This window comes from Microcaecilia unicolor, chromosome 8, assembly GCF_901765095.1.
Source record: "Microcaecilia unicolor chromosome 8, aMicUni1.1, whole genome shotgun sequence".
NCBI lineage: Eukaryota > Metazoa > Chordata > Amphibia > Gymnophiona > Siphonopidae > Microcaecilia > Microcaecilia unicolor.
The window spans coordinates 141,735,362-141,807,450 of NC_044038.1; the positions used below are offsets into that span (position 1 = coordinate 141,735,362).

At 41.2% G+C, this 72,089-nt stretch overlaps 1 long non-coding RNA gene across 1 annotated transcript; it reads right to left on the reverse strand.

The window, feature by feature from the left end:
- Positions 1-21,316: 21,316 nt before the first annotated feature.
- On the reverse strand, positions 21,317-35,335 carry LOC115475349. Its single transcript, XR_003943012.1, has 3 exons — positions 35,323-35,335; positions 34,019-34,022; positions 21,317-21,413 (listed from the first exon to the last, which is right to left on the reverse strand). It is a non-coding gene; the product is annotated as an uncharacterized LOC115475349 (long non-coding RNA).
- Between the last annotated feature and the right edge of the window lie 36,754 nt (positions 35,336-72,089).

Genomic DNA, 72,089 nt, shown 5'->3' on the forward strand with positions numbered 1-72,089 from the left:
GTGAATAAGGGTTAAGAGTTAAAGGCTGCATCAAAAATGTGGGCTTTTAGCTTAGATTTGAAGACTGCCAGAGATGGAGCTTGACATAACGGCTCAGGAAGTCTATTCCAGGCATATGGTGCAGCAAGATAATAGGAACGGAGTCTGGAGTTAGCAGTGGAGGAGAAGGGAGCAGATAAGAGGGATTTACCCAGTGAATGGCGTTCCCGGGGATGAATGTAGGGAGAGATGAGAGTGGAGAGATACTGAGGAGCTGCAGAGTGAATGCACTTATAGGTCAATAAGAGGAGTTTGAACTGTATGTGGAAACGGATAGGAAGCCAGTGAAGTGACTTGAGGAGAGAGCTAATATGAGCATAACGACACTGGCGGAATATTAGTCGTGCAGCAGAATTTTGAATAGATTAAAGAGGAGAGAGATGGCTAAGTGGGAGACCTGTGAGAAGCAAGTAGCAATAGTCTAAGCGAGAGGTGATGAGAGTGTGGATGAGGGTTCTGGTATTGTGCTCAGAAAGGAAAGGGCAAATTTTGCTGATATTATAGAGAAAGAAATGACAGGTTTTAGCAGTCTGCTGAATATGTGCAGAGAAGAAGAGGGAGGAGTCAAAGATGACCCCAGGGTTATGAGCTGATGTAACAGGAAGGATGAGATTGTTATCCACAGAAATAGAGAATGGGGGAGGAGGAGAGGTTGGTTTAGGGGGAAAGATGAGAAGCTCAGTCTTGGTCATGTTTAGTTTCAGATGGCACTGAGACATCCAGGCAGTAATGTCAGACAGGCAGGCTGATACTTTGGCCTGGATTTCGGCTGAGATTTCTGGTGTGGAGAGGTAGATCTGGGAGTCATCAGCGTAAAGATGATACTGAAAACCATGGGATGAGATCAGGGTACCAAGGGAAGAAGTATAGATGGAGAAAATAAGAGGTCCCAGATGGATCCCTGAGGTACACCAACTGACAATGGGATAGAAGTAGGGGAGGATCCACTAGAGTATACACTAAAGGTATGCTGGGAGAGATAAGAAGAAAACCAGGAAAAAACAGAGCCCTGAAATCCAAGTGAGGACAACGTATCAAGGGGTAGGCTGTGATCAACAGTGTTAAAAGCAGCAGATAGATTGAGAAGGATGAGGATAGAATAGAGACCTTTGGATCTGGCCAGGAACAGATCATTGGAGAATTTAGCAGATAAGATAAGGGAGCAATGGTGAGATGTGTACCTGGGAGCATTTTATGAAGTCCACTGCAGTGCCCCTTAGGCTGCCCCACTGCTTTCCTGGGATGTCTGGGGGACCAGTCTATTAAAAATGCTGGCTCCTCCTACATCCCAATGGCTTGATTTTGTGCATTTTGCACTTGGATGTTTTTTTTTTTTTTTATGGACCAAAAAATAAAAGCATCCAAATCACAAAACCTTGTTTAAAAAAAAAAAAAAAAGATACAAATGAGATACGGTATATGAAAAATGTTGAAACTTCATAGATAGCTAGTAATATGCCTATAGATAAGCATGAAAATGAAACCTCCACATAGTGAACTACAAAAAGCAATATGCTGAGCAATGTTGTGCAAAGTAGAAAATTAGAGAACAAAATCAGAACAACTTAAATATATGTGTACTGTGAAAATTGATTACCAATGGATATTTTCAATTGTTTATCTTCTTAACTGGTGAAAATGGGGCACTCCACATAATGTCCCAGCGATTCCAAATATATGGTCATCATTTACCTCCCTATTTACTAAGCCGTGCTAGTGCAATTTGTATCTATAGTATAGGTTTTTTCTTGCTACACAGTGTACCATGGAAGGCTATTTTTTAAAGAAGAAGGATGACTACTATTGTAACTCAAAAAAGTGTTCTTATCAGTGTCTTTATGGTACACTACAGGAGTTTGTCACATACCTGAATGGCTGCCATTTGAGGATAAAATTTGTTTTGCATTTTGATTATATGGAAATTTATGTTTTGGATGTAATGGTTAGAAAATGGCTGTCATCCTCCTTCTTTAAAAAAATAGCCTTCCATTTTTGCTATTCATTAGATATAAGAGGATTTATTTAATGTAATCAGAATATAAAGTACAAGCCACAGAACTAATGAAAAGGCTACAGTCCAGAGGTTATCCTTCTCCGGTGGCTAGACAAGCTTACCGAAGGGCAAAATATAATTAATAATCAAGATTTTCTTCTATTGCCCAAACCTAATATTGTACAAGATGAATCTAAGTTAGTGTTGACTTATATCACTAGATATAATCCTTGCTCGGCACAGGTAGTGAAAGCTGTAAAGAAGCATTGGGATGTGGTCAAAACCTTACCTGTGTTTTCAACATCTAAGTTACATTTTGCCTTTAGTAGAAGCAAGAATTTAAAGGAATTTCTGAGTTCATCAATGCTACTGAGTCATGTTGCTGCTATGCCACGTGAAGTAGTTTTGGTATTGGGCATAACAAATGCAGAGATTGTATGACCTGTGATATAATGGAACAGACAGAGGAATTTATTAATCCAGTTGACCAAAAGAAATATGTTTTGAGAGACTCTACATCATGCAAAACAGATTTTGTGATTTATTGCCCAAGGTGCCCCTACAGCAAGATTTATGTTGGTCAAACATCTAGACCCCTGTATATATGACTTTTAGAACACAAAAGTTGTCTTGGCCATTCTTTTGGAGATTTGTGATGTGTTGCTTTACAAAGAGTACAACCATTATCATGGGGAGGTGATAGATGCAGGTTCTTGTTGCAAAGGGAGCACAGAGATGAATTTTTATGCTCAGATCATTGGAATCTATTGGCCTGAATTCCAGTATTAAATGATGCCATTATTTACTAAGTGTTTTTTTCTAAATATCTGATTGGAGAACTATTTTTCTAAGCATCTGATTGGTCATTTTTTTCCATTTTTTCTAAGCATTTGATTGGTATTTTTTCTAAGTATCTGATTGGAGAACTGTTCTGATAGCGTCTGATGTCACCTCTTTTAAGAGGTGGCCATTTTGGAATTCTGTGAGAGCCGGCTGGCAGTGTGGATTGTTAAGCTGCCGTAGCCTGTAAGAGACATGTAAATGTTTAAGATTATTTACATTTTGAGAGTGAAGTTTTGAGTATCTTCTTGTTTTTTTTTTTTTTTTGACAGCCCAGTTGTTTGGACCCTGAAGAAGCTAAGCAAAATGCTGGCGAATGTTGGTCCCAGGAGTAAGGAGACGGGCTCATGTAGTCGCCAATAGCATTCCACATCAGCTGATTTTCAGCTAAGTACAGTACTAAGTATAACTGTTTGATGGAAGTACAACATTAAGAAAGGCTTTAATAGAAGTTTTATGCAAACCATCAACTTATTTATTTTTTGATATTGTCTTAAGGACCGAATATACTTAAATAGAAAGGAAGGATTTTTTAGCCAATGATGAAGAGGAGATCCTTTTAGGATCTAAATTAGCCCTATAAACTGTTTGAGTTTGGAACTCTTTGAAACTTTTGTCCTTCCTTTTTTTGCATAGATATGTTTTTTGTGTTGTCTCTGCTTTTTGAACAAATACTGTAATGTTGCCATTAGCAAAAAAATAGCGCATGAGCACTTACTGACACCTATTTTGTAGGCAACAAGGGTTCACATGCTAATCCTGTGCTAATCCGTGAGCATGCAGTAATGTTGCTGCGCTAATAGATTAGCACAGACAGGCCCATTCTCCTTCACCAGACATACCCCCTTCACAATAAAATTGAAAATATATTTTGGGGGTATAGTTTATGCTCACAAATCACAGAATTATTGCAGGACGCCTCAGCACATCACGCGATTAGCATTTTTACATTGTGGTAACCGCTGCAGCTTAGTAAAACGACTCCTTAGAGTTATATAATATAATAAATTCAGGAAATTATAAACCATAAAGGCAATTTTGTAAGACATACCTAAAGTTAGACACCAGTTGTGTGCCAAAGTTTATCGAATAGTGGCACTTAGACACAGAATTGAAACCATTAACTGGCTCATACATGTGTGAGTGCCTGGCACTATTTATAAAATTCAAATGATTTAAAAAGTCATAACAGGGTTAACTTGTGTTGTGGCACAAGTGTGTGTTACTGGAGGAAAAAGCCTTGAGAAAACTCCTCTTGTATGCAAACTAATACTTTAATCAGAGTTGGACTTCCTCAGCATCGGCTAACCCCCCCCCCCCCCCCCACCCCAGATATTACAAGTTGAACAATAAAACTTTTCTACTTAGCTTTTTATGTCCTTCAATGGTCTTGATTTTCATGTCTAGACTACAGACATTGGCTGTGAACATTGGCTGTGATGTATGGCAGCCAGAGTTTCGAATCCTATCTGCATCAGGATCACACGGTAAGTTTTCTCCGCTCAGTATAGCCAGCGGCTTCGTTCTGTTTCTGTGATTCTGACATCCTGCACGTTGTACGTGCAGGAAGTCAGACTCAGAAACAGAACGAAGGAAGAAGAGGACCTCGGTTGGTGGGGGTTGGGGTCCCCAGCCAGCAAAAGACGGCGACGGTGGGGGAGGGTTGGCGGCAGGAGGAGGGGTTGGTGGTGGCAGCGGCGGGGGGGGGGGGTCGGCAGCGCCGGAGGGGGGGGCTAAAATGTGCACCCTCACCTCGGGCTCTGGATCCCCCCTCCTGCCGAAGTCTGGCTACACCCCTGCTTGGCATTGGTCTGAATACTGGCTAACGGCATCAACCTTCCTGGTATTCTCCCTCCCCCTCCCTTTTCCATGATCCTGATCCTCCTTCCTCCCCAATTCTGATGTGCAGAAGGACTGACTGTGCCCCTCCCACCCATCCCTTCCAACCCCCCCCCCACCCCCATAGGCCCCCCAGGGCCTTCCTTATAAATGCCTGGTAGTCCAGTGAGATCCAAAGGGCAGGAGTGATACCCATTTGCACCTGTCCATTGTGGCTGCTGTAATAAAGTGGCTGCCTTGACCTGTAGTAGAAGCCTCATGGTACTAGCTAGCTACCATGAGGCTGCCATTAGAGATCGTCTCAGCCATTTTGTAACAGCAGGTGCGAGGGGCAGAATAAAGTGGGCATCATTACTGCTCTTTGGACTCCATTGGACCACCAGTTGTATACAAGGTTGGGCTGGGGTACCTATGGGATTAGGCAGGGCTGCCGAGAGCCAGAGCCAGGCCCGGGACAAGGCCGCCCCCGGGCCCCCCCACCCACCCCACCCGAGGTCATCGTCGTCGCCACCGGGCCCCCCCCTCCACCCGCTACAGGGCCCTGAACTCACCTTAAACGCCTCCTTCCTATCTTTTCACCACCTTCGCGGCAAGCAGCAGCAGGGCAGACCTCTCCTTCCTTCCATGCTCCGCCCTCATGGACGTTACATCAGGCGAGGGCGGGACACGGAAGGAAGGAGTGGCCTGCCCTGCTGCTGCTTGCCGTGAAGGTGGTGAAAGGAAAGGAAGGAGGCGTTTAAGGTTAGTTAGTTCGGGAGCAACGGCGGGTGGGCCTGACTGCGGTGGCGCCGGGCCCCCTCCGGAGGCCCGGGGACTTTTGTCCCCCCTGTCCCCCCTCTCGGCGGCCCTGGGATTAGGAGAGGTGAGCAAGGAAGGGCTTGATTGGCACATTGAAGTTTGGATGGAGGGAAGATAGGGATCACGGGGAGGGAGGGGGAATTGGAGCAGCAGAGGGCACTGACCTGTAATCCTTGTATGGGTCCTGGCCAATATTCAGCTGGGACTTGCATAAGATCTGATGGTAATTAGCTCTGGATATTCAATTCTGGTGCCCAGACATGGCCTGGCATTAAGTATGTGGGGCTAACTCTGTTCACAGCAGCCAGCATTTAAAAAAAAAGCTGACCATTACTAGCTGAATATTGACCAGAAAAAGTCTTTTTGTATCATTGACTACTTAAAAAGCTTTATGAAATAAACTGGAATAGAAAATAGAAAAAAAAACCCAGAATCTCATAAAAAATACAAAGGACTGCCAAAAAATAGATCATGACAGCTCAACTTATTTGAAAAAAAAAAAAATAGCCCTACTTTTAAATTAGAAGAAACCACAAAATGAACCAGCATTAGAAAGATGCTGGAGGGGAAGTATAAATCATATGTATTGATTTCTTTATGAGATACAAATACTAGCTTAAAGATAATGTATAGAAAAAGGCCTCCAGTGAATACCTAAATATCTGACCGTAGTGTTCTCAATTTAAACAAGGACTAAAATGTAAACTTTTCACGGAGAAAATATTTCCTCCTATTTGTTTTAAAAATATTTTATAAAAGTACAAAGACTATGGAAAACTCTGGGAAGTTATGTGGAAATACTATTAAAACAAATAGGAGGAAATATTTTTTCACTCAACGAATAGTTAAGCTCTGGAACTCTTTGCTGGAGGCTGTGGTAATAGCCGTTAGTGTATCTGGGTTTAAAAAAGGTTTGGAGAAATTCCTGGAGGAAAAGTCCATAGTCTGCTATGGAGACAGACATGGGAAGCAACTGCTTGCTCTGGGATTTGTAGTATGGAGCATTGCTACTCTGAGATTCTGCATGGAATCTTGTCACTCTTTAGGATTCCAGAATCTTGCTATTCTTTGGGGTTCTACATGGAATGTTGCCACGATTTGGGTTTCTGCCAGGTACTTGTGACCTGGCTTGACCACTGTTTGGAAAACAGAATACTGGGCTAGATGGACCATTGGTCTGACCCAGTATAGCTACTTATGTTCTTATGTTGTATTTACATGTGGATGTACTGGAAGCCAAGATGGTGTCCTAGGCCAAGCAGTTTGGAATGCAGCATAGACACAAATGGCACTTCAACTATTGGAATACTGTGTTAAATATCAATAATAGTGCATGCCATAATAATCTTTGAATACAGGTTGCTGCAGCTTTTGAATCTCCAGTTCAGCAGATTGTTAGATGTAGAGCACAGGACTGTGTCTGAATTACAAGATATTGCTTGATCCTTGCACCCAACCATTGACAAATTGTTGCGCTATCTGAAGGTCTGGTGGTTTCTTCAGGCTGCTAAATCTAAAGGACTATTTCAATATCAAGGGCACAAAATTTCAATTTTTCTAGATTCCTGCCCAGATACTCATGCCCAGATGATTGAAAACCCCATGCTGTTCCAAATAGCGCTCTAAAAATAGCACTGGAACGGCACGGGGCTTTACCGCCCCTATGATCAGAGATAATAGCATACAAATTTATGTGCACTATTATCTCTGATTATAGGGTAAAGTGTGGAAGGATTGTGCCTAGCATGCACTCAGGCACAATCCTCCCGTGCTTATTTGACAGGTCTGGGCTGTAAAAAGCCCAGACCTGTGAAACACAGGGGCTGGAGGTCCATGGGACCACCAGACTCCAACCAGCATGGCCCTGGTGGCCTAGTACTCCCACACCAAACCAGCATCACAGGGACAGGAGGTCAGGCAGACCTCCAGTTCCCCCTAACCCCCCCGACACAAGTTCAAAGGGGTGTTAGAGATACAGTGGGTCTCTAGCACCCCTACCCCCTAGTATCCCCCCAAGTAAACCCTGGTGGCCCAGTGGGCCACAAATCAAACTCCACCAACCTGGTGGGCTATCAACCCTCTTCCCCGCCCCCTGTACCTTTGTTGGAGGAAGGCGATAGACTCCCTCCGCTTCCAGCAGTGCTGCCTCGAAAATGGTGGCGCCTAGCCCTGCCCAGTGCATCCTGGGTTGCGCTGGGCAGGGCTTCACAACATATGAGGGAGAAACTGGGTAGGGCTGAATACCGCCATTTTTGAGGTGGTGCTGCTGGAATAGGAGCGAGTCTATCTTCCTCCTCCAACAAAGGTACGGAGGCGAGGAAGAGGACCACTAGACCACCTGGTCGGTGGGGTTGCTTCACAGCTCACTGGGCCACCAGGTCTTTACTTGGGGAGATGCTGGGGGGGGGTTAGGGGGCTGGAGACCCATCGGATCTCCAGCCTCCCTGAATTTGTGTCGGTGGAGGTCGGGGGGATTGGAGGTTCGCTGGACCTCCAGCCCCCATATCGCTGGGGGGGGGGGGGGGGGGGGTTCCTGCTCTTGTAGAGGGGCTGCACTGGGGGGAATGGTGGGCCTGCTAGCATGCAAATGCATTCTGGACAGGGCTCACCATTCCTCCCCAATGGTCTACAAACCCTAACACCAGCTCTGAGCTGGCATAGGGTTTGCCTTGGACACCATATACCTTGCTGCACCATATGCCTGGAATAGACTTCCTGAGCCAGTACGTCAAGCTCCATCTCTGGCAGTCTTCAAATCTAAGCTAAAAGCCCACCTTTTTGATGCAGCTTTTAACTCCTAACCCTTATTCACTTGTTCTGAACCCTTATTTTATCATCCTCACTTTAATATTCCCTTATCGCTTGTTTGTCCTGTTTGTCTGTCCTAATTAGATTGTAAGCTCTGTCAAGCAGAGACTGTCTCTTCATGTTCAAGTGTACAGTGCTGCGTACGTCTAGTAGCGCTTTAGAAATGATAAGTAGTAGTAGGACACCGCGCCAATGTTTGATGCGCTGCTCGCTGATCACTGTGAAGGAATAGGTTTAGCATGCATTTGCGCTAAGCGCCCTCAGAGCCTGCAAGCGCGTTGTTTCACGTGCTCGGGAGATCTGATCATGGGGTGGTAGCAAATGCAGATGCTAGTATGGTGCTAATTTATTTATTTTTATTACATTTGTACCCCGCGCTTTCCCACTCATGGCAGGCTCAATGCGGCTTACATGGGGCAATGGAGGGTTAAGTGACCTCTAGCGTCCGTGTTTGCTTCTGATCATCTGCCCATCAGAGACTAAGGCAACAGCTGCTTGCTATGTGAGATCATCTGAAAAAAGGCTGGTGCAAAATATGGATTATTTTACCTGGCCACACTTAGAATCACTTTACATAACTGCACAAAACATTTTGAGGATCCTGAGGCAGTTCATAAGGTTTTAGAAGAGCTTGCTGGTGAGACTATGGAACTGGTGCAGGATTATCCCTTATTTTTCCTATACATAAGACTGCCACTGAGCTGCATATTTCTGCTGAGATTTTGTTTAGTTCTACTGCTGCTGGTTGAAGTGGACCACTTGGACCTCCTCTTTGGTACTTTTAGATGTTTCCTGTTTTTGCTGCTAGTTGCTCTTTATGTTCCAGGTTTGCGCTGGACCAACTTGACTCTTGTGAACTTTGTTTGAAGGGGGTACATGTTTTAATACCGTTGCCCAATTATTTCCAGTCCAGTTTCCTTATTCATTTCCATTTCTGTGGCACTGGCTTCTACACATTAAGGGCTTAAATAATCCCATAAAAAGGAAAAAGATTTTATTATATGCCAAATAGGATCAAGCAGCCTTCGTCTTCCTGCCGGAAAGCAATCTTGTTGCTAAAAATGCAGAAAAAAGTGTGGCATAATACATTTCCCCCCTAATTCTATATATAGTGCTCAAAATTGTGCATGAAATTGAATTGCTTAATTAGTCAATTAGTGCTGATAATGGATGTTAACAATCAGTTATTAGTACTGATTGGCAATAATTGGAATTTATGGGTGTATCTTTAAAGTCACTATTCTATAAAGATGTGTGCATAAAATTTTCTGTGTGGATGCAAAAAGAGGCATGGGAAGGGCATGGATGGTTCAGGTTCTAGGATCTGCACATAGTGTTATAGAATTTGAGGGGTCTGGGCCTAATTTAGTTCTGTGGATTTACACCAGGATTCGGTTGGTGTAAATCCTGGGTGCGGTTCCCGGCACTAAGCGTTATTCTATATGTGGCGTCCAACTTGGAGCACTGTTTATAGAATAATGCTTAGCGTGCCTTTTTTGTGCCCAATTTTAGGAGCCATTTACAGAATTGAGTCCTTCTTGTTTTATCTTATTCTCCTGCCTTGCATCATAAGCGGGGGTTGGAGGCTATTCATGCCATGCAATTGTCCAGGCTTTTGTATGTTTTACAGATGCTTCTGATTCCATCCCCTTATTCTTTTTTAGAAATCCCTAGAAAAGATGTAAACCAAATTTTTTACGGAAAGGGAAGCCTGCACAGATTGTGCTTAGAATGTTGAAATTGTCTAAGTGCTGTGGCAGAGTTAATTTTGCAGATCATAGACAATATCACATGGACTTCCTGATTCAGCAGGGTGAGCATTGGTTACAAGATTAGGGAGTTTTGACAAAACCATGGAGATTGCCCATTAAAGAACAAGTGTTGGCTTTGCTCCCACTTAATCATATTGGACTAGATTCTATATATCAAGCCTAAACAAATCAGCTCCGATAAAAAACACACCTAGGCATATTCTGTAAAGTACACCTAAATTTAGGCATACTTTATAGAATGCGCCTACATTTCCATGTGGTTTATAGAATATGTCGAGTGCCTGTCTGTATGACTAAATTTAGTCAAGGGCAGTTACACCAAGTAAAACTTGGTGTAAATGCCGACACCTAAATTAGGTGTGGACCGGGTGTATTCCACAAGAACACACATAGAGTTTAGAAATGCCCATGAGCTGTCCATTCCACGCCCATGGCCACACCCCCTTTTCAACAATACGACTTAGAATTTACATGCATCAAGTTGTAGAATACGCTTAGATGTGTGCGTAAATTCTAATTAATGTCAATTAGTGTCAATAATTGCTTGTTAAGTGGCAATTATCAGCACTAATTAGCTTGTTTACTAATTAAGTTGCATGAGCAAATCCAGATACGACTGGATTTGCATGCTCAACTTAAGTCGCGCTATATAGAATCCAGGGGATTGTGGACATTGTTTTCCCTGGATGCCAGTAATGTGCAGCACTACACAGGCGACACTCATTGGTCTTCGAGAGTGGGTTTATTGCTTTGAGCCAGAAGATGTCAGAGTATCCTTGTCTATGGCGCTTTGTTGTAACCCTTATATCGAGATAAATAACAAAGTGGTTAACTGGAGGATTTGGCAGAAGTGTGGAATTTGGTTCCTTTCTCACGTTAATGGTAATATTTCTTCATTCCCAGTGCTGCAAGAGATATTTAATCTTCCCACCACACAATATTTTTGTTGTGCCCAGCTGCAGCATTCCTTACTTCCTTAAAGGAGTTGCAAAAGAGCTAACTTATGTTCTTACGTTCTTAGCTTGTATGCAGCATCATCCTTATTAAAGATGCATCAATTCCCCATGCTGGGTTGATGTTATATAAAGATTTGCATTATCCCCAAAAATCTCCTTTGCTTGAATTAGAGAAATTGTGGGAAGAAAATGTTGGGTGCACCGAGTGTCTTTTTAATTAGGATCAATTATTGAAGTCAGTGTTTACAACCCCTAAGTCCACTTACACAATCTACTTATTTCTTGCTCCATAAAAGTTATTGTCACCAATTAAGCAGGCTAAATGCCAGACTGGGCAGGAAATCGATGTTAGATGTCTAAAGTTCAGATGGGTACTTTGGCACACATTGTTTGCATGTAGCGTCCTTCGAATAATGAGATTCAATGCAGTCCTGAATCTTTGTAACTCTTGGTATCAAGGAACCACTTGCCAGTACCTATAAGATTGTGAAATGGAAGTCTATGTTATCAAATCCCATTTCATTTCCCTTCCCTTTCGCCTATGGGATTGGATAACCCTGTAACTCAAGATGATAGATTGTTGGATTGCTTGTTAACTGTTGCAGTAAAGCTCATTATTGCTCATTGCAAGGACACATTTATTGTAACTAAGCAGCACTGTTTGTATCGTAGATACGAGAGAGATGTTATAGTATCATACATCTAAAAAAAAAAGCTCTAAAAACTCATTTATTTTTTCAGGCCTTTGGTTTCTTTGATAAATGATATTATTTGAATATCATGTAAATTTAATTTACTGTATGTTTTATTTTAAGTGTAATACAGCTAATCTTTGTATAGCTTTTTCAGTAAATGAAATAATTTGTATTGTTATGACCAATTATATTTTGTATGTGGCTTAGACTTCTACAGATATAGTGGGTTATAAATAAAGTTTTATTAGTATTATTATTAAGAATTTCTGGACCAAATTGGATTCTTATTTGAACGGTGTGCTGTAAAAGGGTTCTAATGCATTTGTGATTTTTTTTTTGTTCTCGTTGTTACTTTGAGCTTACACCTGAGTATCTGGAGTTTTCTTTCCTTGGTTGGAATAAAGCCAGAAACAGAGGCACTGCTGCTTGCTATGGGCCTTGAGCACAGCCAACAGGCAGCTAAATGCAAAACCTGGAGTGGATTATTTTGTATCATAAATGAAACACAAGGGAGGCAATATCCAACTGCACTACTAGATACAAGCAAATGAAGAGCAGCTGGGAAGCCAGCTGGCTCAACCAAAGTTTAAAAGCTATAAAAGATGATTTACAAGTAGGTATATGTCCAGACTTTTTTTTAAACAATTATCCATTTAGCCTGGCATGTGAGATTGCCTGCATTAGGGGCAATTAAATCTTTGTTACTAAGCTGGACACTTTGGGATGAACTCTATAAACGGTGCCTACAAAATATGTGCTGGGAAAAAAGTGCACTGTGGTATTCTGTAAACCGTGCCTAAAGTTAGGCGTTGTTTATAGAATATCACTTTAGCCCAAGGATCATGCCTACATTTAGGTATGGCCATTTGCACTAACAAAAATATGGTGCAAATGCCCATGCCTATATTTACTTTGAACAGACCCACTCAAAGATTCATCCCCTTCAAAAGACGGGGGCAGATAAATATTCAACAATCAAAAACGTTAGCCCAGCATCTTATAATTATTAAGAAATTCTTTATTTTCCAATTGCTTGAAGACTTTTATATATAAAACAATTTTTTTCATACTTAATTAACTTTATAAAGTCAACTTGATTATGTAAGGACCGTTGGCCGACATGCGGCATGTTTTGCTATTGCTGCTTCAGGGTTCAGTCCACTCATTGAACGTCATCACTAAAACGTTTTTAACATGGCATTCTTACATAGAGTAATCAAGTTGACTTTATAAAGTTAATTAAGTATGAAAAAATTGTTTTATAAATAAAAGTCTTCAAGCATGCCCCCTTATTCTATAATTATGCACATAATTAAAAATCATAACAAGTGCACAAAATCAATAAACTACATTTGGGATCATTTAGTCCAAGAAAGGACTATGATAAAGGGAAAGGGAAATTGGACTTGATATATTGACCTTTCTGAGTTGTTGTTTTTTTTTTGCAACTACATTCAAAGCGGTTTACATATATTCAGGTACTTATTTTGTACCAGAGACAATGGAGGGTTAAGTGACTTGCCCAGAGTCACAAGGAGCTGCAGTGGGGATCAAACTCAGTTTCCCAGGATCAAAGTCCACTGCATTGGTTCTAAGACCCCGAATTGAGACAGTGGGAGTTAGACCGGCTAACTCCTGTAGTTGCTCACGAACCTGGAAATTCAATGCCAGGACCAATTTCGGGCAGGGGAGGGGAGGTTGGGCCCACAAACATAGCTAGTTAAGCCATTATTCATCTGCTGACCAGCTTGGTTCTACTGGCCAAATATAGACCCGCTATTTACATCGGTCTATCTGGCCGTTAAACTTAACCGGTCAACTGGGGAAAATCAGCGGTAACTGGCTTTCAAGTCATGAGCTGGTGACCAGGATATTCAATAGCTGGTTATCTTCCACTGAATATTGGCAGATATTCGGTTTGAGTGTATTTAACCAGCCAGATGCCGTTCCTGGCTAGTTAAATACTTTTGAACATCGGACGGTAAAAGTTTTATTTCCTGCATAGCTTACACAGAGGCCACATTGGTGAGAAGTTTCTCACCTTAAATAAAAAGATTTATTTACCATTAGGGTACTAATGGAACTGCTGAAACTAACATTTCTAACATTTCACTATGGCACATGGCTACCATCTGAAGTATATGCACGCCATGCAGAGATTGTTTTTTGTTATTCAGCCTTATTTATTGGGATTTATCAACCACCTTTATGAAGAGATTCACCCAAAGTGTACAGCAGGTCATATGTATTACAGATGCTGTTGGCACACACTGGATGGTTACCGCGCGGGTAACACTTGAGCCCTTACTTCTATGTCAATGGGTGGCATTAAGGGCTCAAGCTGTAAATACATACACGTCCATTTCCTGGCCCACCCCATAAAACCCTTTTTTCCATGCAAGGTGGAGAAATAGTCCAGAGTGCATCCAATACATGCGCCCACACTAATGCAGACCACGTTTTGGCACTCTTTTGTAAAAGGGCCCTAAAATTTGCTGACAACACAAAGTTATTCAAAGTTGTTAAATTGCAAGAGGATTGTAATAAATTACAAGAGGACCTTATGAGACGACTGGGAGACTGGGCATCTAAATGGCAGATGATGTTCAATGTGAGCAAGTGCAAAGTGATACATGTGGGAAAGAGGAACCCAAACTATAGCTACGTCATGCAAGGTTCCACATTAGGAGTCACCGACCAGGACGGGGATCTAGGTGTCATCGTTGATGATACGTTGAAACCCAATGCTCAGTGTGTGGCAGTGGCTAAGAAAAAAAATAAAATGTTAGGTATTATAAGGAAGGGAATGGAAAACAAAAATGAGGACGTTATAATGCCTTTGTATCGCTCCATTGTGTGACCACACCTCGAATATTGTGTGCAGTTCTGGTCACCGCATCTCAAAAAAGATATAGTGAAATTAGAAAAGTACAGAGAAGGGTGACAAAAATGATAAAGGGGCCAACTTCCCTTTGAGGAAAGGCTAAAGTGGCTAGAGCTTTTCAGCTTGGAGAAGAGATGACTGAGGGGAGATATGATAGAGTTCTATAAAATAATGAGTGGAATGGAACGGGTAGATGTGAATCGCTCGTTTACTCTTTCAAAAAAGTAGTAAATTTAAAATTAATCTGAGAAAATATTTCTTCACTCAACATGTTAATAAACTCTGGATTCGTTGCCAGAGCATGAAGTAAAAGCAGTTAGCTTAACAGGGTTTAAAAAAGGTTTGGCTAGTTTCCCAAAAGAAAAGTCCATAAGCCATTATTAAAATGACTTGGGGAAAATCCACTGCTTATTTCTGGGATAAGCAGCATAAAATGTATTGTACTGTCTTGGGATCTTGCCAGGTACTTGTGACCTGATTGGCCACTGTTGGACTCAGGATGCTGGGCTTGATGGACCTTTGGTCTGTCCCAGTATGGCAACACTTATGTACTTAAGTAAAGATACCTTCCAAAGGGCATAAATAGCCACAGGGTAAATAGGACTGGTTCCCTGGTAAACCAGCAGATTTTACAAACACAGAAATTCACTCAGCACGTTGCCAACTTTTGTGATCCCAGTTAAGAAATTAGCATTGTTTAAAATAGGAGCAATTGATGCCCCAAAGTGAAAATATACACTTAATTGGGTCAATATTTTATCCAGAACTGGACAAAGAAGAGTGACCAGTTTGGCAGTCAGTCTAACACTTTCTCCTTACAGCACATCCCAATAGCAGCTAAATAACTTAATTTGGAGATGGTCTTTCTTCTGCCCCTCCACTATTCATCACCATCTCATACAATTTGTAGTCTTTATCAAAGGAAGAATGGTGGACATCAGCAGCAGCTGATGCTCAGCTGACTCTAAATCATAAAGCTAAGACATTACTTATTGCATCTTTGTTAATAAGCTTTGATTATGCAGTAATCAAGTGCTAGAAAAAAGAAATAGCAAGTTTCCAGATTTTATTTTGTACAGATCTCATTATAGTTTGAAAAACATCTGTCTGCAGTAAAGTTTGACCTACTTTTGCTCAAAATTATACATATACTGTACCCATTGAAATTTTAGTAGAAAATATTTAAGATTGGAGATGCTAATCATACTCCTTTCCTGCTCGCCATCTTGTCTACTGTACATTCTCCCCCCCATTCCAATCTGATCTCAGCACTATCTTTCCCCATCTGACTATGTTCACCATCCTAGGGTAATTCAGGGTCACTTCTGTAATACAACAAGGAGTTCTTGCACGGATAATGTGTTATGAGGTGCTCAATATACAATGAGTAGCCAGATTGGTTTCTCCTATTTAATGGGTAGTGGCAATTCTGCACAGTTTGAATGTATCCCAAGTTAGGACTGAGCCGTACCTGTCATTTCACACAGGTTACAGGTTTCAATCTACACATCGAAATCCCAGATACCACCACATCTGTCTTCCTGGACACAATGAGAGCCCTAGGATTTACACAGGTGATCAATTCTCCAACCCATGAAAAGGTTCACATGCTAGACTTGGTATTCTATAGGGGGGGTTGACATCCCAGAATACCAGGATAGCAGTAATGAAATAGCATCCCTATCATGGAAAGACCATTTTCTAATTAAGTTTTCCCTAAGTGAAACAAATGGCACCTCCCAGAGTTTGGAAGGAGATCAGAGATAAGAAAAAGCTGACTGCTGAAAATTTCCTATAAGCCTTGGACTATCCATATGTGGATAAACAGTATTTCTCTCAATGTATTGAACAGGCTACCAGCACACTGCAACCCTACAACAGAGCCAGCCTGCTCTATCAAAACTGAACTGCAGTGATTTTGATGCATACTTTGCCAGCAAAATTAAAAGTTTCCACCAGGATTTACAAGCAGTCCCATCCAGTCTCCAATCAGCTAACCAGGAGTGCACAAATTCGCACCCACCTGACATAGACATATGGGACTCTCTTAACCCAATAACAGAGGGCCTTGACAAAATCCAGACCTGCTCCCTTGACTCCTGCCCATCAAAGAGTGCAGCAGGCAAGTAGGGGCCTCATAGAAGGCGCCATAAAAAGTGTGAACTCCTCTCTTTCAAATCGGCAACTACCAACATCCCATTTCTAGGAAAACTTATAGAACAAGCAGTCTGTGATCAACTCGGTGATTGGCTAGAAGAGAGAAACTGGCTAGATCCACATCAGTCTAGGTTCAGACCTAGTTATGGAATAGAAACAGTCTTTGTATCCCTACTATATGATTTTCACAGAAACCGAGACAGTGTATTTGCCTCAGTATTAGAACTGCTAGATTTCTCTGCAGCTTTTGACACTGTGGATCATATCATCATGCTAGCACGACTGACAGAAACAGGTATCAGTGGAACAGTACTTGCCTGGTTCAGATTTTATCTATCAGACAGGCAACAGTCCATGCTGTTCAGCAGCACTTCATCACCATCATGGGTACTGACCTGTGGGGTACCACAAGGATCGATACTGTCACCTCTTCTGTTCACTATCTACCTCAAACCACTATCCAAAGTGATTTGGTTGATGGCCACTTAGTTCTGCATCTATGCGGATGATGTGCAGCTACTCATACCCATTAAACTTGACTTACCCACAACCCTGAATAAACTGACTACTTGTGTAACATCATTTCAAGAATGAGCTAAACACAACAAACGTTGCCTGAACCTAAGTAAAACTGAGCTTCTATGGGTCCCTAACATAAGTGGGCACATACCTGACATCAAATCTCTTTTGGAAAATATGAACTCCTCCTCAAATCACAAAGACAACTTAAAGCTATAAAAATGTCTCTAGGTAAATATTTAATCTGGTAAATTGTTTTGAAAATTTGCCTTCTCCTATAATTGGTGGTTGATTAGCTAAGTTTTTTTTTAACCCAGAGACACTAATAGGAAAAAAAGTCTTAATAAACTAGGCCCATAATCAATAAAGAAAATAAGAGAACTGCTTTTACTGTTTCACTCAATTTCTGATTAATACTAAATTCATTCATTATTAGTAACATGTCGACCTGGAACATTTCTTATTATTTTGGACACAGACATGGACACACACACACACACACGGAATGACACTAGCTGCAGATATTATAGCAGGACATGTGTATCCACTCCTACCCTAGCTAAGACAATATGCAAGCACATTTCTGACCTCATTTGCAATTTTCTTTAAATTAGTACGTTATTTTCTTACTTTTGTTACTCTGTCTTATCTGTTTATATGGTCCAGCTTTGCTTACACTCAGTGATGTCTATTCAAATGCTTTATTGTGTATTGTGTTGACATTGTAATGTAGCATTGTGGTAGTATGGACTAGAGGCCAGGCAGCAGACAAGGTAAACCAAAAGAAATGTCTTTGTTGTGAACAAAATTTACCAAAAGTCTGTTACTGTCACAGATGCAAGTGGCATTCATTTCACACAAAAAGAAGTGTCCTTGTCTTAGGTATCCTGAAGTCCAGTTCCATTAGCTCACACTTGCTACTGCTCCTAGCAGGCTCACTTCAATAATCTACTTGTATTCTGTATACCTTCCACATGGACTCTACTCCAAGTACTATCATCACGGGTTAAGTACAACTACCACAGGTCAAGTACACACTGTAAAATGTGACCCTCCTACCTTGGGCACACTATAATTCTCTTGAGGGACTCTTCCTCCTTACCCTCTTCTCTGGGCCTCTGTGTTGGGGCCTTCTTCTCGCACCTGAAGCTGAAGCCTCTGTATCAGGACCTGCCATCTGTTCTGGCCTCAGGGCTTTTAATGCACCCCTGGCCTGAGCCCTCCCCCTTGGCAGGCTCAGCTTCTGCAGACCATCACTACCTATTGGAAAGGGCCTGAACTGCAGGAGTAAGACAGATTGTTTGACATAAAAAGTCATAGACATCAGCGGCGACTCGTTTCATAAGAGCCAGATTAACTCTTAGCTCACCTTGCCTCTTCACTGGTCTATAAAGGCTTTTAAATCAAAATCACTTTGCTATTTTAATTAATTAATTAATTATTTTCATTTTTTAAAATATTTTTGTAGACTTTACTTTGAAATCTTAAAACAAATTCATGTCCAATTTCAAATTGTTTATCTCATATGTCAAAAAGACTTTTAGCAATGAGAGATGACTTAACTTTGCAGTCATAAACAATAGGACCGCTGGCCGACATGCGGCATGTTTCACTTTTGCTGCGTCAGGGTCCAGTCCACGCAACGCAATGGGCGCATTGGTATAACACTCCGTTCATGTTCACTGGGCTATGTCGGCATTGCCGTGCAGCAGCCGCTAGCGCAGTTTTGTAAACAGGGGGTAAGTTTTTATACATTTTCATTTTGAATTAGTCACTGTATAGAAGGTAACCAGCCAAACTGACATAGCAGAAACTGCTCTTAGGATGGGTTTCATGAGCACAGTGTTCTAGTTTGTTCCACTAATGAGAATGAGTGATCAAAAACTGAGAGAGGAAGTAAAGTAGAAACCAGAAAGAAACTGTGGTAGGTTGATATATTTATGTTCTAAAGAGCAATTAAATGATTTGAACAAGATTTACGGCAGTGCTGCTTTCAAAGGCAATAAAGATTACTAGTCTTTTTTTCATGTACGGAAACAAATTACTTTTTCTTAAAATAAGCTGTTTACAAAAAAATGAAACTGTCAAACACACTAGAGCACTGCTATAATCACAGTAACACATACCGATATTTAATTGCTGAGTGACACTTAATTAATACAGAGGGGGCGAACAGAACAAGCAGTGCAACTCCTCTAAAATGATTTTGATTAGATATTGCATAACTTTTATTACGTAATTTGTCTTAAGTTTCTAAAATTGGGAAAAGCAAATTTAGTCAAGGAGTACAATATGAAGACTCTAGTGACCTCCCTCCTAGATATTATTTCTGCCCCCCCCCCCCCCCCCCCCCCCCCCCCCACCGGTCTCTCTCCTGGCCCTGGACAGTGAAGCAAGATTTTTCCATTCCATTTAAAGCAGCCAGGAAAGCAATGTAAGCTTTCACATTGGGGGCTGATATTCAAATGGAGTTTTATGTCTACATGAGTGTTATCCAGAGAGTTTCAGCCCTTGTATGGACACTATTGGGATGGAAATTTTCTAAATGGCCTAACACTTATCTGTGTAATAACGAGACAGAGGAAGGGAAAAAAGAGGACAGAGCACAAAATTCTCCAGATATCCAGTGATATTCAGCCACTACCCAGATGACTTAGGCATTTTATTTAGACCTAACTGATTTTTGTCATTATACCAAATTGTGAAAAAACTGCTAGACACTACAGCGGTCACAGCAACTAATACAGACATCCCATCTGCCGACAAACTCGCTAAATATGTCAATGAAAAAATTACAAACCTGCACAAAACACTACCTCAGAACAATACTGATACAGAAAACTTCATCAATAGTCTGGATCCAAACCCTGGAGAATACCCAGGTGATCGAACTTGGTCAAACTTCACGCCCCTCACGCCCCTCACCAGTTACCCAGGCAATCAAAAGGCTCTCCAGCACCCACTGTAAACTGGACCCTTCCCCAGCTACCTACTAAAATCCGCCTCGGATCGCTTCATAACAGACCTTACATCCCACCTAAACTACATGCTCCAACAAGGTCTTCTCCCTGAGGAATACAGCAACATCCTACTCACCCCAATCCCAAAAGATACCAAGAAAAAAACAACCAAACTCTCCAACTACTGCCCAGTTGAATCTATATCACTAGTAGTTAATTGATGGAGAGCATGGTGACTAAACAGATTACTGACTACATGGACAAGTTCTCAATTCTACACAAATCACAATCAGGATTCTGCCCCCTCCATATTACCGAAACTGTGCTAGTCACTCTCTTGGCCAAATTCAAACAGGAAATAGCCACAGGTAAAAGCATACTTCTCCTCCAATTTGATATGTCAAGTGCATTCAACATGGTAAACCACAACATACTACTAAGACTTTTAGACTACTTCGGAATTGGTGGAAATACACTTAACTGGATCAAAGGTTTTCTAACCATGAGAACATACCAACTTTTGTAAAATACTGAGGGAATTGTCACATCCTGACTTGGATATCTCAGTTGACCCCCTTCCATGTCCTATCAACTCCACGTGTATAGTGGGGTTGAAAATATATATTATTTTAAACACCACTGCTGAATTTTCACACCATTGTGCTTAAAATTGGGCTGGATTGGTGTAAGTGGTCAGCTTTTAGAAGGGGAGTAACATGGTCATATTTTTTATGTCCTGTGCATAAATATTTAAATATTGCCAAACTGGGACAGACTGAAGGTCCATCAAGACCAGCATCCTGTTTCCAACAGTGGCCAATGCAGGTCACAAATGCCTGTTAAGATCTCAAAAAAGTACAGTACATTTTATTCTGCTTATCCTAGAAATAAGCAGTGAATTTTCCCCAAGTCCATTTTAATAATGGTCTATGGACTATTCCTTTAGGAAGCCATCCAAACCTTTTTTTAAATGCCGCTAAGCGGTTGCCTTTACCACATTCTCTGTCAATGAATTCCAGATTTTAATTACACGTTGAGTGAAGAAATATTTTCTCCGATTCGTTTTAGATTAACTACTTTGTAGCTTCATTGCATGCTTCCTAGTCCTAGTATTTTTGGAAAGAGTAAACAGATGCTACACGTCTACCCATTCCTGTGATTAGCTTAATGGTTGCATTCTGGATAAGTTGTAACCGTTTAAGTTCTTTTGATTTGCTCATTATGGTAGCCGAGCCAGAAAATGATCAAGGAATGTACTACGATATTTAGTGCAAGGGGTGGAGGAAAGAGCGAATGGAATGAATCATTCTGAGTTGATGAAAGAATGCCAAACTACTGAGGGTATTTGAGGGACAAATGAAAGGGAAGTGTCTATGAGGACTCCTAGGATCCTGACACTATCTATCAGAAGAATGGGGATAGTGCTCAGAAGGAGAAGCGTAGCTAAAGTCTTGTCAGTGTGGGCAGTGAATAGCACTGCTTGTGATTTTGCAGGATTAAGACAGTTTGTTCTCCTCGAGCCAATATACAATTATGGAGAGTTTCTGATTGATAGGGTTTGGTTGCATCAACAATGCTGAGAACCTGTATATAATCTGCATAAACAAAATGGACAAAATCCAAAAATTACAGGAGTGTGAGCAAAAGTGATAGAAAAATATTAAAGAGGGTATGTGAGAGAATTGAACCTTGAGGAACACTAGAAGCAAAGGATAATGGCAGAGCATCCAGCGCAGTCCTATAATTAAGTGCTTCACATGTCTGGAGCATGGGTGACTCTAACATTCACATGCATAACTTATAGAATAGGACCAGCATTTAGGAGTATCCACGTAAACCAGCCATTGCCCTGGCATAAGTAAGCATGCCTGAGTGTAGGCACTTTGATGTTGACTTATGCTATGTGATATGGCAACCGAGGGTTGAGGGTGGGTCTGCACAATAACACAGCTAGATAAAGACGTTTATTAACAGAAACCTGAGGCCTGTTATGTCACAAGTTCAGATAACACAGTCTTAATCGGGGCCTGCTAATGACAGGGCTCAAAACAAAGTCTGTGGCTATAGACTGCCAAGCCCCAAACACAGTCTGTAAATTCTCTCTCTTTCTCTCTCTCTCTCTCTCTCTGAGTTTCCAAGTCTGGCTCCAGCCAAACCTCAGAACAGGGCTTACAAGTCTTGAATCCAAAAGTTGGCTTATCTAAGCCAGGTAATGTTCGCTACACATAGATTGTAAAGGCATATGCTAGGGCTCAAGTCTACCTTCCCTGAGCCTCCTTGGTGGGATTTTGGAGTGCTCACCGTACAGTATAAGGGAGTAAGGGTGAGGTGTATATACCTAGAACCTTTTATGTGACGTGCACTGCAGTGCCCCCTAGGGTGCCCCACTGCTCTGCTGGGATGGCCTTGTGGCCAGACTACTAAGAATGCTGGCTCCACCTACATCCCAATGGCTTGATTTTGTGCATTTTTCACTTGGACTTTTTTTTATTTTTTAAATGGTCCAAAAGATAGACACATTAAGCACAAAATATCTAGAAATCATCTTCATAAGAAATGGCCATTTTCGAAACAAAAATATAGATGTTTTTCAGGTTCAAAAATGACAATGTTTATCATTTGATTTTTGGACATTTTCAGCAAAATGTCCAAAGTCAGATTTAGAAATCATATCAAAAATGCCCCTCCGCCCCCTAACAAGTCACTCAATGTTAGGTGCCAGTTGTGCATGTAAGTTGTGGAATATTTGAACTTATGCCTGTGACTCTTACCGTTATGTAAGTGCTAGCTGCATCTTCAGTGCTGTTCTATAGTTTTAGAACAGCAAATGCGGGGGGGGGGGGGGGGATTCCCAAAGGAAAGCTCATGAATAGGACATTGCCTGTGTTCAAAAACACAAACAGGAGACAAACACCCTCCGTCAGAAGTCATACACCAGGGTGGACCAAGGAAATCCGCTAGAAGGGAAACAGGAGATGAAAAATTCAAAATCTTTAATAAACATAATCATAAAAAAGTCATGATAAAAATCCAAAGATTCAATATGAATTGTCCATATACTGTCAACAATGACTGTATTTCTTTCTCTCCCAATACAAGGAGTACCATTATGCTTTGCATCGTGCAAAGAGTGACTTCGTTGGCAGACAGATCTCTTGGTCCCTCAGCCATCCCCACACTCTTGTGTCTTAATACTATCACTTCTTTCACCCTACTCCCCCATAACAGTATCTCCCCTTCTCCCCTCCCAGCAAGCACATTCTCTTTCTTTCTATCTTTCCTTTCTTCAGTATGTCCTCTCTCTTCCACTCCATCCAGCATCTTTCTTTTGTCTCCTTACTTTCCCAATACCACGTCCAGCATATCCCCCTGTCTCCCCCCCCCCCCAGGTCCAGCATCTCTGTTCTGTTTTTGTACTCCCCACCCCAGGTCCAGCATCTCCCTTCTTTATTTATTTATTTATTTTTCTGCATTTATATCCCACATTTTCCCACCTCTTTGCAGGCTCAATGTGTCTACAAACTCCTCATTCTGTGTCCAGCATTTCCCCTGTTCCCCTATTCCCTGCAGTGTCCAGCATCCAACTTGTGCCCCTATCTGTCTGCTTCATCTCTATTCTTCCCAGCTCACCCAGATCCAGTAACTCTCCTCCCTCAGGCTGATCCATCATCTTCCATCTGTCACACTAATCCTCCCTGAACCTACCATCCCATTTTTCCTTTTCCCAAAACAAGCATATCTCCTTTTCCCCCTCCCCTGGCCAGCCTGGCCTGATACAGCATTGTACCTCACTTTTACCTACGGAACTCAACTGCCATCAGCCCTAGGTCCCAGTCCACTAAGTCTGATGGCAGTAAAGGAGATAGAGACCATAGGGTTGTCCCTCTTGACTGCACTGCTATAGGCTCTGTTGTTCCTGGTCCCAGTCCTCAAAAACAGAAAGTGAATTCAGAGTGGGGGGAGGAGACAGGATGAGCACCAGCAGAGCCTATAGCAGCTCAGGCAAGTGAGATGACCCTCCAGCTTCTGTCTCCATTATTGATGTCCAACTTAGCAGGACTGTGGCCAAGGGCTAGGGCTGACAGCAGTCAAGTGAGTGTTGGGGCACTTTCTGCATGTTCGCTTCAGTGGCGGGCAGCCCAGAGCCAGGATTTAAATCTGCTGCTGGGGCTCCTGGCTGATTCACCTTGGAGTATATGCACTGGAACTGGGGCAGAAAATGGGTGGTAAGCCCTTTTTGGGGATGGGACTTCCCCCCCCCCCCCCTTATAAACACCTATGGGGCAAGGCGTGGGTAGATTGCAGGCATGGAAGCACTAGCCACACTAACTGGCTAACACAGAGTTACCATGGGAGCACTTAGTGCCTCCCAAATAGCAGGTAGTAAATGGTCCCAAGTCAATGTCTTGCAGGTACCAAATGCTATTGGTTACATTAAGATACGACCTGTATTAAAAAAAATAGAGGGAACACTTTCAAAAGGTGCCACATTAAATCTGGGCTTAGTATGTGGAAAAATCCTCTGTTTAAACACATTAAGCTCAGATTTTAGCGCTCTGTATTAAAAAGGCCCCTTTATTAGTTATAAACATGCATTTTTATTTTTAGTCATTAATGATTTTAGATGGCAGAGTAAAATCCTTTTGTTAATGATATATTTTTTTTATTTTTTTGTTACATTTGTACCCCGCTAAAAACCCAATGCTAATTGAGCATGCATTTTCTACCAATACTGGAAGCATTGTGAAAAATGACATGTATTGCTTATTTTCACTGTAAAAAAGAAAGCTAAAATTTGTAAATATCTATCTAGCATCTGTTGCCTTTCAGGGCAAGCCTCTCACTTGTTTTTATGCATCATCATCTAATCTAAAAACATCAGTGTCATCGGATAATGCATAACAATTAGTCTCCATGAATTCCTTCTGTAATGTTGTTTTCAAAGCAACAAAAAAAGCTTAGGTGAGTTGTGTAGTGTCTGAAGAGTAAAATTAGATGCAGCACACATGCTGTAAGTGCTCCAAATTTCCCACCATAGAAATAGAATATGGTTAAAGATAAAGTATTGTGAGGCCCACTATCCGTCCATTTTCTCTTCATGTTACAATAATGCTTATTTGAAACTTGATATGCCACCTTTACTTAACAAAAAAGGTCAAGGTGCTTTACAATTAATTGACAACAATTAGAAGACTGCATTAACTTATAGGAAAGAAACCACTCATACCAAAGAGAGAGAGAGAGAAAAAACAACGTAACAACAGATAATACAAATAATGTCAACTTATATGATTTCTGCGATTCCTAATATACCACTAGGAGCTCTGTTTACGAAGGTGTGTTAGTGTTTTTACGCGCCTACACTGAGTGCGCGCTAACCATGTAGGCGCCTATAGGTATATTGTAGGCACATACATGGTTAACGTGTGTTAAAAACATTAACGTGCCTATAACACTGCTTAGTAAACAGGGCCCTAGGTCTTTCCAATATTTTCAAAGGAGTGGCCTAGTGGTTAGGGTGGTTGACTTTGGTCCTGGGGAACTGAGGAACTGAGTTTGAATCCCACTTCAGGCACAGGCAGCTCCTTGTGACTCAGGGCAAGTCACTTAACCCTCCATTGCCCCATGTACAAATAAGTACCTGTATATGTAAGCTGCATTGAGCCTGCCATGAGTGGGAAAGCGCGGGGTACAAATGTAACAAAAAAATATATATATATTATTTATGCCTCCACTTTCAGCTTCACTCCATGACCCATTCTTCTAGACATTCCTTTCCACTGAAAATAATTACCATTTATGCATTATTTATACTTTTCAGATATTTGAATCAGTTCCTTTCTCTCATACCTCCTTTCACTCCTCTAGCATATCCACTTTAGGTTTTAAAGGGGCAATTTTCAAACTGTCCTCATTGAGATAAAGTATGCAGCTGCTTTTAGTGTATGGACTTTGTAAACATTTTCAAAGAGAAGACTTGAGTGCACTTTCTCCTTGAAATTTTTCATGGGTATATAGTAGTGATGAGCAGCTAGAAATTTTTAAAAAAATTTTGAGTTGCTTCCTGTGTCATTTTGTCAGTTTCTGAAAATTTATTTATTCCACTTGCTTTGTATACCACATGGAGCCTAACATAGGCTTCAATGCGGTTTACAAAAGCAATTAAAAAAATAAAATCAAAGAGAAATGAGAAAAAGATGGATGAAAAGGTGGCAAAGCTATGATGGAAGGGCAAATGTGATTCTGAAAAGGTGAGTTTTTAATACTAGTCTGAAGGTTGCAACAGTTGATTGATCCCAGACATGACATGGGAATTCATTATAGAGCTTAGGGCTTAAATAGCTAAAGGCAGAATCTCGAGTACTAATAAGATGAATGAGAGAAGGTGGTGGTAAGGAAAGAAGATTATTATTGGCCGATCTAAGGCAATAAAGAAGAGAATAGGGAATCAGAACCTTGTTAAGATAGAGATGGGAAGAAAGAGATCTGGATTTATAGACCAATAACAGTATCTTTGCACTCTTTGGAAATTGTGCACAGTGGACTAAATTCTATAAATGGCACCTAAATTTGGATGCACACACACACACACATGCACACACACACACACACACAAAAGAGTGTTAAGCATTATTCTATAAATGGTGCTCAAAGTTGGGCACTGTTTATAGAATAGCACTTAGTGCTGGGATCTGCACTCAATTTTATGCAAGAGGGTTTATACCAACTGAAACCTAGTGTAAATCCTCCTGTGTAAATTAGGCATGGATCCCCCAAATTCTATAATAGTGTGTGCATCTTTACTGAACATCCCTGATCCGCCCATGCTTCTCTAAAGGCCAAGCCCCCTTTTTAGTTGCATGCTAAAAGATTTATCCACACATCTTTGTAGAATAGCGCTTAGCAAGATGTGTATGTAAATCCAAATCATTGCCAATTAGCACCAATAATTGATTGTTAGCACCCAGTTATTGCCAATTAACTGTTCATTTGTCAATTAAGTTGCAAGCACAATTATGGAATATGCCCAATGACTACACCAAATTTCAGCGCACAATTTTGGGTGCCATATATAGAATCCGAGGGAGTATGTGGAAATAGAGTGCACTATTTCAGAAAAAAGAACACCATTTTCCTGATAGGGCGTATATGTGTGCACACGTTTGTGCATCCGTACTAGTTTGTGCATATGTAATGATTTGCACAAGCATGGTTGATCCATCTGGACAGAGTGTGCACTCTTTTTGAAATAGTATGCCCTCTTTCCATATATGGCACCAAAAAAATTGGTGATGAAAAAAGTGTTACTCTGTAAACTGCGCTTAAAGTTAGGTGCATTTTATAGAATAGCATTTATGCCTTGGAATCGCACCTAACTGAAATGTGGTGCAAATGTACATGCCTACATTAAGCGTGTATTCCAATTATTCTATAACAACGTGCATAAATTTTAGGAACAGTCCTGTTACACCCATGCCCCTCCCTTTTTCATGCTCCCTTTTTCAGATCATGTGTAAATTGTGCCTACATTTATGTGTGTAAATGTCAATTAAATCTAATTAGTGCCAATTATTAATGGTGCCAAATTTTCTTGTGATTTAATTAAATTGTGGGCACACTATTTCCAATGAGTTTACACTATTATCGGCAAATGACAAAACACAAAATATCATGGTTTTTTTAATGCTCATTTTTATTTGGTAGCAACAGGCCATAGAGTGGAGGAGTAGCCTAGTGGTTAGGGTGGTTTACCTTTGGATTTCACTATATATATATATATATATATATATATATATATATATATAGTTTCATTTTGTGTATAATGGAGGGAATCAAGCATTACAAGGCTACAGCATTTGTTGCAGTGAGCAGAGGAAAAATTATAAAATGCTAAAAAAAAAGAAATTTAGGTTCCCTTTTACTAAGCTGCTATATAAAATGGGTTTAACACATTCTAATCCAGGACTTTCCTGCGCGAAGCCCATCTGTATAGCCCACAGGTATAAAATAGGCCTTTTTCTTTTTTTATTTTTGCTGGTCCTATGCTAATTTTAACATTAATAATATTAATGCGTGAGCATTTACCGCCTCCTATCTAGGAGGCACTAAATGCTCCCGTGTTAACCCTGCATTTACCAGTTAGCACTCGCTAATGTGAACATGCTAGTTGGTTAACTCTTCCATGCTCATTCCCCATCCAAGAAATAAATCAAAACAATAAATAGTGCAAAATCGGCATGCACAAGCAGGGAAATTACTGCAGGACACTTTAGTGCATCCTGTGATAAGACTGTTTCAATATGCTAAGCCTGTGTTAAGGCTTAGCGCACCTTAGTGGAAGACCCCCTAAGTGAAAAAAGGAGCACTCCTAATATATTTATATTTCAAGCTGTCAAATCAATGGGTGCTAAATATTGTGGGCCAGATATTTTGCAGCAGTTATCCAGGTAGGAGTGGCCCTAACCCAGATAAGTGCCGATTACTGGGTTCAGCCATTGATTTTCAGTTGCGTTAGTGTGGTAATGCCACTGAAAATTATTACTGATCACCCCAGTTCTATCTAGATAGAGGAAGAAACAGTAGAAGAACCTCTGCTGAAACACGTGGGCAGCACAGACAGCAAAAGGTGATCCAGGAGAATGGATGAGAATTCACCAAAAAGGATTTTATTGAGGAGGGACCCAACTTGGCCAAGTTCAGCTTTTCCTTCATCAGTGGTCACCAGGGGTCTTCAAAACAAATGCTGAAAGGTTCAGTAAAACAGAAACATCTTAGTTATTTTGCACCATGGGTGTTTTTATTGTTTCTCTGGTAATACCTGAAATCATAAACCATACATATTTATTTATTGCATTTGTATCCCACATTTTCCCACCTTTTTGCAGGCTCAATATGGCTTACATTATGCCGTGATGGCGATCGCCATTTCCAGAATGAGAAATACAAAGTAGTGTTACATTAAAGATCATAGATATTAAAGTAAATTATAAAGTAATTTGGATAAACAATTCATTTCAGGCATAAGAGATAAGGGGCTGATGCGTTAATGTTCATTAGTAACTAATTGATTAAAGTATAAATTAATATTTCATGGTTTTGAATTATGTTAATTCTCACAATTTTATTTCCAGCTAATAAGGTAAAGGATATTATTTAAGGGCATAGTCATCATCATGGGCTACTGTTAAGATGTGCTATTTTACCACTAACTTGTATTGTGTTAGCACAGGTTCCATTTTATACAATGAGACTTAGTTGCTAATAAAGGGGCCCTTTTACTAAGATGAATAGGCGCCTACATGCGCCCAACAAGCACCAATTTGGAGTTACTTCCCAGCTACCGCGAGGCCCGTGTGGTAATTTCAATTTTTACATGTCCGCTACATGTGACAGAAAATATATTTTCTTTTCTGGCACGGCGAAAATTGGGCAGCAACTCTGACTTGATGCGTGTAGGTGATTACCACATGGTTAAAGTGAGAGACCTTACCTCTAAGTCAATGAGTGGCGGTAAGGTCTCAGACCCAAAATGGATGCACGGCAATTTTTATTTTGCCGCACGTCCATTTTCTGCAAAAATTTTAAAAAGGCATTTTTTGCAGGCGCACTGAAAAATGGATCTGTGTCCGCCCAAAACACATGTCTAAACTACCACAGGCCATTTTTCAGCGCACCTTAACATAGCCCATGTTGATAACTTCACCCGAGTGACTAATAACTGGGGTTAACAGTAAAATAATGTTGATAACTTCCCTCCTTAATTGTTAAAGTTAAGTTTGTGATATAAGCATTCACATAAATGTTGGGTATTTCAAATAATCTCTATGTATAAAATTCAATTTACTCTTGCACACAAAATAAATATTTTTTCTTTCTTTTTTTCTCAGGGTTTTATAAAACAAATCTGGGAGGGGGGAGTTATCAATATGAGCTACCATTAAACGGGGTTATTTTATTGTTAACCCAGGTTATTAGTAACTAGGTCTCATTGCATAAAATGGTAGCTGTTGTAAAATAGCATAAGTTGTAGTAAAATAACCCACCAGTAGCCTACGTTTATAACTCTCCTCCTCCCCCCACCCCATTACAGCTTTTGTATCATAATGCATTTTGAATTTAAGATTCTCATCTAAATTAGTTAATCCATACATTACACTCTTGAAGATCCTCTGTGCCATCCCAGATCATAAGGATGTCAATATTTATTTATTTATTCATGACACGTATACCCCACATTAGCCCGAAATAGACTCAATTTCAATGTGGCTTACAAACAAACAATACAGGTTAGGGTGGTGGACGTTGGTCCTGAGGAACTGAGGAACTGAGTTCGATTCGCACTTCAGACACAGGCAGCTCCTTGTGACTCTGGGCAAGTCACTTAACCCTCCATTGCCCCATGTAAGCCACATTGAGCCTGCCATGAGTGGGAAAGCGTGGGGTACAAATGTAACAAAAAAAATGTACAGAATATAACACAAATTACAATAACTTCAAGAATTAATACATGTGCAGTAAGTAACCAGGGATTTAGATATATCTCTTCCATAGGATTACATTCTTATCATACTTACATACTGTCAAAATTTCTTGTCAAAACTCCCCATATATAAATTTACCATAACGACTCCCATTGCTGTCCCCTTAATTTGTCGATAAAAACATCCATTAAACAAAAAAATAATTCTTAGTCAGTGCAATAGGTGTTAATTCAACAAAAAAACTTCTGTAGGTACTCTCAATTGAAAGTTCCTCTGCCTGATTGTATCACGTATTACCTGAATTTCTTCTTGTGGTATGTTGGTATATAATGACTCTACATTAAATGTGGCTAAAATAATATCTCCAGTGCATCACACTGTTCTCAGTGTGGTAATCATATCTGCTGATTCACAAAGGAATTAATTTAATGAAGGGTCTTAAAAATACATAAGTACTTAAGTGTTGCCATACTGGGACACACCGAAGGTCCATCAGGCTCAACATCCTGTTTCCAACAGTGGCTAATCCATGTTGCAAGATCCTAAAACAGTGGTTCAAGAACTGATCCTATGGCAGGAATAATTAGCCTACCTAGAGGTGATTACAAAGGTTTGTGGAACTTTTGGTGTACATAGATCATTGGCAAGACAGGATTTTTAACTTCTAGTCTATGGCTCCCTCTGTGGCAAATTTATATATGGGGAATTTTGCGAAGAACATTTTGACACTTTATAAGTATGATAAGAATGTGATCCTATGGAAGCGATATATCGACAACATCCTTATGTACTGGGATGGCACAGAGGATCTTCAAGAATTTCTTGTACGGCTCAACAATTTAGATGAGAATCTTAAATTCAAAATGCATTATGATAAAAACAAATGCTGTGCTATTCCTATACCTACAGATTACTATTCAGAATGGAGAGTTTAGGACAGATATTTATCATAAACCAACAGATTTGGATTTTAGAAGCTGCCATCATAGATCTTTAAAGATAAACTTACCCTATGGTCAGTTTCTGTGCTTGAAAAGATTGTACTCAGATACTGTAACATATAATAATAGATCTTATAATACGAAAAAAAGATTCAAAGAAAAGGGATACCCCATATTGTGCATTGATAATTGTTTTCAAAGGGCTTCAGAAATTGATAGGGAAACTCTATTGAAAAAGGGATACCCCTTGTTGTGTACTGATAATTGTTTCCACAAAGGGCTTCATAAATTGATAGAGAGTTTCTATTGACACTACTACTACTACTACTACTATTTAACATTTCTACCAGTGAAAAGAAAGAAAAATGACAAATGTCCAATGATATATTTACAATTTTAAGATAGCAGAACAATGGAATGTTCTCTGGCAGAGAATTAATGATAGCCTACAAGCGAGAGAGAGAGAGAAATCTCACGGACATGCTTGTGCCTTCAGCCTTACCAGAACAACTGCGGGTCAACAAGAGACTACACATGGGACATTTTAAATGTGGAACATGCTCTGTTTTTCTGGCGAGTATGAATACTATAGCTTTTATAAATTCAAGGACTGGTGAGGAGTTCCTTTTAAAGCAGTTCTTCAATTGTAAAACTGAGGAGTTGTCTTATGTTGCTTTGTGCCCGTGTGGACTCCTTTACATTTGCAAGACCAGTAGATATTTTAATATAAGGATTATGGAGCACAAAACGTGCAATCAAATGCCACTTTGAGTGCTGGTCACCACTTTGAAGATTACAAATTTTGTGTTCTGGCCACCCCAAGGAGAACTTGGATTGGAGAAGAGGGGATTTGGATACCTTGCTTCTACAAACAGATCAGAAACGGATCTTCAGATTCAACACTTTGACCCCCAGAAGACTGACTATGGATATAGACATGTCAACGTTCCTTTAACCATTATTTATGTGCAGTGGTTTTATTTCCTGATTCATTTAAAGTATTTTGAAGGTGACTGGGGACTCAAGTATGTATCTGTGAGGCACTTACCATGAGCAGCAGCTCTGCTCCTCCGAGGTTCTGTGGTTGGAAGTTCTTGCTTTTTCCTGTATGGGCAAGAGTAAAGGAGCAATCTGGATAGCTCCCAGTAAACCTGGGCTGCCGCCGTCCCTCTGTCAGACGACTCTTGAGGGGTTTCAGGTGCTTGCTGGAACTCATCAACAAAGTCTTCCAGACAGACTGGTATAGATTCAGGCAACAGTGGGGAAAGGGCATCACTGAGCCCTGAGAATCAAACCGCACCCTCTCAGCCTGGAAGTACTGCCGCCAAGCTTGTGATATATCGCCCCATTTGTTGGTCTTAGCCTGCAATAACACCATAAACCTCAAATCAAGCACTGAGGGGCTACTATATGTATATTCAGTTTTACTGACAATACATTACTACTACTGACCACTGATCATTATCCATACAGCGGTGGTATCAGCTATATAGCCAACTAAGGGGGGCAATTATCAAGCTGTATTATGACTATACAATGTGGTTTTTGCCCCTTAATGCATGTTAGAAGGCTCTAATGCAAGTTTCAGTGCTTGAGATACTCATGAAATGCATTATTGCATCTATAGCAGCTCATTAGTATGTACATTTCCATAAGATAGCTTACAGTAAAAGCAACAAACTGTGTAATAGCAGGAAAAAGCAACCACAGCAAAATGCCCATATATGAATGCCTGATCCCTAGAGGTAATACTGCTATGTTACCACTAGAAGACTCAGCTGCCATTTTTGAGATCCAGTGGCCTTGCTTCTACTCCACTAGACATCGAGGATCCTGGTGAACCTGGGAACTGGGTTGGGGGTAGGGGCTCTTGCTGCCCAAGGGTGATTTTAGAACTCCTTGGGCACTGGGAGAGGGATAGAGACTGGGGGGAAGTTGCCACATGTCAGGCTCTTGCCACATATGGAGGCCTCTGGGGAAGAGATTGTTTTGGCTGGCCAGGAGGCAAGTGATGTCTGGTGGACTTTGTCATGCTGTCAGGGGAGTGATGGTGGGGGACGTTTGTTGTACTGTTGAGGAGGGTTGGGGAAGATGACATTGGGGTGGAGACATAGGGGTGCTGATGCTGGGATCAGGAAGCAGTGGTTTTATAAAGCTGTTCCTACGTCTATGTGGCAGGACACAATACATTTTTCCCACATCCAGCTTTCTAAACTCTATGTTCCCTCTGGACATGAAAGGACTTGAATGTGCAGCCCTGCTCCCTTTATGCAAGAAGCTTTTCATTTGGCAAGCCTCTTGAAATATAGTGTGGGAATTCCACACATCCAAACCACCCCTCTAACTTGAGTGGGAGTCCTGCACCTAGAGTCCCACCAGTGGGGGGTGCTGTTTCACTATCACATTTTCAATAGTCAGAGACAGGCAAGCTCTAAAGGACTCTAAATCTAGCATGCACCCCCAGAAATTCCGGATGTAATCAGTGTGCTTCCCAAAACCAGATGGTTGTAGTCGTGCTAGTTTTGTAAATACACTACAGAACTCCGGGAGCGATGAAGGATAAACTAACCACGTCTCCTGTCCTCAAAGGGCGGGAGAGGAAAATTAAACTAATTGTAGAATTCTCACCCAGATTTCGCTGAAGACAAACTAGTCAAACCGTTTGCTTTACTTTGAAACCAGAAAACATTTTTTTTTTATTTAGTTCCTTGTATGGTGAATGATAAAATAACAATAAAATAAACTATACAGCAAAACAACTTTCCACAGTGTATCTTAATGAAGTACTTTTTGGCATAAATAATATAAAGTTTTCTTTCTCTCTCTTCAGGAAACTTAACTCAGGAAAAGCCAATCCCCAGATAAGTTTTTTTTTATTTTTAACCCTTTACCAATTGTCAGAACTTAATAAAAACATTACTTATTTATTTTCTCTCGAGGTTATAAGAAATGGATTCTTTGTGTTACTATTCTTCTCTTACAGGTGCGGTGTAACAGGTTTTCTCTCCCGGTATCCGGTAAGTATTCTTTGTTCTATACTTTTGTTTCTATATTTCTTTCTTAATTTCCCTGCTCCATTCTATTCTGTGTTCTTATTTTTTTCCTATTCCTTTTTTTCCCATTTGCTTTCACAAGTCAGTTAAATCACTTAGCTGCGGGATTCCCGATCGGCGGGGTCTTTCTTGCTTTGGGGCCCTGGACATCCACTGAAGACTTCATTGCTCTCCCAAAGGTTCACTCTTCTTCCTACACCTAACTCTTAATTAAATTAAATGTAAGCAAAACCCTTCCTACTTAATTCTTCTGACAGCACTGGGAAAGCAGATTGACTGTGGCCAACTTCTCTATTAAAAATAAAATAACATAAAATTTTCCCTCTCTTTTAGGGCCTAAACTATGTTTTCTTACTGTCCCTGAGCTAACTCAGAGTGTTGGATAGTTTGCAGCTTTGCAGCTTTGTAGCTCCTCAACATTCCACATTCACCACAGCACACACTACATGCTGTACATGCAAATCCCTTGCTCAGCCATTAAGAAAAAAACCAAAATAAAAAGTAATCCCATAAAGGTTCTTCCTTACTGTTTCAAACCTCACAGTTTTTCTTACATTTAGTTTTTAACCACAGCCTTCCTCTGGAACCCACTCAATATATAGAGAACCTTCAGCTCAATTGCAGTTACCATCAAATCCCCTCCCAGAAATTCTTACACCTTCACTTCTATCACAAGTCACTCCCAAACACCCAACTCTCACTTTCATACCACTTTTACACCTTAATCACCCTTTTTCTCTCTCTAACCAGCACAAGGTGTCCGCTCTCTTCAGCTGCCCAACTCACTCTGCCAACTGCCTATTAACCCCGTCACCCCGGTAACCGGACTAAGCTTGGGGTTCCAATCCCCTCCTGGCCAATCCCAAGCCTTCCTTTCCATTCCATTTGTTTTCCTGCTGACCACGGAATTTTGGCCAGCACTGCTCTCACTCCATTTTAATTTTAAAATTACCATAGAAATCTATGGAAAATAATAAAAATACCCAAACCCCCATTCAAACGTAGTTCAAAATACCCCAAATTTTCCCTTCACATTAAACTCCACATCCCCTATTAAACCCTGTTTTTAGAATTTAAAAATAACCCCGTTTAACGTCCGCCCCCACACTTATCCCTTTAACACCCTTTTAAAAAACCCAAAAATTCAAAATCCACTTTAAAAATTCAATCACCTTCCCCACTACCTACTACGTCGAATAATTCAATTTAGCCTTTAATTAACCCCTTCAAAACCTACCCCCTCCAAACACCCCCTTAAAATATTTAAATTTAAAAACTAACCCACCCCAAAAATCCAGAAAAATTCCCCGATCACAAATATGCAAACAAAATTTAAATCACAAAAATCCCTGAATTTTTAAAAATAAAAAAACGCTATTTATACAATTTAAAAATCAACCAATCAAAATTTTGGGCCAAACAACCCCTTACCTCGTTCCTGATTTTCTCCACACATGTAGACTGCCATCCGTTCTGGTCCCACTGGTCCTGGTGCCAAAACGGATCCCAAATAAAAATCCAGACCAAAAACCGCGAAAACGCTGGAGCGCTGGTTTTAAATCGAGGCCCAGGCTTCTAGGCCTCGCAGGAGCTCCAAAAATGAAAATGGCGCGCTCCCAATTCGTGCATGAGGCGCACCGCCTCATGCACACGCCCGCACGTCTTTCTGCACTTCGCCGGCCATCTTCCGAACAGGGCAGGCCTCTTGCTGGTCCTCCTCCCTAGAGTATCCCAGTCTTCAAAAAAACCTACTCGCCCAACAAATTTGACGCTGCCTCTTGCAGCGCATCCCTTGCCGCCGCTTCCCTCCAACCAGCTCCAAAAAACCCGGTCCCATTTTGCCGTGCCTGGAGACGGCCCCAAAACGTCCTCAAACCCTAGAAATCCCGGCGCTGTCTCCCATCGCACCTCTCCTCCATCCGCACCCCCGCACAATCACGGCAAACGCAAAATCACTACACCGGAGCATCGGAGCATCGCGATCTTCATCTGATTGCCTCCTTTGGCCCAAAACAAAGTGGAAATGTCCCGCGCTTTTCCCCCACAACCCGAGGACGTGCCTAACCCTCCCCAGGCCTCCAGAATGGCGGCACTGCTCCTCCTGGCGCCTCATCCCCCAGAAAGCCACCCCAAGACTCCTGTTTTACCCCATCCACCCAAAACAGGTCCGAAATCAAACCAGGACTCAGCCAGCCACCTCCACTAACCAGGACCCCGGCGACACGCTGCACTACCTCCCTCAGGAACCCCGCAGGTAAGTATTATTTTTTTGTTCCTTCTTTTCCCTTCCCCTTCACTTTTCTTTAACCCCTTGGTTACATAAAGGGATCCTGCCTGTTCCAAGTGATTGAAAACATAGTATTAAAGCACCCCCACACACACACACACTGGCAGAAATGCAGTTGGAGGACTCTCGCTCAGCTTAGAGGAAACAGGGGTCCAATCTTGGATGTTTGAATTCCTCTCTACACACTCTTTTTAAAATCTGCCTCTAAAGTTCTTTGTTTATGAAGATTACAAAATATTATTTTGACATCCATTCCTCTTTCTCAGGATGAAAGTCTCCTGGTAGAACATTGTGCCGAGGTACTAGGAGTAGTTCTAGACTCTTCTTTATCAATGGACTTGCAGGTGAACCGTTTATTTAAGTTTTTTTTTTTTAACGAAGACAATTGAGATACCTAAGATTTCTTTTTCATCCAGAACGTTTTAATTAGTTGTTCAGGCAACAATTCCCTTACAGTGAGACTATTGTAGGTGCTCACTAAATTTATTAGCGCACCTTAGTAAAAGGACCCGTAAGAGATTTAACATTAGTTTCCAAATATAATATACAATATTAATGAATTAGCGCACAGTAAATCTGTAAGCAAACCTTGGTAAAAAGAACCCTTAGAAAACTACAGTTGATAACAGAACACAGTTGCTAAATTGATTTTTAAAGCACATAAGTTTGATAGAGTTTGTCCACTACAAAATTAATTACATTGGTTGCCGATTCCAGCTCAAATCCATTTAAAAATAGTCCTATACGGTATTTAAGGTATTGCAGGGTTCTGGCCTAGAATTTGTGTCCCATCTGGTTCAGAATTAGTTGATATTCTGTATGCAAGCTGTTTTTAAAAATTATTATTATGGAACTTCCCAGGCTGTCTTACTATGTGATCTGCCCTGGACCCTTTGGGAAATGGCAGAATACCAATATGAACTTTAGATTAAATTAAATTAGGTTAGATTAGATTAGATGGGTATTTAATACAATTAATTTGAAGGCATATGGAGACTGAGAAAATGAATTCTTCTTTTAGTTTGAACGTGAATAAAAAAAATGAAATGTAGGATCTGAAGCTCTACATGGATGAGAATATTAAAATTCAGATTGTCAAGCATAAAAGGCTATAGCAACTAATTCAATTTTGAAAGCTAATAGTTGCTACCTGAAAAATTCTGATTAATATTATTCCCAGAGGGCATGAAGTTGCATAGGAAATGCTGTGATGGTAGATTTCAGGAAAGAACAGTACAGATGACAAAGAGATGTAAAGTAAAAGAATTTGCAGATAAAATGAGTGGTGTCCTGAATAAAAAGCCTCTTATCTAATAATATACGAACAAAGATTTGCTAGTTGCTACAATAACTATCATTGAAAATTTTAATATTCAGAATAACTATTGGAACATTCTGAGATGTGATGATGTATTGAGATATTTTGATCTGCCATCTCAAAGCATTACCTATGGGAGAGGAAAGAATATTAAAAACATATTCTGGTTATTTTGTTGATGATTTTAATTTCACTACTTATCCTTCCATATTGGAGTTCAAGGCAAGTTGCAAACAGGAATGGTGGAGTGATTTATTGGTTAGATTAGAGTGCTGGGAACCAGGCAAAACTAAGGTTCAGATCAAACTTTTACCACTGACTCTCCTTATGACCTTGGGCAAGCCTCTTCATCCTAAATTGTCTAAGCTACAACTTAGATTGTGAAATTATGAGCCCAGGAAGATCTAGATGAGGTAGTGTTCATTCTGTGTCCTTTGCAGGAACTTGGATGGAAGGCTTGGTTCTTCCATCACCATCTTCCTTCTCTGATTTGTTTATTATTTATTGTATTTAAAATACTTATAAACTATATTCTGAATACTCTAAAAGCACCCTATCTGATATACAATCTTTATAAAAACACAAATACAGTATGAAAACCATAGAAATACAATATGCAAGAATAACAAATCACATAGGGTTCCTTTCATGAAGCTGCGGTAAAAGGTGTCCTGCACTAGTGGCGGCAGTCATTTTTCCAGTGTGCTGGGGCCCCTTTTATCACAGTAGATAAAAAGGCCAAAAAAAAGAAATGGCCATGCGGTAAGTTCGCACTTGGCATGCAACCATTTCGGGGAGAGTATATTTCACCATCCATTAAGGTGGCAGTAAGGGCTCTCACGCTAACCTGGCAGTAATCAGGCAGCGCGTGGCACTGCCCAATCACCACTGGGCAGCCCCAATCTGTAGCGCTGAAAATGGCACATGCTGGGACTGGAACTACTGCTGGCTCCTGTGTTGGACTGATAGTAGTTCTAGGTTGCCAGGGCAAGCCCGTTGCCACGCGGCAACCCTTTAGTAAAAGGGCCCCTAAGATTACAAATTATAAAAGACAGTAGACAGAACAAAACAATCTTCCACCTCCTATTATCAAAACCCAGCAAGCCCTGCATGATCTGCTTAGGTAGGGAAGTGCCAAGTCTTAATCTTCTTCTAAAACATGCCAAAAATCACCTCCATATGGACTATCAAAAGGAAGACTACTCCCAAAGGAAGAGCCAACAGCTGAAAAGATCAGGGTAGATATTCAGCCAGCGGTGGTCAGCATTTTTTTTTGGCCCCATAGCTTTATGCCCAGATAGTCAATGCTGGACCATGTTCAGACACCGACATTGAATATCTGGACATAGGTGGCTGGATAAAACTTAGCTGGTTAAGGGGTCCCTTATACTAAGCTACTCTACAAACTGATAAGTGGTAGATTTAGTGCTCCATCACTTTTGACCGTGGCTGTAGAAACCCTTGTTTTCAATGGAAGCAGTAAATGACCGTATGCTAATAAAAACATTAGTGTGTGGCCATTTACTGCCTGAGAAAACAAGAAGGCAGATGATCCGCAAAATCCAACGTGGAAGCAAACAAAAGAGCAGATCGCCCGACACAGACTGTGTTTCGCCCACAAGGGCTGTGTCAGGGGCTTTCAGTTACTGTAATATCAAATAAAGCAAAAGCATATAAACAGCAGGTCAGCATTGAAAGTCTGACCTTTGACATCTGTACTAATGTAAAGGAAGTCATTGCGCACTTCCGTTTTTTTACTATAGAAGATCTTTTTGATCATATGATGTCCCGATTTTGAGTGCCAGCATTGAAAGTCTGACCTTTGACATCTGTACTAATATAAAGGAAGTCATTGCTCACTTCCGGTTTTTTTTTTACTATAGAAGATCTTTTTGATCATATGATGTCCCGATTTTGAGTGCAATACTGCTTGGGAAGAAGCTGACCTACTGTTTATATGCTTTTGCTTTATTTGATATTACAGCAACTGAAAGCCCCTGACGCAACCCTTGTGGGCGAAACACAGTCTGTGTCGGGCGATTATTTCTCCAATAAAGTCTTATTAATACCACCTAGTGATCTGCTCTTTTGTTTGCTTCCACATTTACTGCCTGAGCCATTACCACCTCCTATTTAGTAGGCAGTAAGGGCTCAAGTGCTACCGACATGGTAATTGGGCAGTGCTCTGCAATGGCCTTGCACTGTCCAGTACCACTGGGCATGCCCCCTATGCTAGAAAATAAAATTTATTTTCTAGGTGCAGGAAATGGTGCACACTGAACACAGTCATCTGGGTGCACCAGACAGTAGTGCTGTATTCACACGCGCTACCCATGTGGTAGCCCTATCGCCTTTTATTAAAGGGCCCCTAAGTGAGATAAAAATGCTGAAAACCCCCCTGGACATCCAATCTTGTCATCACGTGGGTCTCTGCTGGAACCTTTGTCGACATTTGTTGATTCTTTCATAAGGACAGAAGTTGAGAAACACAAGACGTACAGCAAAGATACAACACATTTTCTTAACATCCTTCACGATACTGTAACCATGGATAAAAAAATAACCTAGACATTGTTTCTTTATATACATCTGTGCCCCAAGATTATGCACTTAATGTATTAAGAACCATCTTGGAACAAAGAGAAAGACCGTACAAAGTACCAACTGAATTCATCATCAATTTAGCAAGACTAGCTTTTTTCTGGGCAGTTATACCATCAGATCTCAGGGGTTGCTATGGGTGCAACCTGTGCCCCATCCATAGCATGTCTCTTCATGAATGATTTCGAAAATCAATGGATTTTTCATTCTCCTTTTTTGGATCACATTCTATCATGGCATCGTTACATCGATGATGATTTTTTTACTTTGGACTGGGGAAATTTCAGAATTAATATTGTTCGTCAAATGGTTGAATTCATGTAATGAAAAAATACAATTTACATTAAATTATTCGTTTGACAATATAACATTCTTGGATGTGGACATACATCAGAGTCTTAATGGATTCATTACTAAAGTCCATCACAAACTGTCTAATAAAAAGACATTTTTACACTCCACAAATTGCCATCCTCATCATTGTAAAGAGGCACTGCCGTATTTTCAATTTTTGTGTTATCGATGAAGATGCAGCAACAAAGATGATTATAAAACACAATCTAAAAAATTAATCAAAGACCTGAAAGACTGTGGGTATAAAGATAAAATTTTGAAAGAAAGCATACAAAAGGGCTAAATATAATGAAAGACATTGGCTATTAAAGAAATCAGATAAATCAACTGACAAACAAAAAGTTCTTACATTTATTAGTAGATACACCAATGCTAGCCCAAGGATTTCTAATATTATTAAAAATCAGTGGCACATTATGAAGTCACATGATTTATTTAAAGATACGTTACAAATTTCATATTCACACAGAAGAAATCTAAAGGAAATCCTAAGCCCTTCAAATTTAGAATCAACATCAATGAAAAATACAAATATTCTACATGGTCATTATAAATGTAGAAGGTGTAAAAATTGTGATATGACTTTACAGTTAAAATCTTTTATAAATCCCCATGACAAGAAGGAGTGTCATCTAAAACATTTCAGCAATTGTGACAGCATGTATGCAATATGTCATTCTTTGTCCTTGTAAGAAACTTTACGTAGGAAAAAAACCACATGTAGCTTTAAGATAAGATTAAATGAACATCGAAGCAATCTGAAAAGGAACCGAATTCAAGCACCATTGGTTAATCATTGTAAAGAGCTCAATCATAAGTCTGAACATCTGAAATGTTTCATTATTGATCTTATCAAACCGAATGTTAGAGGAGGAGACCATGCAAAATTGCTTCTGCAGCAGGAACAGAAATGGATACATCGGTTGCATGCACTAGAACCTAGAATTTGATAAATATTTGCATTTATGTATTTATTTTATTTATTGCATTTGTATCCCACATTTTCCCACCTATTTGCAGGCTCAATGTGGCTTACATGATTATGTTAACATTGTCATATCAGGATATCAGATATAGTAGAATTGTGCATAGTATAAATAAGGGAGGATAGAAGAAGGAAGGGAGTGATTAAGGTAGTTGTAGAGGGTGGGCTTTCATAACTGATTGGGTTGGTGAGGTATATTAGTGAGGCTGCTGGTTATTGGGTCTCATTGTAGGCTTTGTTAAAGAGGTACGTCTTCAGAGATTTGCGAAAGATAGTTATTTTGTTGATTGTTTTCAAGTCTGTAGGTAGTGCATTCCATAACCGTGTGCTCATGTAGTAGAAGGTAGTGGCATGCATCAGCTTGTATTTTAGTCCTTTACAGCTGGGGAAGTGCAGGTTGAGGAATTTGCAGGATGATCTTGTGGCGTTTCTGGTAGGTAGGTCTACGAGGATGAGTAATCTTTGACAAACTTACAAATTGAATAATTGCAAATTATTTCATTGATGTATGTATTGACCACAAAATAGTTCATCTTTCGCAAAAATCAGCATTGAGGGCACCATATTTATTTAGATTTTGCTCACACCTTTTTCAGTAGTAGCTCAAGGTGAGTTACATTCAGGTACTCTGGATATTTCTCTGTCTCAGGAGGGCTCACAATCTAAGTTTGTACCTGAGGCAATGGAGGGTTAAGTGACTTGCCCAAGATCAAAAGAAGCAGCAGTGGGATTTGAGCCAGCCACCTCTGGATTGCAAGACTGGTGCTCTAACCACTAGTTGGGAGTGGCCTAGTGGTTAGAGCACCATATGTTCAATAAGTGATCTAGGAAAGGGTGATCCACCTAGGTGGATGAACACTCGAGGAAAGGGTGATCCACCTAGGTGGATAACCACTAAGGAGTCATTCCCTGGAGTCATTGGTCCACTTCCCCACTTTCTTTCGGCAATAAGTGATCTAATCATCATAAGAATAAAATCGGTGCAGTTTTTTCCTGATGTTCCACACAGTATTCATTATCACCGACAAATGACAAATAATATGAGAATGCTGTTATATGGAGTAAAAATTGAGGGCCATCCAGATATCCCTAATAATGAATTATTTGATAAATGCTGTTTAACGATTGGTTACAATTGAAATTGATCATACAATTGATTGCATAATTCAAAAGAACATGGTTCAGTAAGTGAACCCATTTTTTACAAGCAAATGATTGTAGTTCTTTTTCACCGATGTTACGTATAGCAATTAAGATCATTGACAAATGGCAAACAATGTGAGAACGCTGATATGTAAATCAAAGTAATTGATGATCATCTAGATATAATAAATCATGTGAAGGTTTGAAAAATGTTAGTCAACGATTGGTTATATTTTAAATCAATTGTATGACCTAAAAAAATATGACTTCTCTGGATAAATGTCTTCATTTATTTATTTTGCTATTTTTTGTGACGATACAAAAGACATCATATCTATAGCCAGAGATTTAATTGTTATAAGAACAAGATATAATCCTTTTTTTGAAGTGCCACATAATGACTATAATTATGGTCAAATGTTAAATGAAATGAGCGTGCAGATAAATCTTATGAAGTAATTGATAAATATCTGGATATCTCTAGAGGTATAATGAATTAATTTAAAGTTTTAATATACCGTTCAACGATTGGTTACAATTTGAATTGATCACATGATTTAAAAGAGCAGGGTTCATTCTGATGTAAATCTCCCAACATTTTGCTGTACAAACAGTGAACAAGATGAAATGTAAGTCAAAATGTCTAAATAAATGAGAGGTGTATGAGCAGTTTATTAGACTCAAAAGGTGAAATAATTCACACAAGCCATTAACCTTGGTTTTCTTTTAAATAAAAGATGTATATATATATTTTGTAGGTGATCATTGCAATGAATGACACCATCCTTTGGAAACTTTCACACGTCGATGCACAGCCCCTGAGGAAGCTATGGAAGTGAAACGGGTCTGGCCACCGTCGGGTGTTAGTTAAGTGTTTGAATTTCTTTATTATGAAATGAGTTATACAAACATTTATTGTTGAAAAGGGAAGGAAATGAATGTTTTTTGTATTAAATTAAGAAGAAAATAAAGAAGATGAGGAAAACATTTTTTAGAAAAATAAGGAGTGGTAATCACAAATAAGTTTGAATATTAAAAAAATATATATCATGAGGTTTTTTTTAGACCAATGATAAATATCACAACACCAGTGAAAGACACTAAAATTCAAATAAGCGTTCAGGTGTTTTGAGGTCTTTTCCACATTTTAAGCAAAAACAGTAATATATGTCTTTGTAATATACTACTGGACTCTTCAATATCATGTTCTATTTGATTTCTTAGAGCCACAGTGTTTTTTGTTCCTCTATTTTTGATACATGCACTAATGTTACCATTAGCAATTGATGTTTTATATACATCATAAAAATTATAAATTATAAAGATATTTTTTGAGAATAAAGTGGAATGAAATAGAAGAGAAGTAATAAGAGTGGATGGAGGTTTTTTGGAGCCAATGATGAACTGATGTTCTGAGGGTTACTACGTTTTATTGAAGAAGTAATAACCGCAGACAAAAAGAGGCTTTTTCCTCCGTTCGATTTTCTTCCTCTTCTTTACTTGTATATAGATTTTGTTGTAACACAAGGTGTTTAAAACCACAATTGATGTCTGGTGAAAAACATTAGCATGTGGCCATTTTGTAAATTATCACGTGAGATCTTACCGACACTTATTTTGTAGATGGTAAGGGCTTAACACAGTATTCCTCTGCTAACCTATTAGCGTGAGGTAATGTAGATGCAGTAACTGGTTAGCAAAGGAACGCTCACTCGCCACCCATGACACGCCCCCTCCAAAAATTTTTGAAATATGTTTTAGCATACTGTTCATGCATGCACAATTCAGAGTTCTGCAAGATGCCTGAGTGCATCCTGTACTACTCAATTTTTAGCTGCATTAGATGCACCTTAATTGACCAATTCTCTCAGCTCCAACCCTCGTCGTCTCTTCACCACCCTTAACTCCCTCCTCAAAGTGCCCTCCGCTCCCACCCCCCCTCACTCTCTCCTCAAACACTGGCTGACTACTTCCGTGACAAGGCGCAAAAGATCAACCTTGAATTCACTACCAAGCCACCTCCTCCTCTTCACCCTTCAACCCTCTCCCTCAACCAACCAACTCGTTCTTCTCCTTTCCTGATATCACTGAGGAGGAAACCGCCCGCCTTCTTTCCTCCTCGAAATGCACAATTTGTTCCTCTGATCCCATCCCCACCAACTTACTTAACACCATCTCTCATACTGTCACCCCCTCCCTCTGTCATATCCTCAACCCCTCTCTCTCTCCACTGCAACTGTCCCTGACACCTTCAAGCATGCCGTAGTCACACCTCTCCTCAAAAAACCATCACTTGACCCTACCTGTCCCTCCAACTACTGTCCAATTTCCCTCCTACCCTTCCTCTCCAAGATACTTGAACGCGCCGTTCACAGCCGTTGCCTTGATTTTCTCTCCTCTCAGGCCATCCTCGATCCGCTTCAATCCGGTTTTCGCCCTCTACACTCGACAGAAACAGCACTCTCTAAAGTCTGTAATGACGTGTTCCTTGCCAAATCCAGAGGCCACTACTCCATCCTCATCCTCCTCGATCTATCCGCTGCTTTTGACACTGTCAATCATGATTTACTTCTTGCCACACTGTCCTCATTTGGGTTCCAGGGCTCTGTCCTCTCCTGGTTCTCCTCCTATCTCTCCCACCGGACCTTCAGAGTACACTCTCATGGATCCTCCTCCACCCCCATCCCGCTCTCTGTTGGAGTTCCCAGGGATCTGTCCTCTGTCCTTGGACCCCTTCTTTTTTCAATCTACACCTCTACCCTGGGCTCACTGATCTCATCTCATGGTTTCCAGTATCATCTTTATGCTGATGACACCCAGCTGTATCTCTCCACACCAGACATCACCGTGGAGACCCAGGCCAAGGTATCGGCCTGCTTATCCGACATTGCTGCATGGATGTCCAACCGCCACCTGAAATTGAACATGGCCAAGACCAAGCTTATCGTCTTTCCACCAAAACCCACTTCTCCTCTTCCTGTGCTCTCGATCTCAGTTGATAACACCCTCATCGTCCCCGTCTCATCCGCCCGTAACCTCAGAGTCATCTTCGACTCCTCCTTCTCTGCGCATATCCAGCAGACAGCCAAGACCTGTCACTTCTTCCTCTTTAACATCAGCAAAATTCGCCCTTTCCTCTCTGAGCACACCACCCGAACTCTCATCCACGCTCTCATTACCTCTCGCCTTGACTACTGCAACCTACTCCTCACTGGCCTCCCACTTAACCATCTATCCCCCCTTCAATCCGTTCAGAACTCTGCTGCACGTCTTATATCCCGCCTGAACCGATATACTCATATCACCCCTCTTCTCAGGTCACTTCACTGGCTTCCGATCAGATACCACATACAGTTCAAGCTTCTCCTTCTTACCTACAAATGCACTCAGTCTGCCAAGCCCCCTCCCTACCCATCTTCAAATCCTTGCTCAAAGCCCACCTCTTCAATGTTGCTTTCGGCACCTAACCTTTATACCTTTCAGGAAATCTAGACTGCCCCAATTTGACTGCCCCTACTTGACTGACTGTACATTGTCCATTAGATTGTAAGCCTTTGAGCAGGGACTGTCCTTCTATGTTAAATTGTACAGTGCTGTGTAACCCTAGTAGCGCTTTAGAAATGTTAAATAGTAGTAGTAGTAGTAGTTAGTAAAAGGGCCACCTTTTCACTGCTGCTTTTTAGCTCCCATTACTCCCTCACCCGTAACTGTCTTGTCTGTCTGTATTATTTAGATTGTAAGCTCTTTTGAGCAGGGATTGTCTCTTTGTAGCAGGTGTTCAGCGCTGCGTGCGTCTGGTAGCGCTGTACAAATGCTAATAATAATAATAATAAAGTCAACTGCATAAAGATAAGCCTGTGTTTTATGCAGTTCAATTTATGTGGTTACTTTAGCCAGTTAAGCGCTGAATATTGGCACCTAACTGGCTAAGTGCAGACTCTGCCCCCAGAACAACCCCAAATAGCCGGTTGCAGCTTAGATTATAACCAGGCATTTCAGTGACATTATCCGGCTAAGTTCTGCTGGATATACCTGGTTAGCCTTGCACAAGTGGTTTAAGCAGCCAAGAGCCTATTCTGGCTTTTAAAATCATTTTGAATATCAACCCCCATCCTGTTTAGATATTAAGGGGCTCATTATCGAAAGAGGAAAACATTCAAAAAGTGTCATAAAGCACCATTTGGATGGATTTCTTCTCAAAACATCCAAATCGGTATTTTCGAAACCTGTTCTTCAGATGTTTAAATATTCATTTCATCTGCAGTGCATCCAAATCACAAGGGAGGGGGGATGCCAGGGGTGTTTTGAAGGCAGGATTAGGGCAGTCTTAGAGTGCGCCTAACACTTGGACATGTTACAACCATAATGGAACAAAACCAAAATGTCTAGGGTGAAAACTTCAATGTTTTGGTCTAGACCTGTTTTTCTAACAAATAAGACACAAAGAGGTTCCCTAAATGACCACTGGAGGGATTCAGGGATGACTTCCCTTGATACCCCCAGTGGTCACTGAACACCTCCAACGCCCCCAAAAATGTGAATAAAAATGTTACTCACCAGCCTCTATGACAGCCTCAGATGTGATAGACAGGTCCATTAGAGCAAAATGCAGGTCCCCAAAGTGGTGGTTGGAGTGCACTGTAGACAGGTGACTGAGGCTCATACCTGTCCCTACCTGTTACACTTGTGGTGAAAACTGAGTCCTCCAAAACTCACCAGAAACCCACTGTACCCACATATAGGTGCCCCCTTCACCCATAAGGACGATTGTAGTAGTGTACAGTTGGGACAGTGGGTGTTGGGTGAGTTTTGGAGGGCTCAGCAGACAAGATAAGAGAGCAACAGTGAGATGTGTACCTGGTACATTTTATGTGAAGTCCACTGCAATGCCCCCAAGGGTGCCCCACTGCTCTCCTGAGATAGTTGTGTGGCTAGTCTAATAAGAATGTTGGTCTGCTGTGCGGTTTGACACCTTGGACTTTATTCGGGAGTTGGAGGGTGAAGAGGAGCGGCGTGAGCGAGCTACTCTTATAGTGACATTTGTTTCACAGTTAGATAGAGATTGGATACTGAAATTATTTTTCAAGTATCGGAAAGAAAAGTTTTTGAATGTTCAAGTACGGATGTATCCTGATGTGACCAAGGTAACGCAGAGGAGGCAACAAGCTTTTCTTAAGCTGCGCCTCACTGTGTTTCAATTGGGGGGCCTTTTTTGGCTAAATTATCCCTGTAAATGTGTGGTGAAGTTGAATTCTGTAAAGTATGTGTTTTTTGAACCTTTGCAGTTGAAAGCGTTCCTGGACTCCAGGGGGGGCGGGGGTGCTCCTTCTCTGCCACCTGGAGCGGAGATTGCATCTACACCTCAGATATAATTGTCTTCCACATCTCCCTTCAGAGTCTCTTTTGTGCTGGAATGTATTATAGTTTACGTTTTTTTTTTTCCCAGAATAGTGGCTTGGTCTCTAGTTTCTGTTGTGGACTAATATAGGAGGCGGGAGTGTAAGTTGGGGGTAGCGGTTTCCTGTGTAAAGATTATCAATAGAAATCAAACAAAATAAAACATGGAAAAGAAAATAAGATGATACCTTTTTTATTGGACATAACTTAATACATTTCTTGATTAGCTTTCGAAGGTTGCCCTTCTTCCTCAGATCGGAAATAAGCAGATGTGCTAGCTGACAGTGTATATAAGTGAAAACATTCAAGCATTACTATGACAGTCTGACAGGGTGGGAGGAGGGGGTGGGTAGGAAGTATGCATGGGGACATCAAAGCATATCATTGATATTCTAACAGGATGGGTGTGGATAGGTGAGGGGAGGGTGATCAACAGAGACATACAGCTTTATGGTTTATAATGGGCAAGGAACCCCAGATCACGATGGATGTAGAATCACTATACAGCAACATTCCACATGCGGATGGCATAGCTGCATGTGGAAGACTCCTAAAAAAATCCACACTGGACCATCAATACTCACCAGAAACTATTACAAAATTAATCAAATTCATTTTAACTCACAACTACTTCCACTTTAACAATGATATCTATCTGCAAATAATGGGCACTGCGATGGGCACCAGGACAGCACCCCAATATGCCAACCTTTTTATGGCTGAGCTAGAAGAGACATTTCTGAATACACACCAGACCAAACCTCTAAAATACTACCGGTACATCGATGACATTTTTATGATTTGGACGGAGGGTGAAGAAACTCTGAAATAATTTTATTCTGCCTTCAATACATACCATCCTACAATCAGATTCAAAATTGACTACTCCCCAGAAAAAGTCAATTTTTTGGACACCACGGTCTCAATCAGTGATGGCTGTATACAAACATCTATATACAAGAAACCCACAGGCAGATTCAGCTACCTCCACAACTCCAGCTTCCATCCTTCACATACAAAAAGATCCATCATTTACAGCCAAGCCACAAGATACCACCGTATCTGCTCTCACCCAGGGGACAGAGACAGACACCTTAAAAGCCTGACTGAATCCTTCAAACAGAAAGGCTACAACCCCAAAATAATCTCCAAGAATATTGCCTCCTCCCTCAAAACACCCAGGGAGAATCTGCTACAGTACAAAAAGAAAAAATCCACAGACAGAATCCCGCTTGTAGTGACATACAATCCAGAGCTGGAAAAACTGAGGAAAATCATAAGAGATCTACAACCTATACTCCAGGAGGATGAATTACTGAAAGAGATATTCCCATCCCCACCAGTACTGGCCTTCCGACAGCCACCCAATTTAAAACACAAGCTAATCAGAAGCAAACTTCCATCACAGACTGAAAAGGAACAGAAGGGCACACTTCCCTGTAATTTATCCAGTTGCAAACTATGCCAAAATATTTCACAGGACCCCAAAGTTATCCACAAGGAAAGATATTCAACATAAAGGGATCTTTCACTTGCTCATCTTCCAATGTGGTATATATCATTCAGTGTAAAAAATGTAACGAAGGATGCTATATTGGAGAAACAGGCCAGATGCTTAAGACAAGATTCAATTTACATAGACATCATATGAACAATACTGGTGCCAGCAGGGTTCCCACGCCTGTTGGTCAACATTTTACAGGAACAGGACACTGTACCAGTGACTTCACAGTGAGAATCCTGAAAGGTAACTTTAAAACCATACAAGAACGTAAGACCTTTGAAGTCAGAATGATTGAATATTTTAACACCCAACAGAAAGGACTTAACAAGGATCTGGGGTTCCTAGCCCATTATAAACCATAAAACTGTATGTCTCTGTTGATCACCCTCCCCTCACCTATCCACACCCATCCTGTTAGAATATCAATGATATGCTTTGATGTCCCCATGCATACTTCCTACCCACCCCCCTCCTCCCACCCTGTCAGACTGTCATAGTAATGCTTGAATGTTTTCACTTATATACACTGTCAGCTAGCACATTTGCTTATTTCCGATCTGAGGAAGAAGGGCAACCTTCGAAGCTAATCAAGAAATGTATTAAGTTATGTCCAATAAAAAAGGTATCATCTTATTTTCTTTTCCATGTTTTATTTTGTTTGATTTCTATTGATAACTTTAAGAGTGGACTAACACGGCTACCACACTCCTCTACTGTGTAAAGATGTACTTACTGTTCTCCTAAGTTGTACAAGAGGTGTTCTTGGTACTGTATATATGAAATGTATAAATAAAGAAAAAAAAAAAAAAAAAAAAAAAAAGAATGTTGGCACCTCCTATATCCCAATGGCTTGATTTTCTGTGTTTTTCACTTAGACCTTTTTTGTTTTGAAAATGGCATGAAAAGATAAATGCACAGAATACAAAACCATGTTATAAATGGTATTTTCAGAAAAAAAAAGATATACTATTTGCTTTTTCAAATTTGGATTTGGGACGTTTAGCATAAAACGTCTAAAATATGATTTAGATGTTATATCAAAAATGCCCCTCTGAGCTAACTAGGTAACTGTTTCAGGAGACTGAAAGCAGGACATTGAGCTGGTCTCTTTATCATCCATCTGATCCTTAAGACTTCATCATCTGGAAGACAGGACTCCAATCTTCCCTTTCAGCTCCAAACATAATTTTATAAAGTTTCTATGACCAACACCCTGGGTCATAAGTATAGAAGTACATATAAGTACATAAGTGATGCCATACTGGGACAGACCGAAGGTCCATCAAGCCCAGTATCCTGTTTCCAACAGTGGCCAGTCCACTACTACTACTACTACTAATACTATTTAGCATTTCTATAGCGCTACAAGGCGTACGCAGCGCTGTACAAACATAGAAGAAAGACAGTCCCTGCTCAAAGAGCTTACAATCTAATAGACAAAAAATAAAGTAAGCAAATCAAATCAATTAATGTGTACAGGAAGGAGGAGAGGAGCGTAGGTGGAGGCAAGTGGTTACGAGTCAAAAGCAATGTTAAAGAGGTGGGCTTTCAGTCTAGATTTAAAGGTGGCCAAGGATGGGGCAAGACGTAGGGGCTCAGGAAGTTTATTCCAGGCTGAGGGTACAGCGAGACAGAAGGCGCGAAGTCTGGAGTTGGCAGTAGTGGAGAAGGGAACAGATAAGAAGGATTTATCCATGGAATGGCGTGCACGGGAAGGGGTGTAGGGAAGGACGAGTGTGGAGAGATACTGGGGAGCAGCAGAGTGAGTACATTTATAGGTTAGTAGAAGAAGTTTGAACAGGATGCGAAAACAGATAGGGAACCAGTGAAGCGACTTGAGGAGAGGGGTAGTATGAGTAAAGCGACCCTGGCGGAAGACGAGATGGGCAGCAGAGTTTTGAACCGATTGGAGAGGGGAGAGGTGACTAAGTGGGAGGCCAGCAAGAAGCAGATTGCAGTAGTCTAAACGAGAGGTGACAAGGGTGTGGATGAGGGTTTTGGTAGAGTGCTCGGAATGAAAGGGGCAGATTTTACGGATGTTGTAAAGAAAGAAACAACAGGTCTTGGCGATCTGCTGGATATGAGCAGAGAAGGAGAGAGAGAAGAGTCAAAGATGACCCCAAGGTTTCGAGCTGAGGAGACAGGGAGAATGAGAGAGCCATCAACAGAAATAGAAAACAGGGGGAGTGGGGAGGTGGGTTTGGGGGACAAAATGAGAAGCTCAGTTTTGGTCATGTTTAATTTCAGGTGGCGTTGAGACATCCAGACAGCAATGTCAGACAAGCACGCTGAAACTTTGGTTTGGATGCAAGGTGAGATATCAGGGGTAGAAAGGTAGATTTTGGAGTCATCAGCATAGAGATGGTAGGAAAAGCCATGGGATGAGATTAATGAACCAAGGGAAGAAGTGTAGATATAAAAGAAGAGGGGACCAAGAACAGAACCCTGAGGTACGCCGACAGACAGAGGGATAGAAGTAGAAGAGGATCCACCAGAGTGAACACTAAAGGTGCGGAGGGAGAGGTAGGAAGAGAACCAGGAAAGGACAGAGCCCTGGAATCGAAATCCAGATCACAAGTACCTGGCAAGATCCCAAAACAGTACAATACATTTTATGCTGCTTATCCTAGAAATAAGCAGTGGATTTTCTCAAGTCCATTTTAATAACGGCTTATGGACTTTTCCTTTAGGAAGTCATCCAAACCTTTTTAAACCCTGCTAAGTGAACTGCTTTTACCATATTCTCTAGCAATGAATTCGAGTTTAATTACATGTTGACTGAAGAAATGTTTTCTCCAATTCATTTTAAATTTGCTGCTTTGTAGCTTCATTGCATGTCCCCTAGTCCTAGTATTTTTGGGAAGATTAAACAAGCAATTCACGTCTACCTGTTCCACTCCACTCAGTATTTTAAATACCTCTATCATATCATATCATATCATATCCTCTCTGCCATCTTTCCTCCAAGCTGAACAACCCAAGCAGTTTCAGCCTTTCCTCATAGGAAAGTCATCCCATCCCCTTTATCATTTTCGTCACCCTTCTCTGTACCTTTTCTAATTCCACTATATCTTTTTTGAGATGCGGTGACCAGAATTGCACACCATGGAGCGATGCAAAGGCATTATAACATCCTCATTTTTATTTCCATTCCTTTCCTAATAATACCTAATATTTTATCTGCTTTGTTTGCCGCCGCAGCACACTGAGCAGAGGGTTTCAAAGTATTATCAACGATGACTCCTAGATCCCTTTCCTGGTCGGTGACTCCTAACGTGGAATCTTGCATTACGTAGCTATAGTTCAGTTTCCTCTTTCCCACATGCATCACTTTGCACATGCTCACATTGCCATTTGGATGCCGAGTCTCCCAGTCTCATAAGGTCGTCTTGCAATTTTTCACAATCATCTTGTGATTTAACAACTTTGAATAGCTTTGGGTCGTTGGCAAATTTAATTACTTTACTAGTTATTCCCATATCTAGATCATTTATAACAAGTACCAGGGTTAAAAAGCAGCGGCCCCAGCACAGACCCATGGGGAACCCCACTATCTACCCTTCTCCATTGAGAATACTGACCATTTAACCCTATTCTATCCTTCAACCAGTTTTTAATCCACAATAGAACACTACCTCCTATCTCATTGACTTTCCAATTTCCTCTGGAGTCTTTCTTGGGGCACAGTGTCAAATGCCTTTTGAAAATCCAGATAAACAATATCGACCAGCTCACCTTTATCCACATATTCGTTCACCCCTTCAAAGAAATGTAGTAGATTGGTGAGGCAAGATTTCCATTCACTAAATCTATGTTGGCTTTGTCTCATTAATCCATTATTTTGAATATGCTCTGTAATTTTGTTCTTTATAATAGTCTCTACCATTTTGCCCAGCACCGACGTCAGGCTCACTGGTCTATAATTTTCTGAATCACCTCTGGAACCTTTTTTTAAAAATCAGTGTTACATTGGCCACCCTCCAATCGTCCGGTACCATACTTGATTTTAAAGATAAATTACATATTACTAACAATAGTTCTGCAAATTCATTTTTCAGTTCTATAATTCATTTTTCAGACAGGAGTGCCATAGAATATGGTTCAGACAACTCATTGCTCTGACAATCACAGTATGTCCTCTTCTGGGAAGACCACCAACTTCAGTATATTTACTTCTGGAAAAGGGAGCAAATGAGTAAAGTGATCAAATTTGTGCTGTAGATGACACTGAATTATTCAAACTTGTTAATATATGAGCAGATAAGGAATAGCTATGAAGGCAAATTCTGGGCTGGGAAAATTATGAGTGGCCAGATTCTCAGCTGACAATCACCAGATTTAGGGGAGATGTTATCAATGTGGGCTACTGTTAAGTTGGGCTACTTTGACATGTTAGGTAATGGGACCCTGTGCAAAAATAACCTGACTTGTGGTAAAATAGCTCCACTTAACAATATTATGTTGATAAATTACCCCCAAAATTAAGTATTTATGTCAACATTCCAGTGCCACTATCCATATAGGTAGCAGCCAAGAAAATATGGATTGACTGGTGACTTTCCATTTAGTTTCGGTCTGATATTCGTAAAAGATGGAAGACATTTTGAAAATCAGATCCAAAGGCTAGATTTACTGAAAGGCACTACTGCATTACACATATTAACATGCATTATTTTTAATAGGTCCTATTCTATTCAATGGGATCTATTTACTAATGCACAATAAGGAGGAGATTCTATATATGGTACCTAAAAAAAGTGGCACTGAAATCAGTGCCGACTAAGTGTATTCTATAATCGGCGCCTACTATAGAATAAGCTTAGTTGATATCTCAGTGCCTAAAACTATGCGCATCTATTTACACCAACGTGATGTAAATCCCAGCATGTAGATATACACGCAGTGGGCCATATTCTATAACTATGTGCATAAATTTCAGAAAGCACATGAAATGCCCATTTCCCCACCCTTAACCGCACCCTTTTTTGCCTGCTCGCATTAGACGTTTGGCACACTTCGTTACAGAATACGCTTAGTGAGTTGTGCTCGTAAATTCTAATCAGTGCCAATTAGTGCTCATTATTGCTTGTTAAGAGCTGTTATCAACACTGATTAACTTAAGCTAATTTAAGTTGAGCATGTTATTGTAGAATCCACGCTGTTTTGAGGATGGATCACTAGGCGCACTATATAGAATCTGGGGGTAATGGACTTACATGCATGAACTTACTACAGCACATAAGGTTGGATTCCTATGGGACCCTTTTATTAAGCCACGTAAGTGTATGTCTACGCGTACCCAATGTGCACTAAAATGGAGATACTGCCTGGCTACCACTTAGTAACATAGTAACATAGTGGATGACGGCAGAAAAAGACCTGCACGGTCCATCCAGTCTGCCCAACAAGACAACTCATGTGTGCTACTTTTTGTGTATACCCTACTTTGATTTGTACCTATGCTCTTCAGGGCATAGACCGTATAAGTCTGCCCAGCACTATCCCCGCCTCCCAACCACCAGCCCCGCCTCCCAACCACTGGCTCTGGCACAGACCGTATAAGTCTGCCCAGCACGATCCCCGCCTCCCAACCACCAGCCCCGCCTCCCAACCACTGGCTCTGGCATAGACCATATAAGTCTGCCCAGCATTATCCCTGCCTCCCAACCTCCAGTCCCACCTCCCACCACTGGCTCTGGCACACATCGTATAAGTCTGCCCCACACTATCCCCGCCTCCCAACCTCCAGCCCCGCCTCCCACTACCGGCTCTGCTATCCAATCTCGGTTAAGCTCCTGAGGATCCATTCCTTCTGAACAGGATTCCTTTATGTTTATCCCGCGCATGTTTGAATTCCGTTACCGTTTTCATCTCCACCACCTCCCGCAGGAGGGCATTCCAAGCATCCACCACTCTCTCCGTGAAGAAAAAAATTACCACATGGCTCTTGTGGTAATTTCATTTTTGGCTTGCATCCGATACACGCATCACAGAGTCACCAGTGAAGTAAGTGAAGAGTACAGTTTAGTGTTGTAGAAAGCATTCACATAAAAATTTGAAACAAAGGAGGTTGGAGGCTTTTTGGCCTGTGATGATAAAGACAGTTCCTTGAAAGAGAATGCAACGCCACAGAGAAAGGAGTCTTTTTTGAGGCTTTTTTCCTCCATATTTTCCTTTTCTGGTTTAAATAGAAGATTAGCGTAAAGGCCACTTATTGTTGAAGAGGACTATTCCAGCTGTATTATTAACGATTATCCTCTTAAGCTTGTATATTGGTGTAATAGAAGATTCTACTTTCTGCCCATAGCCATGCCTCCTGTGCCCCCAAAAGTCTATATTTAAGGTGTCCTTTTACAAAGTGGCAGTAAGTCCAATGTGGGCTTACCACATGTTAATCTGGAGCTACCACTGGCCCAGTGTGGGCATTGATGGTAGTTCCAGCCCCAGTTCATGCCATTTTCCATGCTGGGGAAAATAGGGCATTATTTTTTAGCATGGCGCTAACCTGGCAGTAATCGGGATATAATCAAGTCTTTATATTAATGTATGTTTATTAACAATTGTAGTCTTTCTATATACTTGAGTCTTTCTATGATATTATTTAGGTAATCGGGTAGTACCGCGTGCTACCCAGTTACTGCTGAGTTAGCGCGGAGCCCTTATTGCAACCTCGATGAGTAGCAGTAAGTGCTCCCCCTCAAATGGCCACACAGTAAGAGCAATCTTACCGCATGGCCATGGCTATTTTCAGGCTTTTTTACCTGCTGTGTTAAAAAGGGCCACAGTGCATGGTAAAAACAGCCCCCGCCATTAGCACAGGGCCCTTTTTACCGCAGCTTGGTAAAAGGACCCCTTAGTATGGGATTAGCACGCGCTGATCAGTACACTACCGCAGGATGCCTCAGCGCATCCCAGGGTAGTGCTTTTTGGCACATGCTAGGGCCTACTACGGCTTAGTAAAAAGGGCCCATTATATGGGCCTGAAACATAAGAAAGAGCTTAACACAAGTTGAATTGTAGTCATTAGTTACTGCGCTTTTGGTGGTTTTAGGTGGTAGTCTGCATAACAGTTTTCTGCACTCTGAAGGATTTGGGAATTTATTTGAGCTGACAGGTTGACAGTGGTTCAGAATCAGAAAGGGAACTCAATTCCTCCTTAAGTTTCTTCTGGTTGTGCACTGTTGCTATGGCCACAACTTGAGATGGTGGAAGACATAACCAAATAGTAAACTAATTACATGTCACGGCTTCTATTGTAACAAGTGACACAGGTTTTCACAGTGTTTGGAAGAGTAAGCCAGCCCCATATAAATTAATTAGCTTTTCTGTCTGGAATGCCCTATCAAAACAATAATTAACAAACAGACAAGAAATTGGTTTTGGTTTAAACAGAATTAAGTCATTTCTGAAACAACAAGAGATCAGGCTCAGTTAATTGCTCTCTATATAACTTGGATTTGTCCTTTCGTATTATCATAAACTACCCTGAGATTGGTCCTTAGTTGTTATAATTTAACATTTCAGAAATCGGAAGAAAGGAATCCTTAGTTGTCATGAACAACAAAGGCAACCACTATTTTATGAAGACATTTCATGCTACCTTAATTCTAGATTGCAGCAGATTATAAAATATTATAAGGGTACTAAAGGGGATACATGATGATTTTTTGCCAGGTTAGACATATTAAACTTCAGTGTTCATTTTTCTGCATCAAGTTGTCAGTTTGATAAATGTATCCATGTGATGTGTTCTTCATGGTTCTGACTGGCAATAATGAGGCTGTGTGAAGACCTTCATAGAGTGCTGTATGTGCTCAGAAATAAATGATTTATATAATGCTTTGAAAGAAACTGCAGCCAACCCATTGAACTTATATTCATTACAGAAAACTGTAGAAATATAAACAAAATTAGGGATGTACATTTGTTTTGAAAGCAAATGAAAAACACAATGCAACAGTCGTGTTTTGTTTCCCCCCGCCCCCAACCCTTTCACAATAAATAGGCAAGAACATACACAATGGAATTTTGATTCATTTTATTTTGGGAAAAGCATGTGCTATCCCCAACTAAAGCGCCCACATTAGTTGAAACAAAAACGTGTGCAAAGGATCATGGCAGCAGTTTTGATGAAGTGTGGGAAGCTGGAAAAGGTGTATGGAGTGTTTAAATTATGACAAAGTTGCAGAATTTTGCAGAATTTGAAAATGTGCGCAGAATTTTGATTTTTTTTTTAGGAGCAGAATTCCACCAAGAGTAATATACTGGATAGCAGAGCTGAAAAAAATCACCTCTACTCAGATAACTTTGATCTGAACCCTGACTCCACCCTAGAACCACCACAGCACTATCCAGATAATGCCACAGTGATCTGTAAAGATATTTAGTTCTACTATCTGGATAGTGCTGTTTAGTATCTTTCTCATTAGCATTTATCCAAGTAGCTCCCTAGAAAAATGCTTTTGATTATTAACTCCTATTAGCATGATTCTATGCCAAAAAAACTGGTACTGGAAAAAGCGCTATTCCATAAGCCATGCTTAAAGTTCAGTGCAGTTTCGAGAATAGCACTTATGCCCAGGAATTGTGCCTAACCTTAGGCTTGGTCAGTTGCACCATATGACATGTGGTGCAAATGTACATGACTAAGTTAGGCAACGTTTTCTCGTATTCTATAGCAACATGCGTAAATTTTAGGAATGCCGCGTTATGCCCATGACCCGCCCATTTCCCCCCCCCCCCCCCTTTTTCAGATTGCATGTATCCTAAATTTACATGCGTAGAATTAGGGGGTATATACTTACGTTTCACTAATCTGAGTAATTATAAAACAACCTTCCCCCACCCACACACCCACCCTCACCTCATATCATCGTTTAGGAAATTATGGTCCCTAATAGAGATTCCATAGAAAGTAACTGTATAAAAGGCAGAACAGAAAGACACAGCCTCAAGCCATATAGTGAGACAATTTTGAACTGTTTATTGGGTTTGGATTTAGCTCACCCCTTTTTTCCATTGTAGTTCAAGGTGAGTTACATTCAGGTACACTAGGCATTTCCCTGACCCTGGAGAGCGTATAATGTAAGTTTGTTTCTGAGGCAATGAAGGCTTAAGTGACTTGACCAAAGTCACAAAGAGCATCAATGGGATCTGAACCCCAGTTTCTACTGCAGCAACTTATTCCAGCAGAGGTAGCAAGAGTGTGGCCCTTTACAGGCTCACCTCAAATGCCTCTGGTCCAGTGGTTCCGGTTTCTTGGACTATCCTATGGAATGTATAGTTTCTGTGCTGCATCAGAGTATAAAAGGGGATTGTACCAAGCAGTTGTCCTCTGTGTTCTGCGTCATGCTATTTAAATCATGCCTCAAGAAGATGGTATTGTTCAAAGGATCTGACATTTGACTGAGAATAGTACAGTCCTTAATCCCTATGTATTAACCTGCAAAATATTTATGATTTAGTACTCATTTCTGTGAAATCAAGCTAAGAGATGCAAATGATCTTTTTGCTAATTTAAAGCTTTAGCTAAATGTCATAAAGAAGTATCCCTGTGTTACAGTGGTGTAGCCAGAAAGCAGTTTTTGGGTGGGCCAGTGGGCAGGTTGGGTGGGCATGCATTTCCTCTTCTCTCCCCCCCCCTCCCCCAACCATGAACTTAAAAAAATAAAATACTTTAGCTGGTGAAGATCTCTAGCCCATAGATCCCTGTTTAGAAAAGCCCAGCAGTCAAAGGCACTGCTCCATGCTTCGGCACCATAGGCATGCTCAGTTCTCATGCATGACATATTCCAATCATTAAATAGAAAATAAAAATTTTTTCTACCTTTGTTGTCTGGTCATGTTATTTTTCTAATCATGTTGTCCCAGTCTCTGGTTTCTGCATTCCTCTGTCTTCTCTTAACTTTTTTTCCAATATCCTCTGTCCATTTGACCTTTCTTCTCTCTCCATGTCCACCATCCATCTCCCTTCTGTGTCCATGTCTTTATCCTCCCTCTGTGTCCTTGCTCTTATCCTCCCCCATGTCCAGCACCTCACCTTTGTGACCCTGCTCTTATCCTTCCCTGAGGCCATAATCTCCCCCTATTCCTTATCTCATGTCCAACATGTCCTGCATCCTGTCCTTCCTTGAGTTCAGATTCTTCTCCCATTCTTTGACTCTTGTCCATCAACCCCTCTCTGTGTCCAGTCCTTCCCTGCATCCATACTTCCCCCCTCTGCCGTTCCTTCCCTCATTCCTTCACTTATCCAGCAACCCTTGTGAGAATTCATTCTGGGTATCCAAAATCTTCCACCATTCTTCCTTCATAACCAGCATGCCCTCTCTTTGTCCTGTTCCTCCCTGTGTCCACCCCCCCCCCCCCCCATTCCTTCTCTTGTGAGCAGCATTCCTTCTTGTTCTCTGGCACTCGCAAGTCTTCCTGTCCCCTACAGCAGCTCTCTCCCCTTCAACCGCCAACAGTCCTTACCCATGATTACCACTACTAAACCCAGCAACGATGCAGTCCTTGGAAGGCGGCGCGGGACCTCCCAGCCATGTCACGCCAATGACTCTGCGGTGTCTCACCCCTAAGACACAGATTTCCTGTTTCTGTGAGGGCGGGAGGGGAGTCCCGCCCCTCCTGCCCTCTCAGAAACAGGAAGTTCATGTCGGGCGCTGCAGAGCCATCAGCATAACGTGACTGGTCTGGGAGGTCCCGCGCTGCCTTCTTCAAGTTCCACGGACTACATCATTGCCGTGGCGGGCCCTCGAGCAGCAACATACCGTCCTTTTGCAGCGATCCTCTCTCCCACCCCTGCCGCAGTGCCTGCCTTGCACTTTGTAGACGCAGCGTCCTGCTCTGGAGCCCTCCCACAACCGCACTGATGCAACTTCCTGTTTACACAGGGACACGGCAGAGAGAAGGCCCCAGAGCAGGACGCCGCGTCTGTGAGTTGCTGCCAGGCAGCGCCGATAGTAAAGTGCAAGCGCTGTGGCAGGGGTGGGAGAAGGTGAGAAAGAAATGGATGTGTGTTTCTGGGTGGGCCTGAGGCAAAATTGGGTGGGCCCCGTAGCTACGCCCCTGCTGTGTTATAGTTTATTAAAACTGGGTATACCACCTATACCAGACTAGTGGATCTTAGCAGTGTACAATAAAATTAAAATAAAATAGAAAGACTGGAAAAATGAGCATCAGTAATTTATAGGGCAGCGCAGCCATACATCAAAATCAGTACTGACACACTACAGTACAGGTACGATCTCCGAGGATGATACGTGGAGAGGTATAATCGAACGGGGCGCCCAAGTTTTCACGAGGGCGTCCTCCGGCCCTATAAAGGGGCAGGGCAACCCGTATTATTGAAACAAAATGGACATCCATCTTTCATTTTGATAATATGAAAGAGGGGATGCCCAAATCATGAAATTTAGGTCGACCTTAGAGATGGTCATCCTTAGGTCGTTTTTGAGATGGTCATCCTCGGTTTTCGGCAATAATGGAAACCGAGAACGCCCATCTCAAAAACGACCAAATCCAAGGCATTTGGTCGCGGGAGGAGCCAGAATTCGTAGTGCACTGGTCCCCCTCACATGCCAGGACACCAACCGGGCACGCTAGGGGGCACTGCAATGGACTTCAAAAATTGCTCCCGGGTGCACAGCTCCCTTACCTTGTGTGCTGAGCCCCCCACCCCCCAAAAACCCACACCCCACAACTGTACACCACTACCATAGCGGATGAAGGGGGGCACCTACATGTGGGTACAGTGGGTTTCAGGTTGGTTTTGGAGGGCTCACATTTACCACCACAAGTGTAACAGGTAAGGGGGGGATGGGCCTGGGTCCACCTACCTGAAGTACACTGCACCCACTGCAACTGCTCCAGGTACGTGTATACTGCTGAGTATGGCATTTGAGGCTGGCAAAGAGGCTGGCAAAAAAGTATTTTAAAACTTTTTTATGGTGGGAGGGGATTAGTGACCACTGGGGGAGTAAGGGGAAGTGATCCCCGATTCCCTAATGTGGTCATTTGGTCAGTTCGGGCACCTTATTGAGGCTTGGTCGTGAAAGAAAATGGACCAAATAAAGTCATCCAAGTACTCATCAGGGACGCCCTTCTTTTTTCCATTATTGGCTGAGTACGCCCATCTCCTAATCACACCCCAGTCTTGCTACACTGCCGACACGCCCCTGTGAACTTTGGTCGTCCCCGCGACGGAAAGCAGTTGAGGACGCCCAAAATCAGCTTTCGATTATGCTGATTTGGGCAACCCTGAGAGAAGGACGCACATCTCCTGATTTGTGTCGGAAGGTGGGTGTTCTTCTCTTTCAAAAATTCACCTGCAAGTCAACCAAAAACAAGCTGAAAAAGTGAATCTTCAGCACCGACTTAAATTTTGAGAATGACTATTCCCCCTGTATATGAGGGGGTAAGTGAAGAGCCTTGTGAGTTAACATCAAAACCTTAAACAGAGTTCTCTATTTAACTGGAAGCCAATAGAGACAAAGAAATAGCAGGGTAATTTAATCATATTTGTTTACCTTCAAAGAAGTCATACTGCACATTTTCTGATCTGTTGCAACACATTCATTTTTTTTAAATGCCACTTTATGTGGCAGCACAGAAAAATTAAAGGGCCCAACAGCCCAAATTGGAGGCCCCCCTGGACCCTTTCAATGTGCTACTTATTTGGCAATCTGACCCTAGTAGAAGTACCAGAAGACGATCACTAGGGGTCAGCAGCAACATTTTGTAGCCAGCAACCTATAGAGCAAGAGCAAAGGTGATCAATTCTGCCCCATCTCCTTCGGAACCTTTCCTGTGAGTTGATGTGCTGGGAGGATGTGCAGAGGTGCCTGGGGGAGAGGGAGAGGGCTGATCAGACCCTCAAGGAGACTGGCTTTGGAGAAGAAATGGGTTTCATTTGTTTTGGCAAAGGACCTCATGAGAGACTCCAGAGGAAATTGGAGAGTCATGGGATAGGAGGTAGTGTTCTATTGTGGATTAAAAACTGATTAAAAGATAGAAAACAGAGAGTAGGAATAAATGGTAAATATTCTCAATGGAGAAGGGTAGATAGTGGGGCTCCCCAGGGGTCTGTGATGGGACCACTGCTTTTTAACATACTTATAAATAAATGATCTAGAGATGGTAGTAACTAGTGAGGCAACTAAATTTGCTGATGGCACAAAATTATTCAAAGTTGTTAAATCACAAGAGGATTGTGAAAAATTACAACAGTACTTTACGAGACTGGGAGACTGAGTATCCAAATGGCAGTTGATCTTTAATGTAAGCAAGTGCAAAGTGATGCATGTGGGAAAGAGGAACCCGAACTACAGCTTCATAATGCAAGGTTCCAAATTAGGAGTCACCAACAAGGAAAGGGATCTAGGTGTCATTGTTAATGATACGTTGAAACTCTCTGCTCATTGTGTGGTGGCACTAAGAAAGCAAATAGAATGTTAGGTATTATTAGGAAAGGAATGGAAAACAAAAATGAGGATGTTATAATGCCTTTGTATCGCTCCATGGTGTGCAATTCTGGTCACCGCATCTCAAAAAAGATATAGTGGAATTAGAAAAGGTACAGAGAAGGGTGACAAAAATGATAAAGGTGATGGGATGACGTTCCTATGAGGAAAGGCTAAAGCGGCTAGGGCTTTTCAGCTTGGAGAAAAGACGACTGAGGGGAGATATGATAGAGGTCTATAATATAACATAAGTACATAACATAAGTATTGCCACACTGAGACAGACCAAAGGTCCATCAAGCCCAGTATCCTGTTTCCAACAGTGGCCAATCCAGGTCACTAACACCTGGCAAGATCCCGAAAAAGTTCAATACATTTTAAGCTGCTTATCCCAGAAATAAGCAGTGGATTTTCCCCAAGTCCATTTAATAATGGTCTATGGACTTTTCCTTTAGGAAGCTGTCCAGACTGTTTTTAAACCCTGCTAAGCTAACCGCCTTTACTACATTCTCTGGCAACAAATTCCAGAGTTTAATTAAATGTTAAGAAAAATCTTCTCCCATTCATATTAAATTGATTACTTTGTAGCTTTATCTCATGCCCCCTAGTCCTAGTATTTTTGGAGAGAGTAAACAATGATTCACTTCTACCCATTTCACTCCACTCATTATTTTATAGACCTCTATCATATCTTCCCTCAGCCGTCTTTTCTTCAAGCTGAAGAGCCCTAGATGCTTCAGCTTTTCCTCATAGGGAAGTCGTCCCGTCCCCTCTATCATTTTTGTCGCCTTCTCTGTACCTTTTCTAATTCCACTATATCTTTTTTTGAGATGCGGCGACCAGAATTGAACACAATATTTGAGGTGTGGAGTGGAACGGGTAGACGTGAATCATTTGTTTACTCTTTCCAAAAATACTAGGACTAGGGGGCATGCAATGAAGCTACAACGTAGTAAATTTAAAATGAATCAGAGAAAATACTTCGTCATTCAACATGTAATTAAACTCTGAAATTTGTTGCCAGAGCATGTAGTAAAAGCAGTTCGTTTAGAGGGGTTTAAAAAAGGTTTTTGATAGATTCCTAAAAGAAAAGTTCATAAGCCATTACCAAAAATGGACTTGGGAAAAGTCCACTGCTTATTTCTAGGATATAACAAAATGTTTAAACACACATGAATACAAGTGTATTGCTTCTTCAGCTTATTGAGAGTGGAGTAGTCTCATATGTAACACACGATAAAGATTATTTGATTTTTCACCCAATGACTGGGTGTATTATCTGTGTGTATTGTCTAATCATTGACTGAACCTCCACCACCCTTTGCTAATCTTATATATAAAGATATATTTCTGTTTGTCAATATGCTAACATCTAATTTTATGTAGCACTTAGCTTGAACAAGTTGGTGCTCTTAAAACCCCGACAGGTCCCCGTTTCGTGGTTACTTTCTCAAGGGGGAGTCACCAGTTCAAGTAACAGTCTCAAGTGCAACTGCAGCATTACTCTGAGACAGAGTAATGCTGCAGTTGCACTTGAGACTGTTACTTGAACTGGTGACTCCCCCTTGAGAAAGTAACCACGAAACGGGGACCTGTCGGGGTTTTAAGAGCACCAACTTGTTCAAGCTAAGTGCTACATAAAATTAGATGTTAGCATATTGACAAACAGAAATATATCTTTATATATAAGATTAGCAAAGGGTGGTGGAGGTTCAGTCAATGATTAGACAATACACACAGATAATACACCCAGTCATTGGGTGAAAAATCAAATAATCTTTATCGTGTGTTACATATGAGACTACTCCACTCTCAATAAGCTGAAGAAGCAATACACTTGTATTCATGTGTGTTTAAACATTTTGTTATATTTTGATGCTCGACAGAGCACAGGCACAATTGTTTGTTTTGTCAATTATATTTCTAGGATAAGCAGCTGTCAGACAGTCCCTTTCGTCCTTCTTTAGGGAGCTGCTGGTATCGTAGAATGCCACTGGGCTTTATTTACCTCATAGTGCCTTCCGGTCTCCATAGGAAAAGGAGACCCCTCAGAGTTAAGATGAACTTGCCAGCTTTCCAGCTTCCTTGGTCTATATTTAGGTCCAATTGGGGTCTATAGCTTTGGGTTAGGGCTACTGAGGAGTGCTACTGAGGAGCCGGGTGAAACCTACTTCCATTTGTTCAGGTTCCTCTCCCAATGCTGCCTCTGAGACAGGTGCTCCTTTCCACTGCCATTCCATCTCCTCGCTCTTTTCTACAGTGTCCTCTCTTACTTCCCCTGAGAGGTTGCCTCCCCCCCCCCTTCTTATCACATCATCTCTGAGCCAAAGGTAGAGGGCCGTGAGTTTTTCCTGCTCTGGCCCCAGGGAATGTCCCTTCCCTTTTAAATAAGCAGTAGGGAGAATGTTTGTTCCCTCCTTCTCCAGTCCTGGTTTTCCTCCAAACTCTTATTCCTTTCTCTGCTTCACTTGGGAGGAACTACCATTTTACTTTTACTTTTCTTGCCTGTGGGGACTGCCTTATCACACAGCATAAAATGTATAGTACTTGTAACCTGGATTGAACACTTTTGGAAACAGGAGGCTGGGTTTGATGGATCTTCAGTCTGTCCCAGTATGGCAGTACTTTTGTACTTATGTCTCATGTTGCGGCTGGGAGCCACTGAGTATTGAGATCCCCCTGAAGAAAGATGTCTGGATTGACCTCCAGCTTGGCAGTGGGTCCTTCAATTTTTCTGCACTGCTCCATAAACATTTTTTAAGCATTAATTTGCCTGAATTTGCATCAAAACAGCTCATTAATCCCAAACTTCACCCAAAGGTTTACTATTTCAAAATGTACTTCACAAAAGTGTACTTCGCATACAAAATAGCAAAAAGAAAAAAAAACTCCTAAACACCTAAACATTGTCATTTTTTTCAAATTTTCAGATACTTCACACCATTTTAAGTACAAAATGCAGTTTTAGAAAGTCATTTCACACTTTAGTACGTTGTCTCCTTCATGGATTTATCTACTATTATGCTTCACTTCTTTTTTAAACTTTTGAGGCTACACAAAATGGGGACTTGGAAGTTGATTCTTGTGGTTCCGTACATAAATTGTTGTGTTTTAATATCTCTATGACTAGAGGTCTATGCTTTTAGGGGTCTTTTTACTAAGCTATGGTAAAAGGGGCCTTTCAATAGCAGCAGCACGAGTTTCTGCCATGCACAGAATCCCCTTTTATCGCAGCATGTAAAAAGGTGGAGAAAAGAAATGGCTGTGCAATAAGTTTGCACTTGCCACATGACCATTTTGGGAGGAGCACTTACCGCCACCCATTGAGGTGGCGGTAAGGTCTCCCGCATTAACCTAGCGGTAACTGGGCAGCCACCGGGTAACCCCCTGTGGTGATAATTTTTGAAAAATTCCGTAAGCATCAGAAATGCCACACGCTGGGTGTGAAACTACTACCTTCTGATGCTGAATATTTGGTGCTAGTGCCTGTTTCCATGAAGACTATCATTTAAGCAATGTATTATTTCATAGCAGGTAATGATATACATTATGTTTTTCCTGCACTGATTTTCATGCTGTCGGAATGGCATTTGTTTTCACGCAGCTCTTCTCCCTGGGAATTAGGCATCAGTGGTGTCATTTTATTATTTTTTACTATGAGTAATTATGGTTGAACAATAACATGAGTGGCAAAGTAAATAATCTGAGATCTGTTTAAAGGAAAACTAAAGGTAGATCTCCTTTTCGAAATGGAAAAGAAGGCTCCTCTTTCTAGGATGTTTTAGTGGTCGCCTTAACTTTACAGAAAAATCTTCAAATTTGGAATCTTCATTGCAAACTTTCATCTATAAAATATTGGTATTTTTATCACTTGTTCTACTAGGAGTCCTAAGACTGGAAAAAATTGCTAGCATTGTATTCCTTTGAAGGAATCTCTTTATAGAAGGGTTTAGTGCAACAAATTAGAGAAGTGTATGAATGTCATATTTGGACACCCTGTGGAGAGGACTGATAAAAATGTTCTTGTCCTTCTAAGAGGAATCGTTTCCACATAGCATTATAGGAAGAACCATGCTGGGCTATTGAAAATATGTTCTTTATGTTGAATGTTTTTAGAACAAGAATCAGTTCAACAAAAAGAATCTGTTGGGGGCTTTAAAAATCATCTTCTGGTAGAATCAACTGAACATGCTGGAAATCATCTTCATGACTAATTGATGCCAACTCTTCAATTTGTTTAGAGCAATTTCTTTTGTTACATCAAAAAACTAGAGAATTTAGGTTATGATTTATATACCTTTTCCAATATAGCAAAACCTGTAAACTGGTAACACTGGATTTCATTTTAATTACTTAAGAATTGACACATATATGATAGGGCTATTCTTAGTTGAGAAGCAATAGTTTCACTAAATTGTATATTCTTCCTACATATCACATACAAGCATCAGGGGGAAGTTAGCAAGGTTTGGTAAAAGGCATGCTTTTATTGCACCTTCATTTACCATAGTAGCAGGGGCAGTGCTATAATTAGGTGACATAAGGAGGTGGCCTCAGGTGGGACTTTTGGAGGAGACTCATTTTGCTGCTGGCCAGCCTGCTTGCCCTTCCTCTCACCCCTCTCTCTCTGGAGCTTCATCACTGTCCTTCTTCCTGACATCTCTCCTTCCATCTCCTCCTCCCCCCCCCCTAGAAAAACACCTCCCCTTCCTTCCCACAAGTCTACCTTTATTTCCTTGCAAAAGTTGCCAAAGGTGGCAGCAGTTAACATATCCTGCCTGGTCGCTGGTCCCAGTGTCTTCTCTGTATTGTGGACCGCCTGCTCTTCCTGTTTCCTCAGGGACAAGCTGCAACAGAAAGAAAACACATGGGTCAGTGGCTGGGTAGCGTATGTGAATAACTGCTACCATCTGTGACTTTTGCAAACACATAAAGGTAGACTCCGGGGAAGGGATTTGAGGAAGGAAGGGGAGAGATGCCAGACCATGGCCAGGTGGGGAGGGGGAGGGAAGAGAGAGAGGGTGTAAGTGAGTGATGCAGCAGCTGAACAAAAGGAGGCAGAAGGTAAAGATTTTGGACTCAGGGGGAGCTAGAAGGGTGGGAGAAATGCCAGATAGGGGGAGTAGTCGAAGGGAGTGAGGGAGAGGCATAAGACTCAGGGTAGGGAGTATTGGGAGGGAGAAATGTTGAACTTGTAGATGGAGTAATGGAAGGAAGGGATAGATGTCAGATTCAAGGGAGGTGTGCGAGAGGAAGAGGGAGAAATGGATGGAGATGGTGGGGGCAGAAAAGAGAGAGGGAGAGAAGGACTCAGGGAAAGGCATGGGGGTTAGAAGGGGAACGAGAGATGGGGAGGATGGATGGGGTGGAAGAGGGAGAGATGGACTCAGGGGAGGGCAGAAGAGGGAGATAGAGATGACTCATGAGAGGGCAGAAGTTGGGCAGAAGAGGGAGAGGGAGAGATAGACAGTGAAAGGCAAAGGGGACCAAAGGAGAAGAGGTAGAAATAGAGGAGGGCACAGGTGGGCCAAAGGAGGAGAGGGAGCCATAGGCGGTTGTTCGATCTGGTGGAAAAATAAAATATCCAGACACACAAAGGTGGAAAAAAGTGATTTATTTTGAATTTATAAAATGGAATATGTTAACTTTGGGAAATGTGCGTCGCAGATGTCTATGCATTGTGTTCATTACTAAAGGAAATGTATGTATTTGTTCTTGTTTCTCATATGAGCTTTACTTCTTGGGGTTTCCAGTTCAATTTTTGTCTTCATAATTCTATTTCTAATTAGGGATCCCTTGTTCTGTATTTGATGAGGATCTGTCTGTGTTTTGCGTGTAACTGAGGTGTGACTGAGGTGTGTTTGCATATAGTTTCTCTGTTGAAATCTGCAGTAGCCCCACTTTTTCTGTTTTACTTGTAGTAGGCATTTTACTATTTTAGGATCCAGTATATTTGTAGTGCTGCATATTCATAGGTTACTCCTGGGGGAATTTTGCACCACTGCACAATGCAGAATTCTGTACTTGCCTTGCAGAATTCTGCACAGGGAAAAGAAGGCAGAAAATTTGTTAGGTTTCTGACCCCCCCTCCTCTTGCAGCACACACCTACAGACTGCTTATAGAAATCCCCTCTCCTCAATCCGACTTACCCTGTCCTTCCAGATCACGTAGACAACAAGAGGCGATCTGCACACCAACATAGCAGCAAGTCATGAGCAGACCAGAAATATGGGAGTACTGGGCAGTTTATTGATACAATTACACAACATTACCATGTTTCGCCCTAAGGCTGTGTCAGGGGTTAAAAACTGTAGGGGAGAGAAAAGAAACATAGCTTTCCCCTAATAGTTGTATTGTCTCCAAATATAATGCAGCACTTCCTCACTGGTAAAGCAGATTCACTTTCTCACTGACAATATCACTGGCAGATGATCAAAAGCCCTGCGCTGCTCTAAAAATAGCACTGGAACAGCGCAGGGTGTTAATGGACCTATGATCAGAGATAATTACATGCAAATTTAGGCATGCAATTCTCTTTGATCATGGGGTAGAAGTGCGGGAGGATTGTGCCTGAGCATGCGCAACTCCCTTATATGGTGTTAAGCCCCACCCAGCACATCCCAGGATACACTTGGCAGGGCTGGGCGCTGCCATTTTGCAGGCGGTGCTGAAGGATGAGGATAGAGGCCATGTCCCTCCTCCAACCCAAGGTAGGGGGGGTGGGGAGGATTGACCATGGCCCACTGGGCCACCAGGGACTTTCTGCCAATGCTGTGGGGGGTTAGGGGGGCTAGAGACCCACCAGATCTCCAGCCCCCCCCCAAACCAGTGTTGGGGGGGTTGTGGGTAACCAGAAGTCCGCTGGACCTCTAGCCCCCTTTTGCTGGGGAGGGGTCATCAGTCCCTGGGGAGGGTCGTTGGTTCCGGAGTGGGGGTTGCTTCATTGGGGGGAATGGGGGTCTGCTAGCATGCAAATGTATGCTGGACAGGGCTCACCATTCCTCCCCAATGGTCTGCAAATGCTAATGCCAGCTCCTAGCTGGTGTAGGGTTTGCTGCAGCCAGCAAACCAGTCTTTGGTGCGCTGGCTGATCATTGGGGATGAATAAGTTTAGCATGCATTTGCATGCTACTTGCACTAAGAGCCCTGTTTGGCATGCATTTGCGTGCTAGTTGCGTTCAGAGCCCGCTGTTTCATGAGGAAAGGGAAGGGAAATGGGACTTGATATACAGCCTGAGGTTTTTTGCAGCTACATTCAAAGTGGTTTACATATATTCAGGTACTTATTTTGTAACAGGGGCAATGGAGGGTTAAGTGACTTCCCCAGAGTCACAAGGAGCTGCAGTAGGAATCAAACTCAGTTCCCCAGGATCAAAGTCCACTGCACTAACCACAAGGCTACTCCTAGGAGGTAGCAAGCACAGTTGCTAGTATGACACTAACAGCCTCTAGCACTTGCGTTTGCTTCTGTTCATCGGTCCATCAGTGAGAAGGTGAATCTGAAGTGCTGCAATATATTTGGAAAATTCAATGAACCTTATGTAATATGCAGGGGCATATAAACTACACTGATAATTATCCTGACAACTACTTCCTTATTTAAACAAAAATGCAGTGGAAAGATCAATTACATTTCCAAATACTTTCACAAATTTTTCAAGGTATTATCGAACAACACACACATATCCAGAATTGCCTTACAATATTTACTTGACATACTACTATCATGCTTTATCACTATCATGTTACCCAAGATCCTTATGTAATACTAAATGTCTATTTTCTTATGTATTTCCACTATTCATGATGTATTGTAAGCCACATTGAGCCTGCGAAGAGGTGGGAAAATATGGGATACAAATGCAATAAATAAATACATTTCCAAACATCTTCCTACATTTTTTTTAAAAGGATCATCAGAGTTCACAGCATCAACATCGCCATCCCAAGATTCAAAATTAACGAGGTTCTCACAGTGTTGAAACCAGCAGCAAGTTAAGTAGTGTCAATTGCACTAAAAATGTTTTGAATAATTTTGATCTATTCTTAAGAAAACTTAACAAAAAGCTAACCAAAAAGTTAAAATAATAAGTTAAATGATGGATCAATGAAGATTTGCACATCGTTGCTTTTGAATCTTGGGATCACGACGTTGATGCTGTGAACTCTGATGATCCTTTTTTAAAAAAATGTAGGACAATGTTTGGAAATGTTCGATAATGCCTTGAAAATTTTGTGAAAGTATGTGGAAATCTAATTGATCTTGCTAGTACAATTTTGTTTAAAGATGGGGGGATGGACACTGGG